The sequence below is a fragment of the Triturus cristatus genome, chromosome 2_1 (assembly GCF_964204655.1).
Source record: "Triturus cristatus chromosome 2_1, aTriCri1.1, whole genome shotgun sequence".
Lineage (NCBI taxonomy): Eukaryota > Metazoa > Chordata > Amphibia > Caudata > Salamandridae > Triturus > Triturus cristatus.
In genome coordinates this window covers 1022515714-1022587802 of record NC_140581.1, presented here as the reverse complement: position 1 = coordinate 1022587802, position 72089 = coordinate 1022515714, and the positions used below count along the sequence as shown (strand labels likewise).

The window sequence follows — 72089 nt, the reverse complement described above, 5'->3', positions numbered from 1 at the left end:
TCTCCTTTGAAGGCTCTCCAGGGGGATGGAGTATTTTAGGTTCCGCTGTGTGTAAGTTTGGAAGAAGGGGTTATGAGTATCCCTACAGTAGGATAACTAGAGTCAGGCTTCTGTTGATGAGTATGAGTGCAATGTTGGGGTAAAGTGCAATTTTCATGCAGGAAATGGCAGTTCACCTGGGCGCTTTTAGTGATGGTTTCCGGTATAAAGATGGCAGCTTCTATAAGTGGTAAAAATTGTATTAGGTGTAGGCTTGCAAATGAAACATATAAATAAGGTTTGTTTTTCTTGATAGGGTTCTGTAATGATTTTAAGTAATCAAACAGTTAATCAAAATCTAGTCCAATCCATCGAGTGCAGAGATTTTTTATGGTATATCAAAAACATTGCAGTTATTGTTTTATGTATTATTTCAATTACTTTGTCTGTCTATCTGTTTGTGGAAGGTAACTTTGAAATGCCTGGTATCCACGGCTATCATCAGTTCTTTCTCAAAGAGAGATGTCAATGGAGTTTCTCTATCTATGATGATGGTTTCTGGCAGACCGTGTAACTGGAAAATGTGAATGTTGAAGATTACCTGGGTAATCTAGGTATCTTTTAAAAGTTAAAAAATATCATAGAGCTGTGTGCCGATCTCGGGCTGCCTACTATTCACTTGAATTTAAAACAAGCCCTAATCCATCCAAGTTAATTTTTAAGGTCCTAAAGGACCTGATGGCTAAAAAAGCTCACGCGGCTGAAATCTGTTCTGTGGCCTATTGTGAAGATTTGGCTTTGTTCTTTCTGGGAAAAGTTCAAGCCATTTACCGTGCCTTCTCTATTTCTGAGCCAGTTGCTGAGCATACGAGCCCCATACCAATCACAGGTGATTCTCTGGCGGTGCTTCCTAGTCTTTCGATGGAAAAATTTCTAAAATGAGCCCAGAAAATAAAATCTGGTCCGCCTGGGGACCCCATGAGGCCAGCTCAGTTTAGAGACTCCGCTATTATTTGTCTCCCTCCATTATGTCAGCTCTTAAATCTCTTGCTCGCCACAGGTGTTGTTCCAACTAAATGGAAACAGGCTGTCGTGACACCTATCTTAAAAAAAAACACAATGGACCCTTTAAAACTTGAGAGCTACCGCCCGATTTCCCTCCTCCCCTGGGCTTCTAAGGTTGTTGAGTCCCATGTGAACGAGGTGCTGACCGAACATTTTGCAAGGGCAAACATTCTGGACTCTTCCCAGAATGGTTTTCGGGCTGGCCACAGTACCGAAACTGCCCTGCTCTTTATGACAGAACATCTGCACACTTTGCTTGATTCGGGTCAGACCGCGGCACTGATATTACTGGATCTCAGTGCCGCATTTGATACGGTTTCGCATAGGATTCTGCTCCAACGGCTGAGGGTGGTGGGTGTTATGGGCATTGCTCTCGATTGGTTCCGCTCTTTTCTAACTGGTCGGACCTTTGAGGTAGCTACGCCGCCTTTTGAGTCGAAGTTCTATTCACTGGAGATGGGTATGCCTCAGGGTTCGTCGTTGAGTCCCACATTATTCAATCTATATGTGAGACCGCTAGCGGATGTCGTCAAGCATTGGGGCCTGACTATGGTCTCCTATGCAGACGACACGCAGCTGGCGGTTGTCCTAAGTGGAGACCCCGACTTTGATGCCCCCAGGTTTCGGGATGGGCTATCGGCAGTGGCTAGTTGGATGAATGCCAATTGCCTCCAACTGAATGCTAAAAAAACGGAGGTCATGATTGTGGGCAAACGGACGGATCTTTGGGGTGATAGGTGGTGGCCCCCGGAATTGGGTGCGACTCCTGTGCCAGTGTCTGAGGTAAAGAACTTGGGAGTGTGGCTAGACTCCGTTTTGAGTTTTAGTGTGCACACAAAAAAAGTGGCGGCCACCTGTTTTGGTATTCTGCGAGGGTTGCGTCCAATCCTGAGGTTTTTTGATGCCCCTACCAGACAGCTGGTCATTCAGGCCTCCATATTATCGCGGCTTGACTATGCTAGCTCACTCTTGTTTGGGGCTAATCAGGCCAAAATTGCTCGGATGCAACGTGTTCAGAACGCCACTGCAAGAGCCCTGGTAGGTTTACCGAGGTTCTGCTCTGCGGAAACCACTATTCGTGCTTTGCACTGGCTGCCTATGGTTCAGAGGATTCACTTTAAGATCTTATGTCTCTCTTTCAAAATCCTCAGGAAGGCTTCTCCCCAGATCCTCTCCACTTTTTTGGTGCCTTATGTGCCTTCACGACCCCTGAGATCTTTGGGTCATCACCTGGTGGTGGTTCCGCGGTTTAGGCTATGCAGGGCCGGAGGCCGGTCCTTTCGGGTCTTGGCCGCAAAGCTGTGGAACTCTCTTCCGCCCGATTTGCGTGAAATAGACAAGCTTTTGAAATTTAGGAAGGCTATAAAGACGCATCTGTTCCCTCCCTTATGCTAGTATTCCGATTTGTGCGTGCCTTTCCCTCTTTCTGCTTTGTTGTGCTGGGCCTTCTTTTCCAAGCGCCGGGACGCCCCTTAGCTGGGGCAGCTGTGCGCTATAAAAGTGTTTTTAACATAACATAACATAACATTTCTACTCAAATGGGGAGTTTCTTGGGTGGATAAAGCGTCTCATATTAGTAAAGTGGCTTAAGACTATCAACAATGTTGTGTAACTATGACATGGAGATAATTCTATGATACTATGATAAAGTCCATGTAGTGTTATGGTTCTGGGTTATATCAGAGCTTCGTGCATATATGATGACTTGGCTTGAGCACATATGTCACACTTGTGAATCTACTTCTTATCAATGTTTTGAGATGGGGATGCCAACATTCTTGACAGATTATTTCCAACATATTCCTCTGTTGCGGATGTCCAGCTGCAGGGGAACCATGACACTATTTCAATGCTGCTATCTAAGTTTTCTTAAAAATCACAGAAGGATGGACAGGGGCTTTTTGGATAGGTCCAGCATACACACCACTATAAATGTATGACAAGAAAAGTAAGTATGAAGTACCTAAGGAAGGTATAGAGAGGGAAAAGGGAGTGATAATGTCCCAGATGCCAGGAGGTTGAAAAAATAGTTGGGAATTGCTCCTTTGAGGGGCATGGGCCCTCACACACCCCGAAGGAAGTCATGCTTCATCATCGGGCAGCTCCTTGTTGGGCCGGCGCTGGAATGCTCAACAGGCCCCGCAGGGGGCTCTTTGCCAGAGTTCTTCTCTTTTTGCCAATGTGAAGTCTGAGGGGGAAAAAATACTAGTGTGAGTAGGGACGGGAGAGTGCGAGTGAGGATAAAATAAAGCTATAGGAAACCTACAAGGTATCCTTTATTCGCTGGGTTTCTATTCTATATTAAAAACAAGGACTGTAAAGTCGAGGCTCGAGAGGGTAGAAATTTATAACCTCTCGAGCTCCAATTAGGATATGTGCAGTGAATGGTGCCAACATGTTTCATACCTGTTTAAAGTCTAAGGGATCTCGGCATTTCGTCAGGACCAAGGGATTTTCGTCTACTCTGGCAGGGACAGATTGTGTGTGTGATTGTGTGGGTGAAGTACCATACCCTGGAAGCTGGACTCGTGATGTAGACCAGTACAATTGAAAAACAAGGTACCTTCAGGATACACCTAGAGGGGAAAATATTGGCTCCCTCATGTCCATCCAGGCGTCCGCGCAGTGGCGAGAGACAGAGCCCCAATTCACGCTCCTCCAGGGTGTGCGACCTACCCAAACCCGGTAGACACGGATATCTTTCCTGTAAAGCCCTCTGAATAGGTTCCTGAAGGATTCATTGGTGACTCTCAACATTCTGTTGAGTCTTTGTGACTAGTTCTTGGAAATTGAAGGGCAGATTTACAATAACTTGTGCATCCCTGCAGATCAGCAGGGATGCACCAGTTATTCTGCGTAACGTTAGGAACCCCATTGCGCCACCATGGATGCGCTGCATTTTACATGCAGCGCACCGTGGCGCAAGGAGAGACTGATGCATGACGCATCTGTCAGCGTATAGGTGATGCAGTGTTGGAGTCGTACCGCAAGCACAACGCAACTCCAGCACTTCTCAGGGGCATCCTATACGTGCAATGCAGTGTCACTCCTTACGCCTGCTACAAGCAGGCTTGAGGCTTTGAAGCAGCATGGACATAAAAGTGACTCAGTGAAATCTTGTAGATTTCACTGCGTCAGTTTTATGGGGCTTCCTTGCAACGGAACACCCACCCAGCATACATTATACCCGACGCAGGTATAATGTAGCGCAGGGCTTTACAACGTGACGCATCTCACTAGATGCGTCACGTTGTAAATCAGTCTAGTGGCGCATGGTTTACGACACCGCTGCGTCATTGAAGTGATGAAACGGTGTCGTAAAGATGACACAAGGAGCTTGTAAATATGCCCCTGAGTGCATTGGAAGTGGACACAACAAGGATATTGATTGGGGGCAGTGTTAGTTATTTCAGAGTCATCAGTCTATCGAGAGAGTGCATCAGCTTTGCCATGTCTTTTTCAAGGCCTGTAAGTTATGATGTAGTCAAACCTGAAAAGAGCATTTCTGTATTGGCACATTTCTTGGAAGTAATATATAGTATATTCATATGATCTGTCCACACTGTGATCTTGTGATGTGCCCATTCCAGATGTCTACAATGAGGAAAAGCTTCTTTTATTGCTAATAATTCCCTGTTGTAAATCATTGTGAGGAAATTGGGTTGTTGGTTGAATGGGTGGTGACCCTTGTTCAAGCAATAGCTGTATATATGCTCCTTCCTTATTGAATACAACCAAAAATTCCCTATAGGTGATGTTATATAATAACTTTCATTGACTGTTTCCTATTGGGTTGCAGGAGATGGTTTCTGGAGAGCAAAAATTGGATAATCGTGTTTTCTATGTCAACGAATTCTGGAAATAATGTTCACACAGACATCAGATGAAAATCTAATAATCTGAGTTTCCTAGGTTATATGAGGGACACATTGCAGTGGTTCTAGATGAACAGTGTATGTAGCAATTAATAGTGGTGATGTTTCTTGGCAAACTGCTCTGGAAGTTAAAAATGTTCTATAGATTTCCTGAATTTCCTCATCATTAGATTTCTCGCGGACTGGAATCTGTAACTCCATCTGAAATGTATTATCCTATAAGCACAAATTGCTCTGCTCACAAGTGCTTATAAACAAGCATTGGCAAAGCCAATAGGCCTGGCACTGGCTGCCAGCATTTTGGCTTCGTCATTGGTGCTTGGTATTGCTTTTTCTTTTCTAATATATTGTTGGGGTAGCGTCCAGTCCCTCACCAATATAAACAAAAAACATTGGCCACAACCAAAAATATTTTTAGAGTCTAAAACAGCACACATTGACATAGTAATCACAGGCACTGTATGGAACTACTCTATGTTCTGATGTGTTCTTGTGAAAGTGAAGAAAGTAGCCACTCAGAGTGAAGATAGATAATGGCTGACATTGGCTGACCTATTACCCAATGCTGTATGCTGTAGTGGATGGAAGAAAAATGTGAATGGCCTGAATAGCACAACAGAGCCGCCAGTGGTCGATACTGTGTGGTTATAGTTAGGATTTAGTTACCATAGGACATTGATTTTCTTTCTTTTGCTAATAACTTTGGTTCAGTTTGACAAATCTTCCTTAACATTTTTCAAAACAAAGTTTACCCACCCCAGCTCTTTTCTGAAAAGGTTTCAGGTAATCCATCAAACAGGGGCTGTGAAAAAGGCAATTTTCCTAGGGATTTTTGAACAGCGCTACAGCCAAAACGGCTAGATGGAATTACACCGAATTTGACAGAAAGCTAGTTTTTTATCCAGAAAGCATGCTTTTTGTCATATGGTGTAAATACACCCGGCAATTTTTGAGAAATTAATGTTCAAAATGTATAAATCTATGGACTATTGAGCTGAAATGAAAAAAAAATAAAGCCTTCTGATTTGCTGAGGGGGCTGCTTGAGAGCGAGCAATGCTCATTTATTAGTCACTGCTCCTGGCAAGGAGAGTCCCATAATGCCTTTAATGGCATATTTGCATTTTCTCCTTCTTTCTGGTGCCCCAATCAGGGCAGGGGCATCACCAACAAGTTACAATAGTATGAGGGGAGCAAAATAGAGTGCTGCATCCCTCAGAAATTATTTATTATGAGTATCCCTGTGTTTTCTGGGGCCTATGGAATGTGACCTCAGGAAAAGTTAATGATGTGATTAAGCTCTTCTTGAGTTGGAACTTTTGTTTTTCAGCTGTTGGTTGAAGGCATCCTTTGTGGTCTCAAAAATATAAATAAAAGCCTCTGATAGTCTTTTTTATTATTCGTAAGGCTAATTGGTTTTTGACAAAGTTAATAAGCTTGCCTTGGACATTGGCATGGTCACCCTTTGAAAAAGCCAAAAGGGTTGTTTTGTATAATGTTTTCCTCACCCCTTGACAAAGCCAAAAGGCTTGCCTTCATATATAAATGTGATTATCTCTTAAAAAGCCAACAGGCTTGCCTTGTATATTGCTGTGGTCAACTCGTGACAAAGCAAATAGGCTTGACTTCATATAATGATGTTATGACCCCCTAGACACAGCAAATAAGATTGTCATGTTTATTAATGTGGCCACCTATAGACAGAGCTAATACGTTTGGCATTATATAAAAATGTGATGACCCCTTTACAAAGCTAATAGGCTTACCTTGTGTATGATGTAACACCTCTTGACAAAGTCAATAGGTTTGCCTTTTATATATAGATGTGGTGACCTGCCGCTGCTAATGAGAGATTCAATTACATAATTGATGGCATTTCACATGGCATCACTGATGACATCATTTTGCTTTTACATTTACTGCAATAAACCAGTACAGTGTTTGAAATATTGTAATAAGTACTAAATGAAGCAGAATCATGTAAAGCAAAACATACATAAACATATGTACTTTTATAAAATAATTAAACTGAAGGCTGTAGCCCAGTGCCTCTAGACAAACAAGCTTCATTAGGTAACCAGCCACTATTATGCAGCGCTTTTGCAATCTGCACAAATTTTCATGGATAATCTGCTATCTCTAAACACCCAATCCTCCTAACGTGGTCATACTATTGTGATGTACAGCCTGCGCCCTGAGCTGAGCTCTTCACTGAGAGTCCACTACCTCAAAGCACCCAAGCGCCGGTAGTGGTCAAGCCCAGATAATGCATAGCCTTCATCTTGTGCACAGCTCTTCACAGGTGTCTCACCCCCCCCCAGACACCCAAGCCCTATTAGGTGGTCAGCACCTACTGCTGACAGCCTCTATCATGTGCACAATAATTCATGGAGAGATCACTCCTTCCAGACACCCAACCCCATTAGATTGCCAGGATCCTACTACACACAGCCGTGGCCTTGTGCACAATGTTTCACGAAGTGTCCACTATATAAATATAGTGAAACCCTGTAAGATGGTGAATTTTCAACTATGCACAGCCTTTGCTCAAAGGAGAACTCTTCACAGAGAACACACACACTCCAAAAATTCAAGCCCCATTAGGAGGCTATGCATGTACCAACATTTTACGCTCATTAGAAATACAAACGCTACAGAATATTGCTCTAGGTGTAGCTCATTAAATATCTTTCAGCGTAAGAAGCGTATAGCAAACTGTCACACTCATTGGATGATGTAATCAGTGATGTCATCAATTATGTAATTTGTGATGTCATCAATGATGTGATGCTACTGTCTGGATATAGCTAGGACCTTCTTACCATATGAAATTGATTTTTTTGTTTTGTTAATGACTTTGGCACTGTTTGGCGAATCTTCACAAAACTTTTGAGAAAAGGTTCATCCACCTCATCTCCTTTCTGGAACGTTTCAAGTAGATCCATCAAGAAGAGGGACGGGAGAAAGGAGAGGTCCCAAAACACAATTTCCCCATGCAACTTCCATGGAGAGTTTTTGAAAGGTGCTATAGAAAAACGGCTGAACGATATTGCACAAAATTTGCCAAAAAGCTAGTTTTTATTTCCCAAGAAAGCTATTAATTTTGTAATATAGTATATATTCATTTCCTAGTTTTTGAGAAATTAAGTTTCAAAATGTATAGATTTCTGGACCTCAGCACCTTCTTGTAAGTTTAGGAGTGATCCATCAAGCAGGGTCTGAGAAAAGGAGGGGGCCCTCAGCTGACTTTTGGCCCATTGACCCCATTCCACAGGACCCAATGCATTGCAGTCTCATGATCCCATCCACCGGGACAGAGAAAGTAGTTTGTTTCCTACCCGAAGGGTAGGCAGGAAAAGAAGGCTTTGTTCTCTATAGTGGAAGCCAAGAAAAAAGGCTGCTCCTGCCTGGCCGGAGATATTACCATTTTGCCATCTCCCACGTGGCCCCATTGAACAGCGGATGCATGCGGGGAGCTGGCTGGGCAACAGCGACCTCCTCTAAAACCTCAAAAATTAAAGAAATAGCTGGAGTTTTAGGTGAGACTGGACACCCCAAAGTTAACATTTAAAGAAGGGAAGAAAAAGAATATTAAATTTGTGGCCAGAGACTCCCATTAAGTATTCACTGTTCCCAGTCAGGAGTTTCCCATAATGCCTTTTGTGTGCTAATTTGCATATTTGTTCCTGCTTTCTGGTGTCCCAATCTGGGCAGGTTACAAAATTATTGGTGGGGGACTGTAGGGAGTGCAGAATCTCCCAAGAGTACACTGATGTTTCCTGGGGCCTATGGATCATGATCCTAGGCAAACTTGATGCTGTTGTTAAGTTTTTCTTGAGTTGAAGCTTTTTCTTTCCAGTTGCGGTGTTTTTTTTTTTTGTGGTTGGTGTTATGGTTGCATTATATGTTCTGATGTGTGTAACTGAAAGTCTCTGACACTGTTTATCATTGTTGATAAGGCTGATAGGGTAGCCTTCATATATTGATGTGGTGAACTTTTGTCAAAGCCAATATACTTGTCATGTATAATGATGTGGTGACAGAGCCAAAAGGCTATTCTTAATGTAATGATTTGATGACCCCTTGACAAAGCCAATAGGCTTCCCTTGTACAGTGACACTGTCAACCTTCAACAAAGCTACTAGATGTCTTATATAATGATATGGTCACTCCTTGACAAAGGCAAATAGCTTGTCTTCATATAAGGATGCAGTTGCTTCTTAACAAAGCCAATAGGCTTGCCTTGAATATTGATGTGGTCACCCCTTCTAAAAGCCAGATCCTGGTCTTCATACATTTATGTCAAGACTCCTTGACACATCCAATCGGCTTGCCATGTTTATTAATGTGGTCACTCTTTGACACAGCCAATAAGTTTGACTTTACATAATGATGTGTTGACCCCAGTACAAAGCCAAAAGTTTTAGCTTGTATGTTGATGTGTTCACTGTTAACTCTCACCTGTTGTTTCTACAGGAACGATATGCACGTTTCAGAAGAAAGGTCCCAACTTCCCCTACCCAACGAGTACGCCCAACATTGTCAAAGCAAATCTGGTGTTAGGGGGTAAGAAGGGAAACAAGGGAAGAAAAATTAAGAATTGTCCCATGGTGTAACCAGTGAAGCAGGTAAGGTTCAACCCGATTGTATGTGTTCCATGTATGTAAAGAGCAGATAAGGAGAATTAATGTATCTACTAGTTTTAGTCTAGGACTCTACAATTCTATGTATTTGTATCTGTGATGTAACAGTGAGTTGTGTATAGCCCAAACATTTGTATATCCGTAAGTGAACAGATAAGGGAGTATATAACAGTATGAATAGTTCTCTTTAAGCTTAAAAGAAAACAAAATCAAAAATCTGCAGTCCACAAATATGTCCCCTTAACACTTCAGGAAACATTAAATGTGCTGTTTGTTATTTTACAGCTTTACTAAGCGTGCACAAAAAGAATACATAATCTTCAAGGCCTTGGGGACAACAATCAGATAAGTATCTTATGCATTTCATTTAGCATGCCCGCGCAAAGCGCGTTACTACCATGTAAATGCATTTTTGATGCTTTAGAAGATTTTCTCTTCTCTTTTCTTTTTGCAAGAGCTCAATATGCGAGATCACGAGTCACTGAGGAAGAGGACGACAGCAGGAGCCGGTGAAAGCCACCGCACAGACTGACAACAGAACGCCAACCGCAGTGATCCCGTGCAACCCGGAATTGACAAGGTTAGTAACCCGGACGCGGGAGAGCAGCACGCGATTACTAGAACTCGAAGCACTCTTCCGTAGTCCATGGGCTGTTTTAACACTGCACCTCTCCACCTCTGCTGCAGCCTGCAGTGAAGGCGGAGCATTCTTGACATTCACCTCTTGAGAAAGCCAATAGGCCTGCCTTATGTATATTGATGTGGTGCCCCAATGAGAAGCAGACAGACTTGCTTTTAATATCACATCCCTTTATAATGTGATATCACTGTCATTTACTGGCCCTGTGAGGGGGGGGGCTGGCTACTCCCTGTTGGGGTTTGGGGCAGGGCTTGTCTACCACAGGCCAGTAACATTATAGTAAGGTACAGTGATAAGGTCATACTTTCAATATTCCCTGAAAAACACCAAAGGTTAAAGTGACATAATAGTTAGGTAGGGTAATAATATTTTGCTTTAAATACAAAAACCTCAGAGGTTTACTGAAAAAAACCAACGATACAGTTAGGTGAGAATGTCACTTAAAACATACCATTTTAAACTAAAAAAAAAAACACTAAAATTCACCAGTTACATTTATCTGAGCTAACTTAAACTTGCGTCTCTGCCATCCATTGCTTATGACCTTGCATATTACATCACTCATCACATATTTAATGATATCATTAATGACATTACTGATGGCATCTCAAATGACATCATTGATTACATCACTGTTGACTTAACTGAAGACATCATCCACCATCCTGCTGTTCAATGTATTGTACAAGCCAGTAACATCATTTGCAATGAGCACACATTTTCATTGACAGTCCACTATCTCCAGACACCCAAGCCCCATTATGTGCCCAAGCATCTACTACACACAGCGTACACTATGTGCAAAACTCTTCATGGAGAGCCCATTCCCTCCAGGCACCCAAACCCCATAAGGTGTTCTAACTCCCACTATGTCTAACCTTTGCTCTGAGCAGAGCTCTTCACTGTTAGCCTACTCCCTCCAAGTCCCAAAGTCCCAGTATGTGGCCAAGCCCCTTCTGCACATAGCCTACATCCTGTGCACAGCTTCTCGCAGAGGGCTCAATCCTCTCAGAGACCGAATGTGGGTAAGCACCTACTTCAGACAGCATCTATCAAGCGCACATCACTTCATGGAGAGGCCCTTTCCTCCAGACACTCAAATCGTATGAGGTTGCCAAGCCCCTACTACACATAGGAGTGGCTTTGTGGACAATGTCTCATGGAGAGCCCATTACGTACAGTCACTCAAAACACTATAAGATGATGAAATCTACACTATGCATAGTCTTTGTCCTACGGAGAACTCTTCACAGAGAGCAAACACCCTACACAGATGCAAGCTCCATTAGGAGGCTAAACATGTTGAAAAAGCTTACACTTATTAGCAGTACAGAAGCTATGAAATATTTGCACTAAGTGTAGCTCACTAAATATCTTTCAGTTTCAGAACCGTGTAGCAAACACTCATTGGGTGATGTCATCAGTGATCAGTGATGTCATCAATGATGTTGGCTCTGTGTAGTTATATTTAGGACCCCGTTACCATAGGAAAATATATATATATTTTTTTATTATAACTTTGGCGCCGTTTGACAAATGTTTACCAAACTTTTTTTTTAAAAGTACATCCATGTCAGCTCCTTCCTGGTAAGAATAGAGGTGATCCGTAAGGCAGGGACCGAGAAAAAGAGGGGTCCCAAAATGTAATTTCCACATGCAATTTTATAAGAGTTTTTTTAAAAGCGCTGCAGCCAAAATGGCTGAACGTAATTACACCAAATTTGGGAGAAAGATAGTTCTTTACCCAGAAAGCATTCTTTTGATGACATGGTGTAAATCTGTTCACTAGTTGTTGAGAAATTAAGTTTTGAAATGTATAGATATCTGGACCATTGGGCTGAAATAAAAAAATTCTAGCCTTCGGATTTGCTGAGGGGGCTTTTTCAGAGCGATCATTGTAATTCGCTGGTCACCACATTAAAAAAAGTTGCGACGGCCCTTACAGGACTCGAGGACTTGGCCCCCGATTCTGAAAAGGTTTCTGAAAAACAAAGGAAGATGGAAGGGTATGGATATCCTGATCCCCTAACCCTGAAGGACTGGCAGACAAATACAAAACAAGCATTGGCACAACCAATAGGTCTCGCTTTTGGGGCCCTATAAGTGTTTAGACAGAGATATTGGCTTTGCTAATGTTTTTAAGGTACATTGTAAGGCAGAATGGGTGCTGTGCAGCATGTTGTTCGCATTAGTCCATTGGCATATTGTTGCCCTACCAATGTACCACTACTAGTGGTAGGTAGAATTATGGCCCTAGTCCAAGAGCAGATGATCGTGTGCACCCTGTGGAAATGGGCCTTCAATTCCCCACTGCAACATAAGAAATAAATAGGGCCACTACATCAAGCATTCAGTACTGTATAAGCCCGATGCATAAGTGTCAATAGGCGCAAAAATGTTCATACCTACATTAAAAATATGCAGCTAGATTTCAACGTAAAAGGCCGATAAAAAGCTGCTAGTTGATTACTCATCGGTTCACAAAAGTACAAGTGAACAATACTGATGTCAACGCATGTGTAAAAGATACACACAAGCTTACAGCCCAATTCGCTTGTGCCATAAAATGTATACTGATCCTTAATTGGGATCCAGTTTATTCTAGTTTTTAGCTACCATACTTCGAAAACACATTATGTATTCGCAAAGATGCTCAATCGACAAAAAATAGCATTCAGCTCTGCATCTGCACGGTCGCAGCCTAGTGCCCACCCATCCAGTGACACCCGTCCTATTTCCACATGCACAAAAATGCACGTAAAGTAGCCATGAATATTAAGTACCAACCCGGAAGTAGAGTTGCTTCTGTGCCGTTTACAAGACAAATAAATACTAGTAGTTCGCCCTACCTATAAAAACAAACACAACTTTTAATCACCCCCAATATAAAAACATCCTATATGGACAAAACGTGATCCAGTTTCTACTTTGCACTTGTGTGATGCGGAAGTTCTAGGATCTGCTCTCAATAGTAAACGTCTTGTCTTGCTTTCCCACGATTATAATGATCTAAAAGTACCTTTGATTTTAGTACCTCCGGGGTAGGCTAGGGCATCTATACTTTTTAATAATGATGGGAGAATGGCGTACGTGGGGCCTCGTCCCTAAGGTGACTTTCAGGCCCGGGGATCCAATTCCATGGGGCCAGCCGCACTGCTGTGCAGAGATCTATCCAGAGGGAGTATTAGGCTAACTGGTCGCAGGGATTAGGATTCCTGGTCACAGGGCAGGCAGGGAAACAGTGCTTTGTTCCCGGGAGTTAAGAAAAAAGGCTGCTCCTACTTGGCATGTGCTGGCTCCTGTGTAGCCCCACAGAACAAGTTCTGCATGTGGGGAGACGGCAGGGCCACTGGGGCGGTTCCTCAACCCACAACAATCAAATATTGGATGTTCCAAGTGACATTGGGCACCCAAAAATTAACATTTAAAGGAGGAAAAAAAGGAATAATGAATGAGTGGCTTGAGCTGCTTATTTATTATTCACTGCTTCCGGCCAGGACTGCCCCATAATGCCTTTCAAGGGCTAATTTGCATATGTATTCCTGCTTTTGGTGCCCCAATCTGGGCGGGGGCACAAACAACATGTTGCAAAAGTATAGTGGGGGTCTGTAGTAAGTGCAGCTGCCACCCAGAAATCATTTAAGAGTAAGCCTATGTTTCCTAGGGCCTATGGAACATGACCCCAAGAAATGGTAATAATGGTAATAATGCTTTTAAGCTTCTCTTCAGATGGAGCTTTTGTCCTTTGTTGAAGGATTGAATGGTCTTTTGTTGTTGGTTTTCTGACAGCATAGTATAGCCTGAGTAGTATAAATTAAATACTTTGCCAAAGTTTATTAATGCAGACTAAGCCAATAATTGTACCTTCATAAGCTAATGAGATGACATTTTGATAAAATCAGTTGGATTGTTATGTATAATGATTTTGCAACAGCTTGACAAAGCCAATAGGTTTGCCTTGTGTATTGATGTGGTAACCCCTTGACAAAGTCAATAGGTTTGTTTGGTATAATGTTGAAAGATGTTTTCTATTCCTGTGCGCGCTCCAAATGGGGAATCCAGTTGAAATAGATCCTGCTGGGGTCCCATCAGTATTCTGATTGGGCCCCTCAGGCTGATAGTGTGACGAGGTAGTCTTTAAGTAAATTTGTTAATGCACTTAACACCTTTACAAGCCCTTTTGCTCAATCCGTTAACTTGAAAGGACTTGACGAGGCTTTAAGTGCATTAACATGTCAACAGCCTACAGGGGAGACACACAGGTTCACTGGTCTATAGGGCCATTAGGTTGGTCTTATAGGCATTCTTTGGGGGGGCTGTTTGTGGACTGTTTTATGGGCTGGGGGCGGTTTTTACTGTTGATTTCCCTGATATTATCACAAACACTGCCTGCAGTAAACACATATGCATTGGGTGCCGCATACCTTGTAAAACACTTCAACAGCATGTCTTTACAATTGGTTCTCAAAACTGCCCTAATCTGCAAATGTGGGCCACTTTTTAGCTGTCTCAGTCACTAATGGAGGCCACTTGCTGCCCAGTCCAAACTTGAAGACACATGGATAGCTACAGTAACAAGCATTGGCAAAGCCATCAGGTTCCACCTATGCAAGATCTATTGGCTTTGTCAATCTTTAATTAGATATGTTGCACATCAGCAGATGCTTAAAGTAAAGGGAAAAAAGTGCTATGACACAGCCAGCGTTAACCGCATCATAACACTTTTTTCCTCTTTAAGCCATGTTGCATGGCAGCCCGTGCTGCTACGCAGGATATCTAAAAAACAATTGACAAAGCCAAATTGCTCTCGGGTATGTGAGTGCTATTTGGCTTTGTTTAATGCTGTTGTGGAGGACAGGAGGTTGGAGTATACCATAACAAAGATAAACAGCTTTTACCATGCATCATTTACCATGCATGCCATTACCACCTATATGCTTTTAGCACACAAGGTAGGAGTAGTTAAGGTAAGGGTATCTTTAGGGTTTAGGGGTGGCTTGGGGCATAAGATGGTAGGGTGTTTTTAGGGTTTAGGGGTGGCTAGTGGTATAGGGTGGTAAGGGTAATTTTAGGCCAAAGGTGTGAGTAGAGGCATAGGATGGTAAGGATATTTGTAGGGTTTAGTGGTGGGTAGGGGTATAGTGTGGTAAGGGTATTTGTATGGTTTAGGGTATGGGTATGGTGCTAAGGGTATTTTTAGGGTTTAGGACCTTTAGGGCTTAGGCGTGGCTAAGGCTATGGGGTGGTAAAGGTGATTAAAAATGGGGAGATGTGGGGTTTCCCTCCCAAAAAGATAACAAAAATTATAATTAATTAAAAAATTGGGGGTGTCTTCCCTAATAAGAAAAAAAATAAACTTAATTTACTGTGTTCCCATTTTGGTTCAGCTGCTGTGTTGACATTTTCTGGGTGAAGCGTCAAGCAGGGGCCGAGACAAAAGGAGACTCCTCATATTAAGTCTATGGGAATTTTTCATTTTTTAACACAACTGCAGCCCGAACTGCTGAACGGAATTACACCATATTTGGCAGAAAGCTAGATGTTGGTCCAGATGTTGGTGAAAATTTGTTCAGTAGTTTTTGAGATATCTATCTTTAAAAAATATAGCTATCTGAGGACGCGAGTTCTTGCAGTGGACTCGATAATCCTACTAAAATTTGATTGGCTGTCAACACTTCAACCACAAAGTGTTGGCAGCCATCTTGGGACTCAGCTTGACCGGAGTCCCAGAAAAAAAAGTTTAAAAGAAAAACGAAAAGGGGGCAGGATAGGAACACCCTAACCCCCAGATATGGTGGGGGGGGTCCCTAAGGGACCCTGCCGGAGGTATAAATACTCATGGGTGGATCCATGAATCTAAGGGAATACATATTTTAAAGAGAAATCGCAAGCTCCTACGCTTAGTTTGCAATAACCCCCGGGTAGACCAGGTCCCATGGGCAAAAAGTTAATGAAGGAGGGGGCTCATGGGGCCCCCTATTAGGCTTTTATTAAGCCCCGGGAACCGCCACCTCCCCGGGCACATATATTGTTTGATTTAAAAAACAATGCTGCGGAGGCCCAAGGTCTCCCCTGCAGCCCCGGGGACCACTACCTCCCCAGGGCAGTAAGAATATGCGGGGGACATATGTGGCTCCTCCGCTGCCCCGGGACGCCACCTCCCCAGGACACTGTTGTATGTAGATGCGGGGACCCGCTGCTCCGGGGACCATCACCTCCCCGGGGCACAACATTAATTAATTTTAAAAACCCAATGCGTAGGAGGACCTACGGAATCCCCCGTAGGCCGGTGACCTCCGCTTCCCTAGGGCCAACATAACTAATAATGCTTAAGGAGGCTCCGGTCTCCGCCACGCAGCCCCGGGGACCACCACCTCCTCCGCAGCTTAATTCACAAAGGAGGGGTCTGCGCAGCCCCCCTCCTAGAGCCCTAGATAGCCCTGGGGAGCACCACCCCCCTGGGCTAGCTCCAGCAATGTCCCGGGGTTCCCACCCCTGGGACATTGCAATTTGTTAGGGTGGGCGGGAGCTGTACCATAGCAAACCTGCAAGCGAAAGCAAAAATGCTCTTGCTTGCTGAAAGCAGAGCACGTCTGTTTCCCTGCCTGCTATGAAGTGAACAGGGAACCAGACACATTGCTTTGGGATCCAGGGAGCTTCATGTCAGCAGCTCCCTTGATCCCAAAGCAATGCCGGATCCCGCAGGAGGCAGGGAGCCGGCAGGAACAGCGGAGGCCTTCAGTCTCCCCCGTGGTCCACAAGGAAGTGGCCTGACCCCGGAAGATGGGGTCCTAAGGGATGAAAATAGCCCAGAAGGGGGGCTGCTCGGCCCTCTCACTTTTCAGAAAATATATATATATATTTTTTTAAAGAAAATACTTGGCCCCAGGGGATGGGGTCCCCAGGGCCCAAATCGGCTTTGAGAGGGGGCCACGCGGACCCCTCCTTTTAAAAAAAAATAAAAATAAAGGGTCAGGCCCCTAGGGATGGGGTCCCCGGGGCCCAAAATAGTCCAGGGAAAGAGGGGTCACGTGGTCCCCCTTCTTAAAAAAGATAGAAAGGAAAACAAAAACTGGCAACTCTCCGGAGGCCCTGCCCCCTTTCTCCACTACTCTGTAAACGCGTCTCCAGGCGCGTTCCTGGTTGGGGATGAAGTCCCCTTAGCTGCTGAGGGTCCTTAGGGACCAAGAAGACGTCCTGTTACCTCCAGTAAGCCCCACACAGTGGGATTGCTAAGAGGTAGTGGAGGCCATGCACCCTTTCTACCACAACTCTGCAAACAAGTCTCTTGGCGCAATGCTTGTGGGGTGATGAGGTCCCCTTCCCTCCTGAGGGTCTCAGGACTAAAGTGGACTTCTTTCCCCAAGCAGCCGTGCACCAGGAGGCACGTTTGCAGAGTAGCAGAGAAAGAGGGCATGGCCTCTGATCACCTCTCAGCAATCCAGCTATGTGGGTCTTACTGGAGGTAGCAGGAGGGCTAGTTGACCCCCAGGGACCCTCAAGAGCCAAGGGAACTTCATCCACCAACTAGTAGTGTGCCAGGAGGTGCGTTTGCAGAGTGGAGGAGAAAGGGGGCGTAGCCACTGAAAACCTCTCAGCAAACCCACTATGTGGGACTTACTGGAGGTAACAGAAGGGTTAGTTGGCATACAAGGACCATCACTAGCCAAGTGGACTTCATCCCCCTAATAGTAGTGCACCAAGAGGCGCGTTTGCAGAGCGGTGGAAAAAGGGTGTGTGTCCTCCTACGAGGTCTTAACAATCCCGCTGTGTGGGACTTACTGGAGGTAACCGGAAGGATGATTGGCCCCCAAGGATGTCCTTGGGAGCCAACTACCCATCCTATTATCTCCAGTAAGTTCCACACAGCGGGATTGCTAAGAGATCTTTAAAGGCCATGCCCCCTTTCTCCACCGCTCTGCAAACCTGGCTCCAAGGTGTACTACTGCTTGGGGGTTGAAGTCCACTTTACTACAGAGGGACCTTGGGGCCAAGAAGCCCTCCTGGTACCTCCTGTAAGTACTACACAGTGGGATTTCCATTTAAAAAACCTTAGAAATTCACTGAAAAAAACCAAAGGTTACAGGTAGTTATAGTTAGGAAACGGAATTTTAAAAAACCTTAGAAATTCACGGAAAAAAACAAAGATTACAGGGACGTTATATTAAGGCTCAGGTTTCACTCGTACAAAACCTGTGAAATTCACCAGTTATAGTTAGCTGAGCTAACTATAACTCACGCCTCCGCAATGCACTGCTTATGACCTCACATATTACATCACTCATGACATGGTCAGTGACATCACTCATGACATCTCAAATTACATCACGGATGACATCATCCGCAGAATTTCGTACGTGTGCACTCACACCACATTTAACCTTTCATGCACCCACTCCAAATTCCACACTACCATTCTCAAACCCATTTGCACACCCAAAACAGTACTTACACAGCCATTCACTGATTCATAGATCAACACACTCATCCAATTACTCACCAATAAAACCACTTATATACCCACTCACTCACTAAAAAGCCACTGACATATCCACTCATACATCCATAACATTACTCACACACTTAGTCAGTCACCCATAGAGCTACTCATCCACCTACTCACTCACCCATAGTCAATCACACAGCCACTTACTCACCCATACAGTTACACACACATGCAACACTTACTCATACAGATACTAACACATACTCACTCACCTATACGGTCACTGACACAAGCACACACTCACCCATACAGCTGCTCTCACATTCATTCACTCAACCAGTCACTCACATACCCCATCACTCACCTATACTGCTGTTCACATACCCAGCAACTCACCCATATACCACTGACACATGCACTCACTTACCAATACACCCATACACACACTCACTCACACATACAGCCCCTCACACATGGATTCACTAACCCATACAGCCATTGACTCACCCACTCAGTCATCCATACTGGCATTCACACACCCCCTCATGCACCCACACAGACACTCAGAGACACATAGAGATATTCAGACAACCAATTACTCACCCATAGAGAAACTCATGTACCCACTCACACGCCCATACAGCCTCTTAGACTGGTTGTGTGAGTGTCTGTATCTGTCTGTCAGTTGGTGTCTAACACCCATGCATTCACTGAAACACCTAATCACTCACTTATACAGTTAGTCATGCACCCACTGAATCATCCAATCAGGCACTCATACACCCACTGATTCATTAATACACCTTATTATATATATTTAACACTCTTAAACTTTCTAAAAACACTCACAGTCAATGGATGATGTCATCAGTGATATCATTTGAGATGTCATTGGTGATGTCATCAGTGATGTCACTGATCATGTCATGAGTGATGTAATATGTGAGGTCATAAGCAGCGCTTTGCGGGGGCATGAGTCATAGTTAGCACAGCTAACTATAACTGGTCAACTTTACTGGTTTTTTATGAGTGAAACCTAAGCCTAACTATAACGTCCCTACAACCTTTGTTTTTTTCTGTGAGTTTCTAAGGTTTTTTTAATTCCATTTCCAAACTATAACATCCTTGTAACCTTTGTTTATTCAGTGAAAGAAAAATATTATATATATATATATATATATATATATATATGTATATGTATATGTATATTGTTGGAAGGCGGACCCCGAGGAGTCGGTGAGACCACCAAGGGGGGCCCTCACTCTGCACGAAGTAGCCGAGCGCTGCCGAGAAGTCTCCTGAGAGATCCTTCTCCTATCACGTACTAGCACAGTAACACCACCACACAAGACTCAAGGAGGTTGTCTTACGACAAGCAATTCTTTATCAGCAATAAAAGGTTACGAGTTCAGTATTTACACGAAGGGATCGAGGGATCCACCAAAAGTCTCAATGTCTCTTTGGAAGGGTAGGGGTAGCGGGACAGTCTTTGGCAGGAATGCGGTACGAGGGTACCTGGGGCCCAGTTCTTATCCTCAAGCTGGAGGACCTCCGACCTCGGAGGGGTCGAGCCGCGACGGCGTCAGCAGGGCTCTGGCGTACAGTTCGTGGAAAGCCGCGATTCAATCAGCAGGGCTCTCAAGATGGTTTCTGCTCAGCTCGAGCCGCGACGTCGTCAGCAGGGCTCCGAGGAAGGCTTCAGCGAGGTTGGGCCGCGACAGCGTCAGCAGGGCTCCGATGTTCCAGGTGGTTCAGATTGTTCACAAGACGGAGCCGCGACACAGTCAGCAGGGCTCGTGATGGTTCCGACAAGAGTTCTTCTCCGTAGGGTCAGCCGCGATTCAATCAGCAGGGCTCTCGACTCCGGGATACAACTGCCGATCTGTGGTGGGGTCGCCCCAGATATAGGCCTGGAGCCCTTTGATGTCCGGACCTATGCGCCCGGGAGGGCGGAGTGGCCGGGTGGAGGTGGCCAGACGCCCAGCAGGAGAGGCGCCAGGCCCAAGGGAGTTGCAGGGCGATCACACCTCGAGAGGGGAGGACAGTTGGGGGTCCCATCGATACTGTCCTCCGCCGGGGGCGATGAATGGTTCCTGCGGCACCCCCTGGCCAGTTCGTGGTGCCTCGATGTCGGGGCTTCGCTGGGGTCGAGGCCGGGTTGAGCGGGGTCGCGCTGGCTGGTGCACAGTGTGACGTAGATGCCAACAAGATGGCGGAGCCACGAGGAGTATGCGACCGCGTGCAGCTCCGGTGGAAGGGCCTTGGTGCAGTTCAGACGGTTGGCCCGTGAAGGTGATGGAGGGTCTCGAGCCACCATTTAATAAACTAAAATGCCATTCCCTAACCTACCCTGACAAGATGAAGTGCTGATGGCCCTATGTCCACTGAGCATAGTGCATACACATAGAAGCCCATAGAACCTGTAAACCCAACAGACATAAGCCCAAATGGGAGGCCCAAGCCCCAAAGCCCACCGCCCCGTGACATCAATATGTAACCTTCAGAAGCTACTAGGCCCAGGATTGCCAGAGCTTACATTTCAGTTGCACCAGAAAACACGAGACAGCCCAAGCCAGTAGAGAAAACACAGTAACTTTCCACTGTTACAAGGCCACTGCACACCCACACGTAGGCAGATAACCAGCTGGTACCAGTTGACACATTGTTTTTCATCGCTGAAGTCCTATTTTTGGAAGTTAGCTTGCTCAAAGATAAACCACAATGTCTGATGAAAACTGCACCTGCCTTGTGGGCGTTGGTCACATGCATTCTGTAACAAATGTACGTGATCACAACATTTTCTTTGTTTATACGTTGCGGTCAGGCATGACCTACCAACCGTTGTGCCACCTGGCCACCTTACCCCACCCACGGTCTTAGAACACATGCGGTTGACCCTTTCCTGTATCCTGGAACACATGCGGTCAAGCCACCTGTTGGCAAATGCGTCAGAAAATACGTCAGGTCCACCCCTGGTTCCCCATATCAAGATATTTAAGATCCAACACGACAGTTAGAAGGTAGAACTTTTCTGTGCTGTCCACAGGCCTGTTCTCCAGCCGGCTGCCTATCTGATTTGGGACCTCACAGCCTATTTCAGGTGGTACATCCCCCATTTGGGGATTTTCCTTTATCTCTTAAAGATATCCTTCTTAGCTCTGTATTTTTGATCCACACCCATTCCCTTGCATTTCAGCTTTTAGCAACTAAGTTTTAGAGGATTATTTGTCTTAAATTGAGGTTGCCTCTGGGCACTATGCTTCCCTAGGATAGCTTCTGCTTCCATTTAAGTGTCTCAAACGTATTTTCAAGGTCTTAGCCGTAGCAAACGTAGCCACTCTGAAATGTTTTAGCTACCTAGATCTTTATTCACAGACATAGCTTTATTTCAAACGATTATCTGCAAAAAGAATGCATTGCATGAGCATCTAAACCTGCTGAGGGTTTAAATACGCCATATCATTAATCATTAAGGGATCTCCAACCGATCCATCTTATCATCTATCTTTAGTCAGTATATTGCTTAAAGGTATGTGCTTATGATATTTAAATGCTTTCCCTGGCAGAGTGAAGCCAGGCTTTTGCTGAAGGTTTAGCCTGTATAACGTGAATCCTCTTTTTAGCATGCTGAGTTAATTAAATAAAATGTGCCACTCCAAAATAAATTCCACGGCGTCATCTCACTTCTTTGTTCCTCATTTCAGTAACTGTCGAGTTGGTGCCTGTGATCACCCACGGAAGGTATTTCGCATTCTTGAGGGGCAGTGACCACGCCCTTGGGGCTCTGATCAAAGATCTCCCTTTCTCATCTGGCGCCCAACGTCTCATCGTACCACAGCCTACAGTGGAGGGAGTGCTCCTCCAGGGGCCACCGTCGGGGGTCCGGCAGCACCAGTGCAGACCTCGGGTAAGCCAAGGCTTTTTGTTTTCCTTGCATTTCCTTGGTCACGCCTGGTTGCCTGCGAGTACCGCTGTCGGTTGGCACTGACTGATGCACACCTCGCACCCTACGGCACTCTCTCTGGTCACGATTTTCGAACTCTCTTTCCTTCCTGTGTGGTCCTGCCCTGCTTCGTTCTCTTCTGTTCATAACTTCCTTTTCAATCTTTTATCGCCTGCAGGCTTGCGGGTAGTATTATATTTCTTTGTCATTGTAATATTTTATACTGCTTTAATGGGCCATGAGGACACACAGGAGTAGCCCTGGTGTGTGTAGCCATAATGTGTGTGTCTCACGCCTAGGTGACTATGAGACAGTGCTTTTTGAGGACACACAGGATTAGCCCTGGTGTGTGTAGCCATGATGTGTGTGTCTCACGCCTAGGTGACTGTGAGACAGTGCTTTTTGAGGACACACAGGATTTGCCCTGGTGTGTGTAGCCATGATGTGTGTGTCTCACGACTAGGTGACTGTGAGACAGTGCTTTTTTGAGGACACACAGGATTAGCCCTGGTGTGTGTAGCCATGATATGTGTGTCTCACGACTAGGTGAATGTAGGTGACTTCCTCCTCCATCTAACCCCCCCCACAACCTCCTCCATGGGGGCCGCCTGCCACTATCCCTCTGTTTCGCCTCCTCCTGATCTCTGTCTGCAAGGGTTGGGTGTCTTTTTCATCGGATTCGATCTCCTTTTTCGGCTCTCTGCGCCACTTTTGCACACCCCTCGCCCACCGCCTTTGGTGGTGCCTCGCCCTGCGCACCCCCACCGACCGGCAACTCTTTGTAGTATTTGCAGATCTCACTATCCGACAAGCACGCACTTCCTCGCCTGGCTCCTGCATGTTTCTCCGCCTCCCTCCACCTCCCCTCCCTGACTCTCCCGTCCTACCTTCTCCACTACACTTGCACTTCTTTCCTCTACCATTTGCACTCCTTCCTCTACTTTTCCTTTGTCTTTTTTCCTACCACTACTCCCATGCCCCTCTCCCTCTTCCTGCCACTTCCCACATCTCTCTCTCTCCATCCTATCGCCATTAAATACGCGTCGGCTCCTGCGCAGTCCATTTTGGGATCAGGGTGTGCTGGTATGTTTCTATTTTGGGATTGATTTGTCGTTCTTTATTTGTATTCTCATTATTTTCCCTTCTGTTTATGTTTTTTTTTAATCTATTTGTCTCAATGTGCATTGCGTTTTTTGGTTCATCGTCACCCTGTGTGCTTTCCTGCTTCCGTTCTGTGCTCTGCATATCAGCTACTTTCACTGCTTCAGTGCCAGCGCCTTTTTGCTGTTTCATGTGCTTCAGTGCGCGCGCTCTGTCCGGCACCACAGTCCCTGCATTCCCCAGCACATGCTCCATTGCCCTCTGGTAGTTTCTTTTCCGTCCTTCAGCTGGGTTCCTCCGCCACAGTCTCTACACTCACACTCACATTTTGTCTATCATTTGCACCCGCCGCTGATAGCCAAAAAGGGGGGATCAGGGGTCTCTTAGTTGCACCCTTGCCTCCCTCCTGTGCCCCATCGGCCAACCATGCCCAGCTTCCCCTTACCCCAGTAATGTCCCACACCCCCCCACACATTATTTATCGCACTATTCAGTTTGTACACGGCGTTCCACAGGCTGTCCACAATACCTCCACTGGCGCAGTCACTCAGCTCGATGACGACGACCGCACTATATTGAACGACGCCTGGGCAATCTTAGGGGTCCCACTCACCACAAACACCCAAATTCGCATCTGTCCACTATCCTTGAACGACCTAGTTGACACCCTACCTGCCATATCCCTCACCCCACCATCCCCGGACACCACTTATCCGAACTTATTGTACACCGACGAACATTCCTATTCATCCACCCTCTCTGTCCCTTACACCGCTTCTCTTGCATACCCACGGTACCCCGACCACCCCACCACCATTCTTCTCACGGACAACGACTCATCACTAGATTCCATCCAGACAATAGCTTGTTCTGAAGCTGCTTCCATCCCCCCTCTTGACGGTCCCTATTCCCCAACACCCTCCACCTCTGATTCCCATTCTTCCCAACAGTCCCAGGACGACACAGTATCACTCCTGAGAGCATTTCTGGGCGACTATTTCCAAAATTCTACAGATTCCAGACCCCTGCCCAATATTGTTAGCCTACCGCACTGCTCCCTCTCGAAATAACGGGAATGACTGAAAACTGCCACAATCATATCACTGTATACCTGATCAATAACAACATCGTAGGCCTCTCTGACGGCCACCCAGCTTCCTTTATATATGTTACGCCCCTCACTAGTGCTGTCCTTCTCACAATTTTTCAGACGCTGAATATTGACTTCAGTCGCCCTTGCCAAATTATTCTATCTCTCGCACCAGCATTCCCACGCCCCGCCGACTACACAAACAAGTCTCAAAAATAAAACACAAAATAGTGGTCCTTCACTCACTACCCCTCTGTAATACCGGCCTGTCACTCGCCCGGAGCCCGACACGAAACAAGCCCCATGCAGGCGCTCCATGCAGTGTACGACAAACGAATATTTGGCACCTCAGTGCACAGAACACCCGACTGGATCTACATAAGGGTTCGGTTGTTGTCCCCAGGCTTAGAATTACCCACCGTATTTACATCCTCTTGGCCACGAAACCCACTGCAAAGCCAAATACGTCTTGCCTTTGCCCGCCACAATCTCGAATTTCCCGACTTTTCCCCAGAAGGAAACTACAGGGGACCTGATGAAATGCACCTAAGATTCATACTGTACAACATTGTATGTACGGAAGTAGGTGAGGAACTTATCAGAGACCTGCCTCCTCCTGACCAAAACACACACTCCACAGACCCCAGCAGCCCCAACAACTAGCCTAACAACACAGACACAGGCTGTCCGTCTATTCCGGCCATACTTCCCCCGCCATTTCCACGTAGCCCTACAGGTGACACACACACGCACTAACTAGCCCTATGAATAGGATACTGAGTTCCACTGTGTATAAAACTCATGCTGGTTTTCAAATATACTTTATTTTGGAGGTCCCACCGAGAGAGACCACAGTTGTATCGGGTCTCTGGCCTAGAAATCCACTCCAATCTAAAATAGCTGCCGCCTGCTTTGGCGGACAGCTGACATTCCCTGGGTGCACCCCCTCCCAAAACATTGAATTACAGAACGGTATATATGACCGCATCCTTGAGGGGGTAGGTACAGAACTAGTGCCGGACCTCTAGGGGCGCATAGATACACCACCCCAGGAACATATTCTGCGACCACACCCATATCCCACCATGGCGACACCCCTTCAGCACGTCCTGAGCGTATTCGGCGGACAAGAGAAAAGGATACTCAAACATAGTAGGGAGCTCCATAAGTTGACAAAAAATATGGACCACCCTTGGCCCTCGGAAGGGAGCTTTAATAAGACTATTCTAGAGCACACCACCACCTTCCTGAACACCAAATACACTGGTACCAAGCTGCAAAAAAGGAAGGCCACTTTAGATCTCTGGCGTATCTTTAAAGACAATACGCAGGAGCACACGCCTACCATGCCCACTGCTCCTTCGGCACCCCCACCCTATCAGGCTAGTGGCATGTATCCTGCGATAACAACCACTGAAGAAAAAGAACTAAACTTACAGACAACCACTAATAGCATGCCGGCAATAGGATACAGTCAGCTTCCCTGCGATATCAACGCAATATCTGAGTCCCCTCCGCCTCCCACCGACCATTGTATTGCCCAGCCACCACCGGCAGCACCGGCCACCAGCAGTGGCCCAAACTCCCCCGTCACAGGACCAGCCCCGAGTATCGCGGGTGGTGCCGCCCAGCCCCCGTCACCTACCACCAACAACGGTCCAACCCTGCAGGCCGCAGTACCTGGCCTATTAGGGCCAATAGACGCGCAATTTACATTAAGGCTCCTCCCCACGTCCGCCTCTGCCCTACCCACCGAAGAAAGCGATGAAGATGTATATAATGCGTCCATCGCGCCATCTATCGCTTCCCACACATCATCGCATCATTCGTCCACTACATCTCACCACTCACTGTACCCCCACCGAGACCTCGACGCCCGTGACGCAACTGCTCCGCAGCTCCAGGAGCAGGAAGCCACACTCCGAGACCGCATGCCATTCTGTAACCCCGACACCGCCGACCAAAAGACCACATTCTCCTCTGTCCAACAGCAGATGGGCAAGGGGCAGTGGCTCCCTCCGGCACCACCCCTAGTCCATTACGACCAATGGAGAACGGCCCCAAACACACACGAAAGCCTAGAATGTAGTCCGACCGAAGACACCGCCACAGACTTCTTTGGCAGAACGGTGCTGCACCGCTCCGAGGCAGACTCACTACTTCCCGCAATACGACGCATGTCACTAAAAATGGAACAAATAAATGACAAAATAACTGAGACACTCACCCTGGCCCGCCCGGAACAATATGTGGCTCAAACGCCGCTGCGTCTTCCAACCACACAACATGTGCAAAAACATACCACAGCCATAGAGGTAGATGGGACACTAGGCTGTACTGAACAACAGATCCCCGGCCCTCCACCCACGGGAGGCGCAGACCCCTCTCAAGGAAAGGTGACAACACCTTTGGGGGCTTTTGAGGGCACAAGCAGGAATAACGCAACAGGCCACAGTGGCCAGTCCCCACGCCTGCAGGCAGCAGCACCGATACCCCCACCATCCCCACAAACTACGGCACCTGTGGTGGACCCAGTCGCCCCACCATCCGCCGCAGCCAGGGTACAGTCGTCCAGCCAACCACGGCCGGCGACAAATACCAGCCCATTCTACCAAACCGATCAGGGACTGACGAGTTTAGGGGATACAGGGGGAAAAAGGAGGACTAGACTCACAGAAGTAGATAGATTAAGGATACTAGGAACGCACGGGCGCCCCGATGACACCATATATGACTTCCCTGATAATGACTTCCCTGTTACTGACGCCCACATCAACTATGATGTCACTGATATCGCTTCCTTGCGCAACACTCGACACAAGAAAGGTAACGGCATGTTCCTCAGTAGCACACATGCTCTACAAAAGAATAATGGCATGACTCCCAACGAAATAGTGGAAGCAGGAGAGGGTTCAGATTATGCTGTCAGCCCTTTCACGGACGACCTGGCTGGCTGGACGGAGTCTCTGGCCCCGCAGATGCTCCCCTGGCCCAGAGACGGGTCTTTCGAACCTCAGCATCTGGCTACAGCCGTAGAATGCATCCTGCAGGGTGCAGGGGATGAGGATTGGGATTATGCCTACATGCGAGCCAGTCTAAAAATATGGCAAAAATATGCCAGACGGTATGACACCACAAGACCAACGCTTCAAGATGCGGGATTTGCTCGCCAAATGCCGCTCTTGTACAAAAGGAAGCAAGACTCCCCAGTATATCACTGCTGGTCGTTTGCAGAAAGGGAAGCCATTAAAAAGAACCCCCCCCCCCTCACGGAGGGTGCAAGCAAATGGATAGTGGCCCTAGAAAAAAATACAACAGGCACAGTTCCAGGGATAGGCGATATGAAAAGTTTGCTTATTTCCCTCATGGGAAGAAAAGCAGAAGAAATTTTTAAAAGTATAAGTAAAGGACTGATAACTATGAACGACACAGCATACGATGGAGAACCATAAGAGCGGGGGTTTGGACAAAACTGCAACTAAAATACCCCGATGTCCCAGATATTGGGTCCCTCATGTCATTGACAATGCAAGTAAATGAGGACCCGATTACCTTCATCTCTAGGATGAAGGAAAAGTGGCACCAAGAATTAGGTGACTCTTGGAATACCACTGGGGGGAACAGCAGACTTTTCTATCACATGGTTAAGAGAGGCCTGCCAGAGGAAGTACAGGAAAAATTAGATGCCGTAGTAGCCATGGAGGCCAAACCATGGCCTGAAATACAAGACCACATCATACATTTTTGCAAAAAGAAACTAGAACACGAAAAAAATAGACAACTTGCCATAGAAAATGCAGCTGCAAAATTGGTGCAGCAGAAGCTTAACAAAAAGAGAGACACTGTGGATACTGTCATGTTGGCCGCTCCAGTCAACCAAATGACAGCCGTCACCACATTTCCTCAGGCAGCTCAAAATGTGCTCACCGCTAATACCCAGTCTACTCCGCAACAGGTGCAGCAGCCTGCTGTACAATATGTACAGGCACAACAGCCACAAGTACAACAACCAGCCATAAAGTATGTGCAAGCGCCGATACAACATACAATGCACCAAGTGCAGCCCCAGCCCCAGTCACTAGTACAGTATGTACAAACGCAACAGCAACCCCCAGTGCAAAACATTGCTGCACAACAGCACTATAATAACGACCAGCAACAGTATTACAGTATAAACAGAAATAATACAGGCAGAAATACAGGCATGCAAGGCAGAGGTAATGGTATGGGCCAGCAGAGGGCCCAACAGCAGTCAGGACAGACGATTTGCTTCTATTGTAACAAACCAGGCCACATACAAAGATACTGTCGTACTAAATCCATGGACCAAATTAGGGGCCAAGCACAGCCAATGCAACAACAGTTCCAACAACAACAGTCATACCCGCAGCAACACCAACTACAGTTAAACACCTATGCCCAACATGTCCCCCAGATCGCCCAACTGCACCTCAGGGAAATACAAGAAAGTGCACCACATCAAGAGAAACAGTTATGGAAAAAGAGGGGAGTACAGCAGGACCCTGCAGATTTCATTTACAGACAGACCCTGTCAGGAAAGCCCGTTATGCCACTAGCCTTACTGCAAGTGGCACTAGACCAACTCCACCTTCCTGCTCACGTCTCCCGAGATAACATGTCCACTACATTACAGGCAGACTGGTTCATTCCCAACGCCTACGAATTAATACAACTCTTCGTTAATAAATGTCTCATCTGCCAACAATACTCACCAAATCCGACTCTCAAAACAGTGACTTCCACCATCCCCAAACCCTCTGGCCCCTTCAAAGAGCTCCATATCGACTATGTCGATATGATTGATCGATGTCAAAACTACCGATACCTCATTGTTGTAGTTTGCCCATTCTCACGCTGGATCGAAGCTGGACCATGCATCCACTGCGATGCCAAAGCAGCAGCCACATTCCTACTCCGTGATGTCATCTCCCGCTTCGGGATCCCTGGGGCCATCCGGACAGATAACGGAAGTCACTTTTCAAATGCCATCTTCTCCTCCCTAACTACGATGCTAGGCATCAGACACAAACTGACGTCTGCTTACCACCCCCAAAGTAACAGCATTTGTGAGCGCCTTAACGGCCTACTCAAGAACAAAATAAGCAAAATCAGCGCCACCATCGGCAAAAAGTGGCTATACTGCCTCCCGCTTGCCCTCTTCTCACTAAGAAATTCACCCAGTTCGGATCACCACCTCACACCCCACCAACTTGTCACCGGACGATCCATAAATGTAGCTGTCCCTCCCACAAGGCCCAAAACGGATAGTGAGTCATCTTCTGAGATTGTTAAAGCTGAGCTTTACGAATTCTTGTGCACACTAACCCGCGCTGCGCAGTTCCTTTCTGTACAGGTATCCAAGAGGAAGGAGAAGGGCCCCACCGACCCGGAGCTCCCACCAATACGTCCTGGAACTTTGATCTTTATCCGAAAGCACGTCCGGCGCTGGAGAGACCCCAAATTTGAAGGACCTTTCCAAGTGATCGATTCATCCCCAACGGCTGTCCGGATAGCTGAGCGCAAGGCATGGATCCACAGGAAAGACGTCCGGCTCGACCCTGCCCCGCCGCCACAATAGACAATGGACTAACTGAGGAAATAGAAATGGCCAGCGTCCCCCTAAATGAAGACAGCGGCTGTCCCTCTACTGTGGAGGAAGAAGATGAGGACACTCACGTACTGATCCACGAATACAGTGGCCGTGAAGCAAAGATATGTATGCTGTCTATAGTACTGTTTTGTATTATCATTGGAGTGGCACTGGCTACATTTAATTGGTATATCTTTTTCCTTGCTGTAAGGAGCTATCATGCCGTAAGCAATAGTGGTACAGGAGCATCCACTGATGCCATGTTACCTACCACCCCAGCAACTGCACCAGCGGTCACACGGAACACAGATATCACGACACATAGCATAGGATTCGCCGGAAACAAGGACACAGCCCCACACCACACGACAGGCCCCGAACTCCCAGCCTCTAGAGCCAGTAACGTACACACCACTTCACCTCCCGAGCCCCCAATGGTGATACTAGACGACAAAGGGAACACTTGGGATAAGACTGCCAATTTGACGGAAAAACGAGCAGCCCATGGACACCCGTCACGCCGTCACAGAGCCCGCAGATTCGCCCCCATCTCCCCATATATAGGGAAATCAAAACACCGGGTCATCCATGGTCTCCCTATCGACCAGAGACACAAGCCTAAGGGAATGCCATTTAAAACATTCCAACACCTCGTGACAATATAGGAAGGCCTAGGGCCTATGCTCAGCCTACCCCAATCCATAAGAGAACATTCGGTACACTCCTCCCTGGAAGAAAATTCATGGTACCGGGACATGACAGCCGTAGGGAAAAGGATCTCAAACGAATCCTGCTATGTGTGTTCATATGTCCCCCATGCAGTTGGTGCAGACAGACTAGTTTTCTCTAAAGAAGTCCCACCACAAACAGTGATGTGCTTGCTACACCTGTACCTTTGCCGCATTGATGGGTTAGTACAGCTAGTAGGAGGGGCTGAAATATGGGTTGGAATTGTAAACACATCGGAATGGGACAACAACAAAGTGATATTCAAGGTCACTTCTGACAAAGGGGACATAGAGCGGATGATACAAGCAAAGTACAAGAGAAATAGACCAAATATGGATCGGCGAGCAGAGATGTATAGGCGAGCACGTTACATTTCAATTTCATCACCCTATGCGGACTGTGACGTACAACCACGCCTCCATCATCATCACACCCACCCGGGGGTGTCCCTGGCCCACAATGTCCATGCCAGAACAGAACGCTCCTGGAAGTACAAGCCCGAGTATATTACAACGATGAGTGGAGCGATCCTGGCCACATATACTGTAAAGCAGCATCCCTGGGCCCCCCATGGTCTGGCGAAACAGAGTGGGAGGAAAATATTGATTGGGATGTAGAAGATGATTGTGCACAAATTTGGAATGAGACAGGGAACAGATACACCTGGTGTGGGGACAGACTGTACAAACATAAAAAAGCATTTAAACTTAAAAATCCTTCTCTTTGCTTCATAGGCAATGGCTCCGTCTCTGTTGGGCGTAACACAGACTGTAACTCTACAATATTCAATTTCGATATGCAGTACGGCACCTCCACCCTGATGGACTACTATTGGGCCTGCGGTGAACACCTGTACCTTCCACTTCCTCCTCAGTGGCTCGGACTGTGCTCATTGGTGACTCTGCATGAGATACATCTGGTGGTACCAGCATCAAACGTCTCCCACATACTATCACATCCAATGACAGGTGATGTTACATTCCTGCACCGCCACAGGAGAGCAGCTGAGTATTTCGCAACAGAGACACATCCTAACGTTCCCCAAGAATTCCGCCTCTTCAACGAGGCCCAACTATTCTTTGGAGGAGCATTTCCCTTATTTCAAACAAAGGCGAATGCCCGCTGGCTGGAAGTCACCCGGTATGAGGTCATGAAGGCCATCAACAGTACTAGGGATGGGCTCAATGCAATTAGGGAAGAGCTACGTCCCCTCAGACAGATGGTCTTGGAGCACCGCTACTACCTGGACATGCTGACCGCCAAAGAGGGTGGTCTGTGCCACAAAATAGGGAAGTCATGCTGCACGTTCATACCAGGAAACGACGAGGACAACGGATCAATTGCAAGGGACATTGAGGAGTTGACGAACTTGGGAAAGGAGATGCTCGACGAAGGAGGTGCCCCTGCGGACATTATCCCAGTGAACTGGTTTGACTTTGACTGGATGCCATCCTGGCTAACAGCCATACTGAAACTAGTAATACCTATAGTTGGAATTATGTTGGTTCTGTGTTGCGCCTTTCAGATAGGGAGTCATTGTATTAGAAAATTGAGCACAAAGGCTGTAGGGATAAATTACGCTAGCACAGGGATTTACCAGGCACCAAAATATGAAGATATGGATAGGCCTCCTGGGGATGGGTCTGGAGTACAGGTACCAATGATCGAGTTACCCCCCATCGCCTCACGCCATGGTGTGCCTACGGCACCTCCGCTCCCACCAGCCAGAAATACATATAACAATACATCTGCTGCTGTTCGATATGAGTGTCTGATCAGTGAGCCAGCCCCAGGCTATACGCAGTGGAATACCGAGACTGATGAAGGAGCGGCCAGGCAGCAAGGGCAACTCCCCGGTAACATTGAATGCTATGTCAACGACACCCCATGGACTTCGCCGGTAGCCGAGAGACCTCTGCTAGCCAGCAGATATTCAGTTAGGAATGTGTTCATGGTGAATGAACAAGAGGAGGGAGATGATGGAGGGTCTCGAGCCACCATTTAATAAACTTAAATGCCATTCCCTAACCTACCCTGACAAGATGAAGTGCGGATGGCCCTATGTCCACTGAGCATAGTGCATACACATAGAAGCCCATAGAACCTGTAAACCCAACAGACATAAGCCCAAATGGGAGGCCCAAGCCCCAAAGCCCACCGCCCCGTGACATCAATATGTAACCTTCAGAAGCTACTAGGCCCAGGATTGCCAGAGCTTACATTTCAGTTGCACCAGAAAACACGAGACAGCCCAAGCCAGTAGAGAAAACACAGTAACTTTCCACTGTTACAAGGCCACTGCACACCCACACGTAGGCAGATAACCAGCTGGTACCAGTTGACACATTGTTTTTCATCGCTGAAGTCCTATTTTTGGAAGTTAGCTTGCTCAAAGATAAACCACAATGTCTGATGAAAACTGCACCTGCCTTGTGGGCGTTGGTCACATGCATTCTGTAAGAAATGTACGTGATCACAACATTTTCTTTGTTTATACGTTGCGGTCAGGCATGACCTACCAACCGTTGTGCCACCTGGCCACCTTACCCCACCCACGGTCTTAGAACACATGCGGTTGACCCTTTCCTGTATCCTGGAACACATGCGGTCAAGCCACCTGTTGGCAAATGCGTCAGAAAATACGTCAGGTCCACCCCTGGTTCCCCATATCAAGATATTTAAGATCCAACACGACAGTTAGAAGGTAGAACTTTTCTGTGCTGTCCACAGGCCTGTTCTCCAGCCGGCTGCCTATCTGATTTGGGACCTCACAGCCTATTTCAGGTGGTACATCCCCCATTTGGGGATTTTCCTTTATCTCTTAAAGATATCCTTCTTAGCTCTGTATTTTTGATCCACACCCATTCCCTTGCATTTCAGCTTTTAGCAACTAAGTTTTAGAGGATTATTTGTCTTAAATTGAGGTTGCCTCTGGGCACTATGCTTCCCTAGGATAGCTTCTGCTTCCATTTAAGTGTCTCAAACGTATTTTCAAGGTCTTAGCCGTAGCAAACGTAGCCACTCTGAAATGTTTTAGCTACCTAGATCTTTATTCACAGACATAGCTTTATTTCAAACGATTATCTGCAAAAAGAATGCATTGCATGAGCATCTAAACCTGCTGAGGGTTTAAATACGCCATATCATTAATCATTAAGGGATCTCCAACCGATCCATCTTATCATCTATCTTTAGTCAGTATATTGCTTAAAGGTATGTGCTTATGATATTTAAATGCTTTCCCTGGCAGAGTGAAGCCAGGCTTTTGCTGAAGGTTTAGCCTGTATAACGTGAATCCTCTTTTTAGCATGCTGAGTTAATTAAATAAAATGTGCCACTCCAAAATAAATTCCACGGCGTCATCTCACTTCTTTGTTCCTCATTTCAGTAACTGTCGAGTTGGTGCCTGTGATCACCCACGGAAGGTATTTCGCATTCTTGAGGGGCAGTGACCACGCCCTTGGGGCTCTGATCAAAGATCTCCCTTTCTCATCTGGCGCCCAACGTCTCATCGTACCACAGCCTACAGTGGAGGGAGTGCTCCTCCAGGGGCCACCGTCGGGGGTCCGGCAGCACCAGTGCAGACCTCGGGTAAGCCAAGGCTTTTTGTTTTCCTTGCATTTCCTTGGTCACGCCTGGTTGCCTGCGAGTACCGCTGTCGGTTGGCACTGACTGATGCACACCTCGCACCCTACGGCACTCTCTCTGGTCACGATTTTCGAACTCTCTTTCCTTCCTGTGTGGTCCTGCCCTGCTTCGTTCTCTTCTGTTCATAACTTCCTTTTCAATCTTTTATCGCCTGCAGGCTTGCGGGTAGTATTATATTTCTTTGTCATTGTAATATTTTATACTGCTTTAATGGGCCATGAGGACACACAGGAGTAGCCCTGGTGTGTGTAGCCATAATGTGTGTGTCTCACGCCTAGGTGACTATGAGACAGTGCTTTTTGAGGACACACAGGATTAGCCCTGGTGTGTGTAGCCATGATGTGTGTGTCTCACGCCTAGGTGACTGTGAGACAGTGCTTTTTGAGGACACACAGGATTTGCCCTGGTGTGTGTAGCCATGATGTGTGTGTCTCACGACTAGGTGACTGTGAGACAGTGCTTTTTTGAGGACACACAGGATTAGCCCTGGTGTGTGTAGCCATGATATGTGTGTCTCACGACTAGGTGAATGTAGGTGACTTCCTCCTCCATCTAACCCCCCCCACAACCTCCTCCATGGGGGCCGCCTGCCACTATCCCTCTGTTTCGCCTCCTCCTGATCTCTGTCTGCAAGGGTTGGGTGTCTTTTTCATCGGATTCGATCTCCTTTTTCGGCTCTCTGCGCCACTTTTGCACACCCCTCGCCCACCGCCTTTGGTGGTGCCTCGCCCTGCGCACCCCCACCGACCGGCAACACTTTGTAGTATTTGCAGATCTCACTATCCGACAAGCACGCACTTCCTCGCCTGGCTCCTGCATGTTTCTCCGCCTCCCTCCACCTCCCCTCCCTGACTCTCCCGTCCTACCTTCTCCACTACACTTGCACTTCTTTCCTCTACCATTTGCACTCCTTCCTCTACTTTTCCTTTGTCTTTTTTCCTACCACTACTCCCATGCCCCTCTCCCTCTTCCTGCCACTTCCCACATCTCTCTCTCTCCATCCTATCGCCATTAAATACGCGTCGGCTCCTGCGCAGTCCATTTTGGGATCAGGGTGTGCTGGTATGTTTCTATTTTGGGATTGATTTGTCGTTCTTTATTTGTATTCTCATTATTTTCCCTTCTGTTTATGTTTTTTTTTTATCTATTTGTCTCAATGTGCATTGCGTTTTTTGGTTCATCGTCACCCTGTGTGCTTTCCTGCTTCCGTTCTGTGCTCTGCATATCAGCTACTTTCACTGCTTCAGTGCCAGCGCCTTTTTGCTGTTTCATGTGCTTCAGTGCGCGCTCTGTCCGGCACCACAGTCCCTGCATTCCCCAGCACATGCTCCATTGCCCTCTGGTAGTTTCTTTTAATGATCACATAACAAAATTTGCAATAGTCTCTAATGAAAGACCAAATGTTACTTGTATTTGTTGCCGCAGAACTCATTATAGAAAACAAACCAGGTATGTTGATCTCTACAGAAAGAGTGAAAATGAAGATAATTATAAGTGGAAGGATTTTGCCACCTATATATTTCTTGAAAATTGTTTTGAATTGGGTGAAGATCAGCGTATTTGTAAATACTGTTATAATAAGTTAGAGGAAAATAGAATGCCGACCAGAGCTGTACATAATAATTTAGAATTGGATGTTATTCCTGCCGAACTTTCTGAATTAAATACATATGAGTCTATACTCATTCAATGTGTTCATCCGTTCCAGACCATAGTACGTATGGAGCCCAAAACTGGTAAATTACCTCCTTCAGATTTACTGAGAGGTTTAAAAGGAAGAGTTGTCTATTTGCCATGGATTTGAAAAAAAATATGGAAACTATTGATGCGGATAGATTGGAAACTGAACCATTAGTTATTCTGGTTAATGGAGTACCAACAAAGAATAAGAAAATTTGGCAGGAGCTGGTAGATGTACGAAAAGTACAAAGAGCAAATTTATATTTGAAAAGAAATAATAAATGGAATGAAACAATTTATATGGATGAAGATGAAGAAGTTTTACTACCAGACTCAGGAATACCAGCTGGGCAAATTGAAAAAGTAGATAAGTCAAAAGAAGAAGAAATTTATGAACATTTCAGCATACATCCTCTTCATTCAAAAGAAGTTATGGCAAACACTATTGATCTGTTTCAGATGAAAAAAGCACAAGGAACTCCCGTGAGTGTATGGGAGGAGAGCTTGGAAGCTCGTTGTTTTCCCCAGCTGTTTCCTACAGGAAAAGGTGGACGATATGATGAACGTCCAGTACAGATTCCTGCTTCTGAGTATCGGACTACAAGATTATATGCAGAAGATCCCAGATTTCGTCAAAGTATTCCTTATTTGTTCCATCTTTTATTTGAAAGTGACTTGTCAGCACTATCTTATGCAGTAAATCACATTTTGAAAACTGGAGTACATCTACGTAATGTGACTGCAAAGGATTTTATGAACAAAGTGCAACAGCGAGATGATCATTTGGAATCTCAATTGATTAATCTAATGGCTTGTCAGCGTGGGACAAATGAATATTGGTACCGACGCCATGGAGAATTGAAGTGTATGTTACGGAATTTAGGAACTCCTACATGGTTTCTCACCCTAAGCTGTGCTGAGTACGCTTGGGATGATCTTCTGGATTTTCTACGAGAGGCAAATTCAAATATTGAAAACATCCAATACAAGACAGCAGGAGAATTGTTCTCATTGGATCCGGTTAATGTTTGCAGATATTTCAATCATAGATTTGAGGCTATGATGTCCTTCATCTGCAAAAAAAAAAATCCACCTCTTGGAGAAGTTGTGGATTACTTTTGGAGAAAAGAGTACCAAGCAAGAGGTGCTTCTCATATTCATATGCTGTTGTGGATCAAGGATGCCCCAAAATTTGGAACAGATTCTGATGATGCAGTTTTAAGTTTCATCGAAGAATATGCAACATGTGCTATACCTAAAAGCACAGAAGATAAAAATTTAAAAGAGCAAGTTTTACATTTCCAAAGTCATCGGTGTGGAAAATACTGTCGACGAAAGTACAAGAGTAAAGACAAATTCTACACAAAATGTCGATTTGGATTTCCACGACCTGTTCTTTCAAAAGGAAGAGTCAACAGTTTTATGTCAGCTGTGCGACATACTATTACAAGAAAACCGCCTAAAAGTACCTACAACCTAAGAAGAAAAGAAGAGTCAAAATATATAAATGACTACAACCCAGTCATTTTATCCATGTGGAATGCTAACATGGATATTCAGTATGTAGCTGACAATTCTATTGCTGTTGCTCGGTATGTCACATCTTACATCACTAAATCTGAGAAAACGGAATTGAAGGAAATGTGGGAAAAGATTTCTCACGAGAAGACTGTCAGTAAAAAGCTATACAGTTTCAGTTTAAAGATGTTATTGCATCGAGAAATTGGATCCTACGAATGCTCAGATAGGTTATCATCTGCAAGTCTGTACTCCAAATCCAGAAGAATAATTTGGGTAAGTTTAGGCCTTGCAGGAATGCGAAATCGGGTACTGAAATCTGTTGGAGAAATTGAATATTTGGCAGAGAATGACCCGGAAAGTACAGATATTTTGAAATCAAACATGTTGGACACATATTACCCAAAAAGAAGTCGTCATCTTGAGAACATGTGTCTCTATGAAGTGCTGCAGAACTATATTTTTACACGGAAAGCCACAGAAGACATCAACAATGGAAAATATAAAGTCATTGGTGAGGAAGGATGTTTGGTGAAGCAAACAAAAGGAAGTTTGATTAATCACAGGAAGCTGAGTTGCGACACTCCCGACAAAAAGGAATTGTACTACTTAGCACTTTTACAGCTGTTTAAACCATGGCGTTCCGAGGATGAATTACTTGGAGATTTTCACAGCTATGAAGATTCCTTTAATGCATGTAAAGATACGATTGAATGCAGTACTTTCACAAATTATGTGCAAATGTTAAATGAAGAAATTGAACAGGAAGCTACAATTGCAGCTGAAGTAGCTAGAGACAGTTCTCAAGACAGCCAAAGTTCTGGAACGCTCAGTCAAGATCCCTTAGGACAACCAATCGTAGAAAATGAAGCTGCAATAGCAATGACTGAAGTGGAAACAGCTATGAATCAAGCTCAGGAAGATTTAATAGACTTACCAAATTTGGAACAGCAACTGAATGAAGAACAAAAACAAATTTATGAAGAAGTCACAAAAAAAATTGATCATGGATTCCTACATGAAAAGAAAGAGTGCTCATGTGCATCATTTGAACCAATCAGGATGTATGTGAGTGGATAAGCTGGAACTGGGAAAGGTTTCTTAATTAAAGTCATCCGAAGCTACCTACAGCAAAAAACAGATTCAACTTTGTCTTGTGTTGTTACTGCTCCAACTGGGTTAGCAGCATATAACATAAAAGGAATTACCTTACATCGCTTGCTAATGTTACCAGCGGAGCATGAGAACAAAATAGAATATCACAAGCTAACAGGAGAAGCATGCTTCGAAGTTTCAAGAGTGTTGAAGAAGATGCAAGTTCTCATTATTGATGAGGTAAGCATGGTATCAAACTTAATGATTGCCTTTGTGCATTTAAGAATGCAGCAAATTCTAAAGAGAGACTATGACGTGTTATTTGGAGGAAAACATGTTATAGTTTTTGGGGATCTTCTGCAGCTCACTCCAGTTAAAGGACAACCAGTGTTTAATACTGTGACACAAGAAGACACAAAGAAGTTATTAGGAAGTATTGGTAATGCGAATATTTGGTCATTCTTTGAGTACAAAGAACTCACTACCAATATAAGGCAAACAAACGATGAAGATTATGCAAGTATTCTGAAAGATATCAGAATTGGACTACTCACAGAAGTTGGCAGAGAAGCATTACAGAGTCGGTTGCTACATAATTTATTTCCACATGAAGAAATAGTTGCAGAGAAAATATACCAGAACATTGCAGAAAAAAATACTGTAATCTGCTTAATGCCAACACTACGTGAATGCTCGATATTCAATGAGGAACTTTTGAAATTGGAAAAGGAAGAGATTAAGAAAATGAAAGCAGTGGACAAAATTCAGCATGAAGGAATTACTATTACATTAACAGGAACATTGAAAAATAAATTGGATTCTCTAGAGAAGAACATTTCGAAAACAGCTGGATTAGAAAAAAATCTTTATGTTTGTATGAACTGTTGAGTATTTTTAAGAAGAAATTTGGATGTAGAAAAAGGTTTAGTGAATGGAGCTATGAGTAAAGTAGTGGGTTTTGTGAAATACCAGAAAAAAGATGGAATTGAATTTTTAAAAATAAAATTTGATCAGATTAAAGAGGTTAAAGACATTTGTCGTTGTTTAGTTCGTTTCCTGCTTGTGAAAGACTAAAATGTACGTAGGAAGCAGTTTCCGTTTTCTCTAGCATATGCTGTAACTATTCACAAATCTCAAGGATTAACTGTAGATAGTGCTTTTGTAAACATTGGTTCTACTGTGTTCAAAGAAGGTATGGCATATGTTGCTTTGTCACAAGTGAAAACATTATCTGGTCTATTCATGATAGACTTTGATGACTCAAAAGTTAGTGCTGATGCAAATTGTGTAAAGGAGTATAATAGATTAAGAAGAACCCATGCTCCTCATTTAGGTCAGTATCCTGTGTTTGAAAAACGTGTTGTTTGTCGGAAAAAGAGAATTGAGAATATCTGTAATGAGGATGTACAGAAAAGAAAACAAAAGGAGAGTGATGTGATTGCAAGCAAAAAGAAAAAGGACAGTGTTCAAGAGGTTGTTGGTTGTCATTTTGAAAATAGCTCTGGTGTCAACTGCTACGCTAATGTAGTGCTGAATGTTGTATTTTATCTTGAAAGTTTGCAAGAGCAGATAATACTAAATCATGAAAAAAGATTTTGTTCTCTGCTGAGTTTTCTTTTTGAGAAGCTGAGTAATGGTAAAACTAAAATAGAAAGTGCTTCTGATGTTAGAAAACTTTTAGATGTATGTTCAGGAAGTACACAGTTTACTCAAAATGTCCAGCAAGATACACAGGAATTCTTGATGTATATCCTTATGGTACTGGAAGAAGAAGGGGTAGAAATAGAAAATATGTTTGGTCTCTCTTATAAATGGGAACATAGTTGTGAAAACTGTTTCAAGACATGCAGCTCTAATGTTGATTCAGAAAGGTTCATATATTTAACATTACCAGAGAGTCAATCAGTCACTTTTAGTAAATTAGTTAAAGATGCCAATCACAGCATGGAATGTTCTAAATGTAAATCAGACATGTTTTCAACGTTATTTTTAAGGAAATATGGACAGTATGTAATTTTAATGATGCAACGTTGTAGAGCTGATGGTTCAAAATTGGACACTTTAATAAAGAAGTTTACGGGACATCAATTATCAATATCAGGAAAAACTTTTGTTGCAGTTGCAAAAATTTTCCATGATGGACCTTCGATAACTTCTGGTCATTACACAGTTTATCTTAAATGTGAAAAAGGCTGGACACTGTGTAATGATTCTCAATTTATTTTCAAGCAACGTTTGCCTGCAGAATTACCAAATTCCTATTTAATTTTTCTAAAACCAAAATTTTGGATAAAAATTGCAACATCTGAACAAATAATTTTTGCGATTTTATTGGATTACCATTGGATATTTCATCAAAAAAGAATTTAAAAATTACCATTTGGCCTCATGGAAAGGTAAAAATTTCTCTTGTGGACTTCTTTGACAGATATTATTGTGGTGTATGTGCTTAAGCAACAAGATTTACAGACGATATTTATTGAAAATAGTTATTGTTTTTAGATGATGTTTTTCTTAAATATGTTACTTTTCTATAAAGGTATGTTTTACTGAGAAGAGATTCAGGGCTTTTTTGAAACAATCTTTCAGATTGGTAATTTTTTTGCCCGCTGTTAAGTGATGAATGCAATTGGTTTCACGATTTACAGTGAAATTCAATATATTCTGAAAACAGCAAAAAAAGGGCAAAATATTGTTTTTTTTAAATAAGAAAATACGTGTACTGTATTGTAAAATGTATTGTTAAATATTAATACTTTTTTTCTTTTTTTACAGATTGAGAAAGAAAATTTAGAAAAATTAATACTTTTTTCTAGCAATTAAAAAAAAACAAGTTATTGATAATTAAGTTATTTTGTTGGTCAGGTAAGTTTGAAATATCTGTATTTATCACACATTTACTTTTGTACTCCCTTGTTTTCACTTCTCCTCACTCTGCTTTTCTCATTTCCATTGTGGTCCCTCAAGTACATTGAAGGGTGAAATAAATATTATTTTTTTAAAAGGTGCGCGTACCGTACGCGCACGGTAAAAAATTTTTTTAAAAGAAACTGATAAAAAAAAAATCAAAAATTGTGAGGTAGGGTGGCTCTTAAAAGAGCCCTTGTGTTAATACAGGGACAGAGGAAAGAAAGAATGGGATTATTAAAAGGTACCGCACTTGTGCTGCTCAATCTTATTGTCTCTTAGAGGAATACTAGATTCCCCCATAGCAATAAGAGAGTAACAAGTGTTGCACCTTATATGTAATCTCTGAAACCGAGGGTGGATGTCCAGAGGAGCAGAAGAGGGTGATGCTCCCACCGCAGAGGAAGTGCTCGGCTGAGCTGCCGAAGATGTATTCGGCTGAGCTTCTGCTGATGTGCTCGGGTGACTTACTGGAGGGTTTGCTTCAGTATGTCGAGCAAAAGTCCTGGGATGTACATCCCTAATGTGTCTAAACATAGAGAAATTTCCAAAGGAATACTTCTTCCTTGGATTACCTCTAGATAAGACACGCTCACAAAGTGAGCAGGTGACTAATGGAGCATTGACTTTTTTCTGCCCCTCTGGAAATGTGAAATATTCCCAGACAAAAGAATTCTTCTGTTTCCTCCTTCTCTGTCTAATAATGCTGTCCTGTTCACTCCCAGAAGAGGACTGCTGCTCTGCCATTGTATCCCAAAGACAATTCAGCTCCTTCTCCTAGGGAATCACAAGCAGTAATGAGGGGAATGGGTGTGGTGTTGGAAGTTTCTGGAAATGAAACAAGTTTAAACCAATGAAAAGTGTTGTTTCTGGATCACATGACCTACCGTGCGCGCTCCGTACGCTTACCGTACGCGCACGGTAAAAGTACGCATGCGCGTACGTAAGACACGCGCGCATGTGCATTAGAGACACGCACGCATGCACGTACGGCGGTTCCGCGTAACGTGCGCGCGCGCGCGCGTAGGGAGCAGGCCCTTACGCGTCGCACAGGAAGTACGGACGCGTACGTAAATTGCGTACGCATGCGCACACGGAGCATAAATATTACGTACGCGCACCGTACATAAAGCGTACCGTGCGCGTACTGTAAGCTTAGCGTACGCGCACGGTAAAAAATCCTAAAAAAAAATAAAAAAATAAATAAAGGTTTGTAGAAGATATTAACTATGTTATTCAACTATACCTCACCATTTATTTCAAAAAGGTGAACCTTTCTATATTGCAGGATACAGTAAATCAATGATTATATACATAGGTAGCATATTGTTTAAAAAAAAAAAGAAAAAAAAAGGATTTAAAAAACCTTACAAATTCACTTAAAAAACCATAGGTTTCACACACGTTATAGTTAGGAATTAGCATTTTAAAAACCTTGCAAATTCACTGAAAAAACCATAGGTTTCACACACGTTATAGTTAGGAATTAGCATTTAAAAAACCTTGCAAATTCACTGAAAAAACCAGAGGTTTTACACATGTTATAGTTAGCTGGACATTTCACTCGTACAAAACCATTGAAATTTCCCCGTTATAGTTAGTTCAGCTAACTATAACTCACACGCCCGCAATCCACTGCTGATGACGTCACATATTACATCACTCATGACATGGTCAGTGACATCACTCATGACATCACTGATGACATCACTGATGACATCATCCATGTGATAAATTACCACCTCTTCTCACACCCTAATATAACCTTTGATATACCGACTCAAAATTTCAAAGTTCCATTCTCAAAACCATACATACAGCAATACCAATAACTGCATACCCACTTATTAACGTTTAGGTCTTCATACACCTCCACACACTCACCTGTACAGTCACTCATACTTACAGTCACTCCATACAAAGCTATCATATGAATTTATACACCTATATAGACACTCACACACTACCAATCATCCATAGAGGTACTCTCACACCTACTCAGTCATGCAAATAATCACACTCCCATTTACTCACCTATGCGGTTATACACACTCAAGTTCACTTACTCACAAAAATAGTATCACATTCTTACGCTCTATTAGAATCATTGACACAAGCACACACTCATCCATACAGTGACTCTCACAATCACACACTCTCACATCTACCCACTTATATACTCTTACACACATATATACTGCCTTTCACATATGTAGTTAGTCACAAATGTACTACTGAGATATACATTCAATCCATAACACACCCATACATACACTCACTCAACCATACAGTCCATCACAGATGCACTTTTAAAACCATGCACCCATAGAATCACCCACTCACACATCTATGCATAGAGTCACACACACCCTACCCACACAAACACTCAGGAACCCATACAGACACTGAGACAAGCAATCAATAACTCATATAGACACTTATATAGGTATTCACAAAACCATGCCGCCACTTATACACCAACACACAGACACATATAAACATTTATACAGTTTAGTCACTAGTCTGCAGTACGATACAGTTAAACGACTCACTTATAGAGTCAGTTACGCACCACAGAAACTCATCCATTTACACACTTATACACCCACTCATTCTTCAACAGGCCTTTCCCTATATATATAAAACATATTTAAACTTTTAAGAAAATCACACATTCACTGGATGATGTCATCAGTGATGTCATCAGTGATGTCATTTAAGATGTCATCAGTGATGTCATGAGTGATGTCACTGACCATGTCATGAGTGATGTAATATGTGACGTCATCAGCAGTGGATTGCGGGCGCGTGAGTTATAGTTAGCTGAACTAACTATAACGGGGAAATTTCAATGGTTTTGTACGAGTGAAATGTCCAGCTAACTATAACATGTGTGAAACCTCTGGTTTTTTCAGTGAATATATATATATATATATATATATATATATATATATATATATATATATCCCTGTAGTTTCGCCACATCAACAATCCAAAAAGACGAATGCAGACCCAAGATAAGTGCAATGCAGGTTTATTCAGAAAATGCCCGCACCTCCGCCATTTCGCGTTTCAGCCTCAACGAGGCCTTGATCACATGACACCTTATATATATTACCGCCGGTAGTCAGTTATAGTTAGGACATTGTATCTATTCGAAAAACGTTTTTTCTTTTGCCAATATCTTTGGCGCCGTTTGACGAATCTTCGTGAAATTTTCAAAATGAATGGACCACTCACTTCAGCTGCTGTGTTGGAAGTTTCAGGGTGATCCGTCAAGGGGGGGCGAGAAAGGGGGGTCCAAAATGTGTTTTTTCCATGTTAATTTCAAGAGGAAACTTTAGACACGGCTACAGCCCGAACTGCCGAACAGAATTAAACCAAATTTGGCAAAAAGGTAGCTCTTCGTTCAGAAAGCACTCTTTAAATGGTGTAAATCCGTTCAGTAGTTTCTGAGAAATTTAAACATTTCTCAGATATACAAATATGGCCGCGGAGGTTTCGCGAACCCTCCCGATCTCGAGCCTGCAGGAAGTGTTGGCAGCCATCTGGTGACTCAGTTGAACTGAGTCACAAGGAAAATGGTTCAAAAACACACACAATCAGGAAAAGAGAGCAGGGTAGAAACACCCCCAGGCCTGCTCAGGGGGTCCCACAGGGACCCAGAGGGCCAAAAATGCATTTATTTTTATTTAAGGGGAGATTCACACTGGGTGCACGAATACAGGTGACTTTTTTTTTTCAACGCGCGCTTAGTGTTCTTTAAGCCCCCAGGTGAGCCAGGTCCCGGGGGCATTTATCTAAATAGATGCTGGGGCCCGAGCGGTCCCTCCCGATGTCAAGCCTGCGATCTGATTGGCTGGCAACACTTCAAACCAGGAATTGTTGACAGCCATCTTGTGACTCGGTTGAACTGAGTCACAAGACAAAAGGTGAAAAAAGGATAAAAAGAAGAAAAGGGGGCAGGGTAGAAACACTGACCCCTTGGCCTACTCAGGAGGTCCCACAGGGAACCCCAGTGCCAACAACGCATAATGGCTGTGCACTGCCTGATTGCAGTACCGGCTCAGTAACAGTTGAGGCACCACTCAGGTGGCCGCCGGTCGCTGACGCCGGTGGGTGCAATAGAAGTAGTTTCATTATGCTGCATAGTGCGAGCAGCGGTGGGAGCTGGCTGCGCTGTTTGAAAGTTATGGACTGCAGTGTACCGCCCACTAACACTGTGCAGCCCACCTGTAGGTGTGTCTCTGTATGACATGTGAGTCTGTCTTTTTTGTGTGACTAGCTAAATCAAAAAGACTCTCCAGACATCAGTGCAGATGCCACACCGGTGTGTTGGGTGATTGGTTACTGTAGGAAACCGCCTCTCGGTACAGCGTACTAAAATGAAGTACATGATGTAGAGAGTATGCAAGAGATCTCCAAAAGGCAGGTGGAGGCAAAAGTAGATACTACTAACTCTCTTTTTGTGGTAGTGTGGGTGAACATTTAGGGTTATCAGGGGATAGTGTTTAGCATTTGTTGTACTCACAGAGGCAATAAATGAGACACACACTCAAGAATAAATCCAAGACCAATTTGTAAAAATAATATCGATTTTTATATAATTTTTAAGACCATAAACACAGATCTAGAGTGAGTACTTTCAGAGATACGATTTTGCAAAGTCCAATAAATATATCGCTTCTATGCGCAAATATGCACTTTAGAAAACATTGGGGAAAAATGCAGAGAAATTCAGGCAATGCTTTCATGTAGTTCACCTTCTCATTTTAGGTTGATGACGGGATTAGTTCCAAAGTTACAGCAGGGGAACCTCGGGAGCGTCCGGGATCTGCCGGGAGGAGAGGTGCTGAGGTTTTACAAGCTGGTGCACAAAGACGAAGGGGGCCACTTGAAAAAGCATGGCACAGAGGGACTTGCAGGTAAGTATGGTGGGTGTCCTTAGAGGGAGGAGGTTGCAAGGGCCTGGGGACCATGGGAGCAGGAAGACAAAAGAGGTACGGTGTTCCTGGGTGGCAAGTTGGCCACCTGGTGAGTACTCAGAGTGGTGGGGAGGTGGGAAATACCTCCTTTCGAAACTTGGACCCTCACACACCCAGCAAGCTAGGTGTCATGCTTCATCATATGGGTCTGCTCCTCGTCGAGCCGGCGCTGCAATGCTCGACGGGCACCCTTAAAGGGGCTATTTATCGGAGATCTTTTGTTCCTTGCCGTAAAGGTGCCGTGGGTGTGGGGGCCTGGTAAGATGTAGATGTGGTGTGTGGGTAAAACAGGTAAGGGAATCCTTTATAATTATTTTTATTCTGGAGAGGTCACAACCTGATTAAAAAGTAAAAGGAAAAACGAGGGCGACTATTTTGTTTTAATCTGACAAAAATTACGTTCTACCCCTTAGTGGTCAACATGTTTCTCGCCTATAAAATGTCTCTAATAGATCAGTTGGCGATTCCTCAGGACCTAGTGAAAACTATCTACAGTGTGTGGTGTAGTTCTACATACCACTTCTTCTCTCTGTAGGATGTTCCCCCGGAGAAAAGCAGCCAACCTAGAGTACAAACATAAAGGATCAAAAAACCAAATAGAGATATTGGTACACGGTCCTATTAATTCCAGTGGGTGTATTTCACCGTACAAAACCTCTTTGAATCTATACAAGTGATAAAAACAACGTGATTTCATGCATATCACATTCTAAGTGTGCCTTAATTTGTATTTAGAATATAAAAACCTCTGTGTAACCAGTTAGAGTAATTGAACATCATGGTGAGTATGTATCAGCTCACCTCTTAAGGATTCAAGTGCGGCTTCATCAGACCGCAGCTGAGTATATGGACACTCAACGTAGTGTCGCTGTTTAGCAAAAGGAAACAACAAACAACAAGTATGTTGGGTGTGGGCTTGCAGGCACAATGTTTAGTTGCAAAGGCCATGACTCTAGAGCATTAAAAGTGAAAGTGGGCATGGTTCAGGTTAAAGTAAGCCCATAGTCGTGAAATTGGTATCATTGACAAGGTTATTCAACAGACTCAAAAGGGCCCCAGACCGGCCTGCATAGCTGCTGGGGCCTTCACCATGCGCTCCGACATTATGCCAATCATGCGGTGTGTTAAGAGCACCTACAGCACCCAAGCTATGTCTTAGTGCAGAGCTCTACAGAACATCAGAGTCAGCGTACCCTTCCCAAAGACCAGCGGTAACTTCTCAGCAATTCCCAGCACCTCTTACATCTCTTAAAAGCTTGTGACCAAGCATAGTCTCAATGTGTAATCCATACTCACCTGCTCCCGCTCAGAGCAGTCCGGCTCACCTACCCGCTCTGCTGCATCAGGAAGGAAAAGACAGCTTGCCGGTTCCTCTCTTAAATACCCTCTCCTGGTGCCGTTAAGCATGGTAAATCAGCCGCACCATTGTGTGTGGTGTGATGGCGTCGGCATGACGTCATCTACAGTGTAACCATGGAGGCCATCTTTGAATGTGGTGAAAGTCTATAGTTCCGGCTATTACCTTGCTGTGGATGCGCATCAAAGGCTTCAAATTTGGCATTGAGTGGCGCGGTTTTATCAACAATGTGAACGAGAATATATACAGTGCAAAAGCGCTCACGTCACTGCTCTAAATTCGTGCATAAGTTGCTGGCGACTGCCGATTGGGTGATTCGTATGTCGGCCATCTTAGAGTGTAGTATTGTACTCTATTGTTAGTTATTAGATATATCGTCCTAACATAGCCTAATCTCCATATCTGACTAGCCTGATGTCGATATCATGTGGCAGAGATGTATTAAGAGGTGAGAGACTAGCGTGGAGTCCTAAGCTGATATACTCATTCGTTAAAGTTGTGGACAATGGTTGTATATATCAGATTAATTAATGGTGCTCCAGGGTATGGCGTCATTCAGGCCATCATTTGCTAAGTCAAGACGGAACACCCACCTTTGTTCAATCCTGAACAAAGGAGTCTGTGTTATTTGTTGGTGGGATTCTAGGATGACCCAGCGTAGACTCTCTGGGGGATGTCCAAGTTCAGAGAAGTGGGTGTATAGTTTGGTGGTAGTTTTATGGCAACAAATATTGCTCTTGTGCTCAGTGATTCTGACCTTAACGGGCCTCATGGTCATGCCAACATACCTCTTGTCACAAGGGCAGGTCAGCATGTACACACAACGTGGGGTGTTACACTTAGTGTGTTTGATTAATGTCCATGTAAATGTGTCTGATAGAACCAATTGTTTAGTGTGTCTGGTCTGTGGGCACACGGTACAAGAGCCGCAGGGATAGTGTCCTGTCATGGGTGGGAGATCCCCCAGTTGCCTCTGGTTAGGGATGTTGCTCTTCTTGGGTCTAGTGTGCACCAACATATCTTTCAAATTGTTGGTACGTTTAAACGCAAACCTTAGTTTGGGTATTGACAGTGTACCCGTGTTCAGAATTGCCAGTGTTTGTTCACTGCCTTCTTTATTAGATTGGATCTAGGTGTGTACGTGGTCACACAGGTCAAAATGTCAGTGGGTTCTTTCTCATGTACCTCTAGGAGGCTTTCACGATTATTGTTTCTTGCTCGTTTCATGGGAGAGTGAACCTGTTTCTTAGGGTATTGTCTCTTCAGCAGATTGTCAGCCACTATCTCTGCTTCAATTTTGTAGTCATCTGTGGAACTACAATTTCTTCTAATTCTTAGAAATTGGCTGAAGGGAAGGTTATTTCTCATTGTAGCAGGATGATAGCTGCTGTACAGCAGCAAGCTGTTTCTGTCGGTAGGCTTTTTGTATAGGGATGTCGTTATTCTACCCTCTTGTAATCTGATGGTGAGATCTAGGAAGGCAATGTTCGTGGCAGATATGTGTGGGTGAATTTCAAGTGCTGTTTTTTTGTGTTAATCCACTCGCAAAATTCAGCGCATCTCTGTATGTCCCCCTGCCAAAAGATGAGGATGTCATCTATGTACCTCTTCCACAGTCTCAGGTTAGCTCCGAAGGGGTTACTCGCATGTTGAATGGTCTCTTGTTCAAATGCCGTCATATACAAACATGCCACACTGGGGGCAAAGGTACTCCCCATCGAAGTACCCTGAGACTGGTGGAAGAGTTGGCTGCCAAAACCAAAAAAGTTTTCTGTTAAGGCCAGGGTGGCACATTGCATGATGAACGAAATGGGTGTTGCTGCGCTGTCCATTCACTCCCACTTAGTGTAGATTCTATTACTGCCAATGTCTCTCTCTGTGGGATATTGGTATACAGTTGTTCCACATCCAGGGTGACCAGGAGGTCAATATCGCCTGTGTTTTCTATTTCACCTATAACACAGAGGATATCTGTTGTGTCCCTGATGTATGATGGTGTCTGTTTGACCAAAGGTTGTAGGTAATGGTCGCAGAATTTTGAGAGCGGCTCTAAGAGTGAGCCGATTCCTAAACTATAGGTCTGTCCGGGACAGGCGTACTTTTCTAAACAGGTTCTGGATTTTGTATTGTTCCAGAAGACTGTCCTCTCTAGGGGTGGGGACAACACCGAGTGCCAATGCCAACTACGGAATAGTAAATTCTATACTCCGATAACAACAAACCCCACGACTCGATTAACGGCTGAGATAACCACCATGGTCTATGAGGCAGAGAGTAATGGGTGGATCAGTGGTAAAGCAGCTGATTTCTTGATTACCACACATCCCAAAACACCCTATTTTTACACTCTGCCAAAAATACATAAGGGGACCACCCCTGTCCCGGGCAGACCTATAGTTTCAGGAATCGGCTCACTCTTAGAGCCACTCTCAAAATTCTACGACCATTACCTACAACCTTTGGTCAAACAGACACCATCATATATCAGGGACACAGCAGATATCCTCTGTGTTATAGGTAAAATAGAAAAAAAAGGCGATATTGACCTCCTGGTCACCCTGGATGTGGAACAACTGTATACCAATATCCCACAGAGAGAGACATTGGCAGTAATAGAATCTGCACTAAGTGGGAGTGAATGGACAGCTGTCAAGGCCGTTGATTCTCCACAGAGGCAGAAGATGCTTATTCCCAATTCCTTCCTCTCAGAACACACTGCGTTTAGCAGCTGCTCTAAGCAGGGGGAAAGGGGAGTTGGACAGAGAAGAGAAAGACACTCGAGCTGGTCCTGAAATCCCTGGTCTTCTGTTTTCCTGTCTTCGGGGATTCTAATGCACATAAGGGGAAATAAGCATTCAAGTACACTCAACAGTTCAGCTCATTACATATCTAACATTTCTTAACTGTCCTACCAGGTATTGCTAGAGTGTAGGCTCCTCTTCTGTAATGAGGTCTCTTAGTTCCTACTGTTCTGGAACTGGAGCTTCCTAGCACACATGGAAGACACTACATTAGGATCACAACTCTACTTTCAACCTTTCCTCTATTAACTGAGAAAGGGACTTCTCCTACCTTACTGGTAGCTCGACCTATCACTTAGGTTTTCTCATAAAAGTTCGGAATATTTGTCTAATAAATTGAAGTTTCACATAAGTCTCTCTTCTCTGAAATCTGGAACAGTTCTCGTTGAATTAGTGAAGGTAAATGGCTTCAGGGAAGTACGCGCAAGAAGGATCAAGGAAGGATAGAGAGGAAGGAAAGGAGAAGGGAAGAACGCTAGGAAGGTAGGGTACAATGGTTAACGCGCTACTCCAAAGTTGCAGTCTCCTTAGCGCTGTAGCAGAGCAAATTCTTGGCTTACTTGACTATGAAGATTCTTGGGCTCACCAACGCTGTACTCTTGGAACTCCTGGAAGGCTGGAACAACTGGCCTCTGAAGAAACTAATTATTAATATCCCAACTAAGGATTGGACACTAGAATACTAAACCCTTGAATGGGAAAGAATTCCCTCTGAGAAATAATGTCTTTGAATAAGCGCCGCTTCCACTGAATTACTTGAAAGGAAGCGCGCTTCGAATTCGAACTTCTCTACCTCAGATTCAAATTGAAGTGCGCCGTTGAGCGCGCTCGCGAGCCGCTTCATTCCGAAGCGCCTTCAAGACTAGAACGTCTCTTCTGGGGCCTCTGATGCTTCGCGGGCAACGCGGCGGCCATCTTGAAAGGGTCTTTTTCACCGGGTTAACATTAACCCAATAATTTACAGTAGCCGGTTTAATTACCACTCTACGTTTCTTGGGATAACACTGCCCTATGGTAAGGGCACTCACCAGGTTCCTGACAGTACCCCCTCTCAATGACCGATTCATCGGTCTAGGTTTGAGAGGATTTTGCAAATGAAAGCGTTGAATTAAGTGGGAAGCATGCACATTTAAGGCCGGTTCCCAAGATCTCTCTTCAGGTCCATACCCCTTCCAGTCCACCAAGTAATATAGTTTCCCTCGAATCCTTCTTGAGTCTAAGATTTCTTTGACTTCATACTCAGTGTGTCCTTTGATTCTCACTGCAGGGGGAGGGGTACCCTTGCGAAGATAGGGGACTGCTGGCTTAAGGAGGGAAACATGAAATACACGGTGAATCTTTAATTGTGAAGGCAATTTTAGCTTAACCGTCACTGGCCCTAACACCTGTTCTATAGGGAAGGGACCAATATACCGTGGTTGAAATTTTCTATTCCCCTTCAATCGCAGGTGTCGAGAGGATAACCACACTGAATCTCCTACCTGATACTGAGGGGCCTTCTTTCTGTGTTTATCTGCTTGTCGCTTATAACTCTCCTTAGCCTTTAGAATATTAGACTCTGCAGATTTGTGAGCTCGGGATAGTTCTTTCAAATACTGATCTGCTGCCGGGACCCCAAACTCTTCTCTACAACTGAAGGGATTTGGATGTCTTCCAAAATTGAGGTAAAATGGAGTAAATCCAGTGGAGACATTCTTCGCATTGTTGTGCGCGAATTCTGCCATCCACAGCAGGTCTGACCACTCACCATCCCGAGCCAAAAGGAACAGGCGTAGGTATTGTTCCAATTCTTGATTGACTCGTTCCGTTTGACCATCAGTCTCGGGATGATAACTGGTAGAATGCCTGACTTCTGTCCCTAATCCCAGCATGAAAGCCTTCCAGAATCGAGAGACAAACTGAGGACCCCTGTCAGAAATCAAGATCTTAGGCACCCCATGAATCTTAACTATGTGTTCACTGAAAAGTTTGGCTATTTCTCTAGCTGTGGGAACCCCTTTTATAGGAATGAAGTGACTCATTTTAGTAAAGGTGTCCACTACTACTAAAACGGTATCATACCCCCTACTCACTGGAAGGTCTACGATTAAATCTAATGTGACTGTGTGCCAGGGTTCTGTGGGAGTAGGTAGGGGTTGTAAAAATCCTTGGGGCGCTTGCCTACTGGTTTTCCCTCGAGCACAGATGTGACAGGATTCCACATAGCGTTTCACATGAGCCTTCATATTCGGCCACCAGAAGTATCGCTGGACTAAGTCAAGTGTCTTGGCCATGCCTTTATGCCCTGCTAATGGTTGATCATGACAGTCTTTCAAGGCTTGTTCTTGGATTGCTTTGGCTGGCAAATATAACGCACCTCGATGGTAAGGCAAGGAGTTGACAATCTCTCGGTCTGTTTCTTGATCTGCCCATTCGGACATTTCCTCTGTAGTCATTTGTCTTCCAATTTCTTCCTTATAGTTCGTGAAACTAAGAGTGCATACAATCTTGGATTCAGGAATAATTGGGCGTGATTCCACTGGATGTTCTGAGGCCTCTGTTTGAATTCGAGACAGAGCGTCCGCCTTGCCATTCTTACTGCCTGGGCGATAAGTAATCACAAAATCAAAGTCGGCAAAGTAAAGGGACCAGCGTAGTTGACGAGGAGTCAAGGTTCTGGCTGATTTCAAAAACTGAAGGTTTTTATGATCGGTGAAAACTGTGACCTTATGCTGGGCTCCTAATAAATAATGCCTCCATTCCACAAAAGCATCCTTTACAGCCAGCAGCTCTTTCTCCGCAATAGTGTAATTCTGCTCTGCTGCATTCAACTTTCTAGACCTGAAAGCTACTGGATGTAGTTGTCCCGTAGATCGGTGTCTCTGAGACAGGATTCCACCTATGGCTTGGTCTGAGGCATCCGCTTCTACAAAGAAAGGTTCAGAAGGATCTGCATGAAGGAGAATTGGGGCCGATGTAAAACTGGTCTTGAGATAGACAAAGGCCTGTTCCGCCTCTTCTGTCCATTGAAATTTTTCTCCCTTTTTTAACAATTTTATGATGGGGAGAATCTTTTGAGAAAAACCTTGAATGAATCGACGATAGAAGTTGGCAAACCCCAAAAATCGCTGGACCTCCTTGACATCTGTGGGAGATGGCCATTCGACCACAGCCTGCACCTTCCTGGTGTCCATGGTAATTCCGTCTGGTGACAGTACAAACCCCAAAAACTCAACAGTGCGAACACTGAACGCACACTTCTCTAGTTTCACATAGAGCTGATGTTGTCGAAGTCTTTCGAGGACCAACTTCACATGCCTCCCATGTTCTTGTGGAGTCTTAGAAAAAATCAAAATGTCATCCAAATAGATCACCGCTACCTTATCCAACAAATCTCCCATGGCATCATTAATAAAATGTTGAAAGGCTGCGGGAGCATTGCACAGCCCGAAGGGCATCACCTGATATTCGAAGAGCCCGTACTTGGTTCTGAAGGCTGTCTTCCACTCGTGACCCTCCTTCATTCGAATAAGATGGTAAGCTCCCCGAAGATCTAGTTTCGTGAATATCTGAGCCTCTTTGATCTGATCCAAAAGGACGGAAATCAAAGGTAACGGATAGCGGTTTTTAATCGTTGCTCTGTTGATGGCTCGATAATCGATGCAAGTCCTCAAAGACCCTTCTTTCTTTGGAATGAAAAACAATGGTGAGGAGACCGGAGACTGGGATGGTCTAATGAACCCGTTAGCTAAGTAACGATCCAAATAATCTTTCAAATACAAGTTCTCGGCCTCCGTTAATGCATAAATCCGACTGCAGGGCAAAACGGCCCCAGGTTCAAGGTCAATGGCACAATCGTAAGAGCGATGGGGGGGCAATCGTTCCGCTTCACATTCACTGAACACATCTCCAAATTCCTTGTATTCCTCCGGAACAAGTATGGACTCGACCACCCCAATGGGATCTCCTGTGTAAGACAACAAGGTGGCTGTGGAAGGTTCTAGATTCTCTTCCTCTAAGGAGAAACAATGTTCGGCACAAAACACAGAAGTCATCTCAACAGTCCGATTCTCCCAGTCAATTGTCGGGTTGTGTGTGGTGAGCCACGGGATACCCAGAATGATCTGAAACTGTGGGGCATCAATCAAGTTAAACTGAAGATGTTCTCGATGTCCATTTGATTGGACCAATTCTAACAACTCAGTGTGATGGGTGATGGGACCCGATGAAAGATTGGTCCCATCTACAGCTCGAACCAACTCCTTCTTTTCCTTTAACCTCGCTTGGATTCCCATCCTCTTCGCATACTTGATGTCACAGAAGTTCCCCGTAGCTCCGGAATCAATCATGATGGCTACTCCTGTGATTTCTTGTTCACGGAACTTCAACGTCATCTGTAGGATCAAATGCGGTGCTTGAGTTTGAAGGGTGTTCATTATGCAATGAGATTCTGGAACCTTCTCTTCACATTTCGCCATCTGAGCGGCTCCTCCTACAGATGGTTTTGAGAGTTTCCCGACACAACAGGTTTAGGTCTCTTTGGGCACTCTTTCACAAAATGTCCTGCAGCTCCACAGTACATACATAACTTCTTTGCTCTCCTCGACTCCTTTTCCTCTTTACTTAAGGGACCCCTCACTGTTCCTATCTGCATTGGTTCACTCTCTGATGTGGATCCATTAGTTTTACTCCCTTCAACTCTAGGTCTGTCAAAACGTGAAAAATTCCATTTGATATCTCTAGACTTCCTTTCTCCTTTTCTCTCTGTACAGCGAAAGTCGATTTCTAACACTAAGTCTACTAATTCTGTAAAATCTGTAGGTCGATTTGGAATTTGTGCAAGTGTATCCTTTATCTCATCCCGTAAGCCTCTATAAAACAGTGCAGCCCTCTTCTCTGGTGGCCAATTAGTTTCCATTAACAATTTGTTAAATTGCGTTAAGTACGTGAGGAGATCTTTGGATCCTTGACGCAGTTCCAAAAGTTAATTGTCAGTGGCCTGGGAAATTCTTCTCCTGTCAAAGATACGAAGAAACTCTGTCTTGAAGCGTTCAAAATCATATAAAAAAGGATCATCTCGGGAAACCAGAGGCATAGCCCAATTGGCGGCATCCCCACTAAGGTAAGACAAAATGAAAGCCACTCGGGATTGAGCATCTGGAAATAGGGTTGAGCGACACATGAAATGAAGGGAACATTGCGTGAGGAACAATTGGGCCTTTTGAGGATCCCCACTAAACCTTTCAGGTGGTGCTAAAGGAATAAGGGGTGAAACTGAATGAACAACTTGGGCCACTGTTCGAGGGTTAGTTTCTGGCAAGGAACCCTTTAAATCTGCTACAGAAGGAGGAGAGCCTGAAGGCATCATCTCACTAACTCTTTGGGATAGCATCATTGTTTCCTGTCGTGAAGCTACCATTTCTTGTTTAAGACTCTTATTCTCTGCGCTAAGGTGTCCCACATCCCGCTGAATTCTCTCTAACATGTCCCCTAACGCCTTCAAACTAAAACCCTCTGCCATTCTGCCTGGGTGGAGTGAAATCGTGGGCACTTCAATCTGTCAAGGCCGTTGATTCTCCACAGAGGCAGAAGATGCTTATTCCCAATTCCTTCCTCTCAGAACACACTGCGTTTAGCAGCTGCTCTAAGCAGGGGGAAAGGGGAGTTGGACAGAGAAGAGAAAGACACGCGAGCTGGTCCTGAAATCCCTGGTCTTCTGTTTTCCTGTCTTCGGGGATTCTAATGCACATAAGGGGAAATAAGCATTCAAGTACACTCAACAGTTCAGCTCATTACATATCTAACATTTCTTAACTGTCCTACCAGGTATTGCTAGAGTGTAGGCTCCTCTTCTGTAATGAGGTCTCTTAGTTCCTACTGTTCTGGAACTGGAGCTTCCTAGCACACATGGAAGACACTACATTAGGATCACAACTCTACTTTCAACCTTTCCTCTATTAACTGAGAAAGGGACTTCTCCTACCTTACTGGTAGCTCGACCTATCACTTAGGTTTTCTCATAAAAGTTCGGAATATTTGTCTAATAAATTGAAGTTTCACATAAGTCTCTCTTCTCTGAAATCTGGAACAGTTCTCGTTGAATTAGTGAAGGTAAATGGCTTCAGGGAAGTACGCGCAAGAAGGATCAAGGAAGGATAGAGAGGAAGGAAAGGAGAAGGGAAGAACGCTAGGAAGGTAGGGTACAATGGTTAACGCGCTACTCCAAAGTTGCAGTCTCCTTAGCGCTGTAGCAGAGCAAATTCTTGGCTTACTTGACTATGAAGATTCTTGGGCTCACCAACGCTGTACTCTTGGAACTCCTGGAAGGCTGGAACAACTGGCCTCTGAAGAAACTAATTATTAATATCCCAACTAAGGATTGGACACTAGAATACTAAACCCTTGAATGGGAAAGAATTCCCTCTGAGAAATAATGTCTTTGAATAAGCGCCGCTTCCACTGAATTACTTGAAAGGAAGCGCGCTTCGAATTCGAACTTCTCTACCTCAGATTCAAATTGAAGTGCGCCGTTGAGCGCGCTCGCGAGCCGCTTCATTCCGAAGCGCCTTCAAGACTAGAACGTCTCTTCTGGGGCCTCTGATGCTTCGCGGGCAACGAGGCGGCCATCTTGAAAGGGTCTTTTTCACCGGGTTAACATTAACCCAATAATTTACAGTAGCCGGTTTAATTACCACTCTACGTTTCTTGGGATAACACTGCCCTATGGTAAGGGCACTCACCAGGTTCCTGACAACAGCAGCAACACCCATTTCGTTCCTCATGAAATATGCCACCCTGGCCTTAACAGAAAACTTTTTTGAGTTTGACAGCCAACTCTTCCACCAGTCTCACGGTACTTCGATGGGGAGTACCTTTGCCCCCAGTGTGGCATGTTTGTATATGGCGGCATTTGAACAAGAGACTATTCAACATGCGAGTAACCCCTTCGGAGCTAACCTGAGAGTGTGGAAGAGGTACATAGATGACATTCTCATCTTTTGGCAGGGGGACATACAGAGATGCGCTGAATTTTGCGAGTGGATTAACACAAAAAAACAGCACTTGAAATTCACCCACACTATATCTGCCACGAACATTGCCTTCCTAGATCTCACCATCAGATTACAAGAGGGTAGAATAATGACATCCCTATACAAAAAGTCTACCGACAGAAACAGCTTGCTACTGTACAGCAGCTATCATCCTGCTACACTGAGAAATAACCTTCCCTTCAGCCAATTTCTAAGAATTAGAAGAAATTGTAGTTCCACAGAGGACTACAAAATTGAAGCAGAGATACTGGCTGACAATCTGCTGAAGAGACAATACCCTAAGAAACAGGTTCACTCTTGCATGAAACGAGCAAGAAACAATAATCGTGAAAGCCTCCTAGAGGTACATGAGAAAGAACCCACTGACATTTTGCCCTGTGTGAACACGTACACACCTAGAACCAATCTAATAAAGAAGGCAGTGAACAAACACTGGGCAATTCTGAACACGGGTATGTCAATACCCAAATCAAGGTTTGCGTTTAAACGTAACAACAATTTGAAAGATATATTGGTGCACACTAGACCCAAGAAGAGCAACATCCCTAACCAGAGGCAACTGTGGGATCTCCCACCCGTGACAGGACACTATCCCTGTGGCTCTTGTACCGTGTGCCCACAGACCAGACACACTAAACAATTGGTTCTATCAGACACATTTACATGGACGCTAATCAAACACACTAACTGTAACACCCCACGTTGTGTGTATATGCTGACCTGCCCTTGTGACAAAAGGTATGTTGGCATGACCATGAGGCCAGTTAATGTCAGATTCACTGAGCACAAGAGCAATATTTGTTGCCATAAAACTACCACCAAACTATACACCCACTTCTCTGAACTCGGACATCCCCCAGAGAGTCTACGCTGGGTCATCCTAGAATCCCACCAACAAATAACACAGACTGCTTTGTTCAGGATTGAACAAAGGTGGGTGTTCCGTCCTGACTTAGCAAATGACGGCCTGAATGACGCCATACCCTGGAGCACCATTAATTAATCTGATATATACAACCATTGTCCACAACTTTAATGAATGAGTATATCAGCTTAGGACTCCACGCAAGTCTCTCACCTCTTAATACATCTCTGCCACATGATATCCACATCAGGCTAGTCAGATATGGAGATTAGGCTAGGTTAGGACGATATATCTAATAACAATAGAGTACAATACTACACTCTAAGATGGCCGACATACGAATCACCCAATCGGCACTCGCCAGCAACTTATGCACGAATTTAGCGCAGTGACGTGAGCGCTTTTGCACTGTATATATTCTTGTTCACATTGTTGATAAAACCGCGCCGCTCAGTGCCAAATTTGATGCCCTTGATGCGCATCCACAGCAAGGTAATAGCCAGAACTATACATTTTCACCACATTCAAAGATGGCCTCCATGGTTACACTGTAGATGATGTCATGCCGACATCATCACACCACACACCGGGTGCGGCTGATTTACCATGCTTAACGGCACCAGGAGAGGGTATTTAAGACAGGAACCGGCAACCTGTCTTTTCCTTCCTGATGCAGCGGAGCGGGTAGGTGAGCCGGACTGCTCTGAGCGGGAGCAGGTGAGTATGGATTACGCGTTGAGACTATGCCTGGTCACAAGCTTTTAAGAGAGGTAAGAGGTGCTGGGAATTGCTGACAAGTTACCGCTGGTCTTTGGGAAGGGTACGCTGACTCTGATGTTCTGTAGAGCTCTGCACTAAGACATAGCTTGGGGGCTGTAGGTGCTCTTAACACACCGCACGATTGGCATAATGTCGGAGCGCATTGTGAAGGCGCCAACAGCTACGCAGGCCGGTCAGGGGCCCTTTTGAGTCTGTTGAATAACCTTGTCAATGATACCAATTTCACAACTATGGGCTTTCTTTAACCTGAACCATGCCCACTTTCACTTTTAATGCTCTAGAGTCATGGCCTTAGCAACTAAACGTTGTGCCTGCAAGCCCACACCCAACATACTTGTTGTTTGTTTTTTCCTTTTACTAAACAGTGACACTACGTTGAGTGTCCATATACTCCGCTGCGGTCTGATGAAGCCACACTTGAATCCTTAAGAGGTGAGCTGATACATACTCACCATGATGCTCAATTACTCTAACTGGTTACACAGAGGTTTTTATATTCTAAATACAAATGAAGGCACACTTAGAATGTGATATGTATGAAATCACGTAGTTTTTATCACTTGTATAGAGTCAAAGAGGTTTTGTACGGTGAAATACACCCACTGGAATTAATAGGACCATGTACCAATATCTCCATTTGGTTTTTTGATTCTTTATGTTTGTACTCTAGGTTGGCTGCTTTTCTCCAGGGGAACATCCTACCGAGAGAAGAAGTGGTATATAGAACCACACCACACACTGTAGATAGTTTTCATTTAGTCACTAGGTCCTGATCTATTAGAGACATTTTATAGGCAAGAAACATGTTGACCACTAAGGGGTAGAGCGTAATTTTTGTCAGATTAAAACAAAATAGTCGCCCTCCTTCTTCTTTTTACTTTTTAATCAGGTTGTGACCTCTCCAGAATAAAAATAATTATAGAGGATTCCCTTACCTGTTTTAACCCACACACCACATCTACATCTTACCAGGCCCCTCACACCCACGGCACCTATACGGCAAGGAACAAAAGATCTCCGATAAATAGCCCCTTTATGGGTGCCCGTCGAGCATTGCAGCGCTGGCTCGACGAGGAGCAGACCCATATGATGAAGCATGACACCTAGCTTGCTGGGTGTGTGAGGGTCCTAGTTCCAAAAGGAGGTATTACCCACCTCCCCACCACTCTGAGTACTCACCAGGTGGCCAACTTGCCACCCAGGAACACCGTATCTCTTTTGTCTTCTAGTTCTACCCAGGGCAAGTACGGTGGACCTTTATCAAGCCCTAATTGTCCCCCTTGTTGTTTACTATGACCATGGGAGCAGGGCAGGTTGGTCAGTGCTGGGGCCAGTGGGGCCAGCTCCAGAGTGAACAGCTCAGCCGGGTGTTGTGTGTCATGAGGTCCTCGCGATTAGGAGAATGAAACCTGGATAGGTGATCTCAGGACAACTGGGCCACTCAGGAAGTGAGTCTCGGGTGTCTCAACGTCCATCGATGGGTGCTTGCGTCTGCTGCTTCGGGAGTCCTGAGTGGACTCCTCTTCTTGATGTTTGCGTTACGGGTCCGTTACCCCGGTATTGGTACTCCACGGCTGTGGAAATCGAAAATAATTGCTGTTAGCATGAGCTGAAGCCATCTTGGTTGTGGCGTCCATTTTGTTAGCCATGTGATTCTTCCGTCTTCACTGTTGCTTGCCTTTCTATTCTGCTTGAGTCATCAACTTTAGTTAGCGCCTTCTATTCCAAGTTCAAGCAATGTTGAGCTCAGAAAGGCCTGTAGCTGCTAGACTGCACCTGTTTGAAAATGTAACGGTCTATCATATCCTACTGATGTAAGCAGTTCTGTTTCCCCTCCCACTCTGCTGACTAAGTGAGATCCATCTGCCCATGTTAGTCGATAGGTATTTCTCTGTATGTTTGTACCTTCTATTTGAGTCTACATGCTTACTCCGCACCAAACACAGTATATAAGACCCATGGTCTGTGTATTCAAGCCACTACCTCCTGGAACACTTGAGGGTGTTGTATGGACGTGGTCTCACTCATGAGTGAATAAACTTGTTATTTTTGAATTCCAGGTTCAGTGCCAATCTCTTCTTTGTTGGTTTAAGGACCCGTGGACAGATAAGGGTGACCCCTTGCACCGGTGGGCCCCTAAAAAGGCTCATTTCCACACGGCCTCCCAACTTGGTGGGGAGGCAGATCTGACCCTCAGGAGCTGTTGCACCGTTTCTCGCTTCGGTGCTGCATCGAGGTTGTTGGGGAGCAGCACGACGACAGACCATACCTCACAGGATCGCTGTCTGCAGTGGTGACTGAAGTTGTGCCAATCGTGGTACAGTTTTGGGAAATAAATCAGAAATCTGACACTGGGAATCTGGTTAGCAGGGACCCAGTGCACTAACAGTTCGAAATTACATCAGACATCAGGCAAAAAGTGGGGGCTAACCATGTAAAAGAGGCACTTTGCTACAGTTACTTTGTAGCTTAAGCCAAAGGGAGCTCAGCTGAGCCAGCCCCTGAGCCTGCAGCAAGTAGGGCGGACTGCGTGCTGCCACCAGCTTGCTCGAGCACACAGTGTTAAGAGCACTCCAGACAGCTGAAGAGGTGCGATAAATGCGTGACTTTGCATTTCAGTGCAGTGAGGCAGACCACAACACTGAAATGCAGTTGTCTAACGCCTTATGCGTGGTAAGGCTGACATATTTATTTACAAACTCCTCACAACGAATTTCGACCACAAATCTCTTGTTTGCGATCATAGCAAGAAACAAAGGTGCTAACGTTGTCATCACGCCTCAGTGCCGGGACACTCAATTGAGTAGCTGCGCACTTTACAAATATCCATTTAACATAACATAATGTACATACAGTTTAGAAGTAAACAAAGGACTAAACAACATTCCACTTCCAGTAACGCAATCTTGAAACAGAGTATCTGTATATAAAACCTTCTGTGCATATCTTATAAATATACATTGTTCATGAAATTCATATCAAAGTCATATTGTAAATTGAAATAATTATGAAAGGCACTCTCACTTTAGGTCACATTCTCAGATAGCCATATTGGTATCACCACAGAACAAAATAGCAGCATGCGACCTGAGGTAATCGGGCCTTCCATGTTGGTTTCAATATGTAACATGTATTGAAATTTATTTTACGTAGGGGTTGGCAGAAACTATGGAATTTGTTTCTGTGGAGTTACATAAAACTTTAGGAAATTCTGTGGAGTCCTGCCAATGTGCGGAAATAGGCACATTGCACTGCTTGCACTGTGATTTAGCATGAGTAGCGTGTTCCGCACTGAAAAATCAGTGCGAACGGCACCAAGTGGTTCACCAGAGGGCACAGCTGCTTGAGTTGATGTTGCTGTCGCTCGAGTAGATTTTCTACTCCAGCAGCAGCTTTCTGACCATGAACGCTCGCGACTACCCACGATTGCCCATGTTAGAAAAATCTCACCAGATCTCCTCCTAGCGACCGGAAATCGTACTAGGGGATGCCAAACCTCCCTCGCACTCGCAAACTTACTACTCTGGAGTCTCAAGCAAGAAACAATTCCACAATGTGGCGACAGCCAGTATTTGCTTAGTACTCCGTGTTACAAGTGTAACGCAGAGTAGCCAAATTCCACCAATTTCACAGATGGAACAGAATATTTCACTCACCCGTAATTTTATGTTGATCTTGAACATGTAATGTGATTCCAAAATACCTAGTTCCCAAACATATCACCTTGCTCTCTTGGACTCGATTAGAAATATGTTGACTTGTAGGTGCCTGCTGCCAAGTAACTGATGTGCAGGCATCAAATGACCCAGTAACTGATTGGTGGGTATTATGAGCCAGGCCTTATATGACCTAGAAGCTGATGGCCAGACATTCCGTGGTCCAGTAGCTGATGGCCATGTATCATATGGTCTAGTAACTTAAAGACAGGAATTATGTGGCCCAGTGACTGTAGGGCCTGTATCTCATGGCTCACTGATAGATGGGAATGCTTTGTATTAGCCAGTAACAGATGACTAGACATTTTAAAACATGTGACTGATGGGAAGGCTTTATCTTGCCAATAACTGCAAAGCACGCTCTTCCAATGTTATATGTTTTATGCTACAGTAACTAAAGTTTCTGGCATTGCATCAGAGGAAGCTGTTCTTTCTGTTATTGCCAGTATGTACTCTGACAGTGCTGGTATCACTTAAGCTATTGTGTATAGACGAACATAGTAAACCTGATTGCAACATTCTGATACAGGTATTTTGAGAGACCTATTTTGAGAGCATCCACATCTTTTGTTTATATGTGCTGTTTTTTCTTTCTCATGGGTTATAAGTTCTGGCGGCATATGTTGGGTTGTGGCTCATTTTTCAGTTTGCCGTGATTTATGCCTTTCAAAAGTATTATTTTTTTCACTTTGATAGAGCTATCTGCCATTAAGTGGCACAAAAATATTTTGTGCCTGAAAGCGATGTGTAGCTCTATACTGATGAATAAGAAATAATGCCTCTGAAGAGTTAATTAAGTAATATTTTTATGTACCTGACATTGAAGCATGGACATCATTTAGGGGGTCCACAGGGGTCGCAGTTGTGATCCCTGGCTTACAGATTGTGACCCCTGCCATTGCTTTTGCGACCCCTGGCTTTAGAGGTAGCAAAATCACTGCCAGGAATACAGAGACAGTCTGCTCTTATGGGCATTGTGCTCCACCTTTATCTTCTGATATTTTTGTATAACACTAATAGTGAATAATAACATATTATTCACTATTATTGTAATAAAAAAGGGAGCACCAGGAGCTAGAACAAGACCTTCAGTGACCGATATTGTAAGTAAAAAAAAATATTAAATGCATGTAGTGTGCGTGCTTGTAGGCGAGAGTGTATTTGTGTGCAAGAGTGTCTGTTTGTGAGTGTGTCTCTATGTGTACGCACAAGTGTGTATGAGTGAAAGTGAGTGTCAGCGACAGGTGGTAAATGAGAGTCAGTGGCAGGTAGTGAGTGAGAATAAGTGAGATTGAGTTGAGTGACAGTATGAGTGAGTTAGAATGAGTGACAATAAGCCTGAGTGCACGAGTGAGAAAGTATGAGTGAGAGTTAAAGTGAATGTAAGTGAGAGTAAGTTTGGATGAACAAGCAAGAATGACGGAGTGTTTGTGAGAATGACGAGTTAGTGCAAGTGAGTATGAGTACACTGAATCAGAGCAAGAATGAGTGACAGTGAGTTAGAGTGAGTGCCAGATAGTGAGAATGGAGTGCAAGTGAGAATGAATGAGTGCAAGTGAGAATGAATGATGTAGTGTGAGTGAGAATGAGTGAGTGAATGTGAGTATGAGAAAGAATGTGATGTTATGTTTGCTAGTCTGCCCTGGCCCTAACATATTAAGAGTAATTCTTAGGTTATAGAGGCATCCCTGGAAAAGTTCTTTCACTGGCGTACTGAAGGCAATTGTTAACATGACAAGCACATGTAAAAAATACTGGTACTGGATTGTTGGAGGTACTTCTTGGCATAATGGGCACCTATGGAAAAATACTGAGACACTTGAGGAAATTGCTGGCGCAGGGGGGGCCGTGGCAAAATTCTGGCACTAGCTCATTAGAGATACTTCTTGGCATAAGGGAGGAAACCCATGGCATATGGGAGGGGGCAACCATGACAAAATCCTGGCCCTGATGTACTAAAGGGAATTTGAAATAGGGTAGCCTAAGGTATATAATGGCAATAATTGCAAAATTCTGACACTGGGATATCGTAGGTAATTTTTGGCAAAAGGGGACATGCTTTGCAAATGAGGGGTATCGCTGACAAAATGCTGGCCCTGGCACAATGGAGGCAATCTGTGACCTAGGGGGTTATCTATAACACATTCTGAAAACAATGGTATGAACTTCTCTAAAGTGTCATGTTTCATTGGCATGGCAAACCTTGAAAGTACTTGAATAGGAACTAGTGCCATTTTAGAAACGTTGGCTTTTTAGCAAATGTATGTGATCATTTTTCTTTTTAATACACTATTTGCTCCCATTTTTAAAAAATATTTCTCGGTGGGAGAATGCCCCCTCTCCCTCACCCCCCTTGAAGCCCACTCAGCAAAGGTCTGGCTCGTACAATTCAGGGTATTACATCCCACCACTTTCAAAGATCATGTCACCACATTAATATAAATAGCCATTTGTCTGTGTTGTATTTTAATAATCATGCAGCTATTACAGTTGGTCAGTGATGTCAATTATTGCAATGTCTTCAGTGTTAAGGTCATGTGACACAACTTCCTGGGGACATTTAGGATCAAAGGTCATATGATATCACGTCCTGTGATGTCATTAAGGTCAAAGAGTGGGTGGGGTCACTTCCGCCACCCCTGGGATTTTGGTGAATGGACATCCATGATTTAAAGTCCTAAAAAGATGCAATGTGTTATTAATATTTCTCAAATTTAACAATTATTATTGAAAACCGATGTAACTGGAAAATGTATTTAACTGAACAACATGGCTTGTTAAAGAAAAATAAATTTGGGTTGATGAGAGGGACACTCTCACCTCTATCCCTTTGTATGATTAGTAGTTAGTTCGCTTGCATGTTGGTACCCCGTCTCACTCATGGGCACACAGCCGAAAAAAGAATGCACACAAACATTCTATTGCCGCACATGGGATAAAATAATTAGAGGGAACATTGGGTATAGGTATGCTGAATATTTAACGAGCAGGATCAGATAGTACGTTAGACATAGGGGCTGCTGGACCTTACTGGGGAGCATGCCTGCGGTTTTAGGAAATTTACAAATGCGTTTGGTGCAGATGGTAACTTCTGGTGCATGCAATGATGGACCCGTGGTATAAAATAAAACGAGCTGGGAGATTAGGGGGACTGAAAAACACTGAAGGGAACAATAGAGAAGAGGAATGGTGCTACTATCGTGACCTAGAGTAGAAACTGGGAACGTCATCTTTAATCTTGTTGCTCTATAAAACCTTCAGTAATTTACTCTCTATCCTCCTCTGCCACAGCTGACATCAGTCGCTTACTTTGTCTGAACGATGCGGTCCAAGTGGAAGTCGGATACTGCTAGGTTTTCAACATTTATCATTTAGAGAGGTACCTGATGCCAAACGGCCACTCTGGGTACATGCAATTCTGTAACAACATAACACTGTGCTATAAAAAAATGTCTTAAGCTAACTATACAAAATGAAAACTTCTTATATTGGTCATGGCACTTTGATTTCTCTTCAGGGAAGAATGTGAAAACGTAAAACCCTTAAAACTGACCACTAACAATGTCCATTGACTATATGAAGTACAACAACACGCTCTGGCCAGTAGTCTGTGAAACTACTGTTTGTACTGTGTAACTGCCTAGCTTGTTAAATCAGATGGGAAAACTGCTCAAGATACATAGCAGGTGCTACTGCAGACAGTAAGTATTCGGTGGTAGTTTTATCTGCGGTGTATTTCCCAAGACATGAGAACATTGTAAACAGAAACTCTCCATTCTCTAAACAGCTGGAGCACACTGTAATGGAAGGGGTATAACTCCCCATCCCACATATAAAACAGATATTGGTAAAGCCAATAATTTTGGCCTTTGATATATGGAGAAATATACCTGCACATGGTTTCAAGTAAAACACATCATGAGTTTGAATAGTGTAATGGCAATGGAAAAAGGCTTAACAAGATGGTTTGACCAAGAAATACTTGAATTTGCTGCAAGATGAAGTAATTAGATGGCGTTTATGAATGTGTTGTACTATTTATTAAAAGAGTTTACACTCTATCCAACATTGTTGATAATACAGGTACTGCGAGGTCTGTAAAAAATAGATCCAGTTGTCATTATATCTTCAGGATGCAATTAAAAAGTGTTGCATGGTTTGCACCAATATATAGCCCTGAATGTCTAAAACATATATTTAGGGCCTTATTTATGAAAACTTTTGCATCGCTGCGTGAAAACAGCGATGCAACAGTTTTTACTGCGCCCTCCTTGCGACATGATGAATGCGTCATATTTACTGTATGACGCATCATCTCACAAGGAGTTACAGATACGTCAGTATTTCTGATGTAACTGTAGGCGCAGTAATGACGTATTGCTGGAGTGTGTCACAAAAGTGACGAAACTCCAGCAATGTGGCCTTTCACATGGGGCAAGCCTCATGTGAAAGGGCTTGCATCAGTCTTATGCCTGCAGTGGCGCAGCATAAGATTTTGACCCAGTAGCATCCTAGAAGTGGCGCAGTGAAATCTGATAGATTTCACTGCGCCACTACTACGAGGCTTTTTGCGTGGGAACGCCCACCCTGCATACATTATACCTGATGCAGGTATAATGTAGCGCAGAGCTTTACAAAGTGATGCATCTGCTTAGATGCGTCACTTTGTAAATTGGGCGCAACATGGAGCATTTTTTACGCTGCCGGTGCGTCACATATAGTGACGCAACGGGGGCGCAAAAGTTTCACAAGGCCTCATAAATAAGGCCCATAGATTGTATAGGTGCACAAAAAGACCAAAAGAGGCACATGTGCCTGAACAACCTAAAGCTGAATTATTTATTAAATCTCCAGCACAGAGGTATGCATACACTTGGGCAGTGAATGGATTAAAACATGTATATAGGGTCACTCTGCTACAATATCACAAATGAACCATGAGTAAAATCATGTACAGTGCTTTAAATGGGCCGGTACTCACCGGTACTGAGTACCAGCACTTATTTGTTCCCCCTCCAAGAGTACCGGCACTTCTCCGTTATTAAATAGAGTACCGGTACTCACTGTCACACAAAGTCATGTGAGCATGCATCGCATTTCTACACTGCGGCGCATGCTCACATATTGGTGATTTCACAAGGAGAGCAGTGACGCCATAGCGCCAAATCAGAGCAACGTGTGACCCAGGCGCGCAACGCCCATTGGATTCAAAGGCCTTCGCCCCCCCTCCCCTCCCACCCCCCCCTCGTGTGTTGCATCCCGGGATGAGACAGTTTCCCCGGGTACAAACACAGCCGCACCCGAGTACTTCACAGGTCTTTAAAAGACCTTTTGCTCGTTAACGAGGCTTTGATGTTTTTCACCCCTTAGAGCCCCTGCACCTCCACTCTACCTTTTGCTTGAAGAATCAGACCCCCAACCCCACAAATTTGACTCTAGTTGTGCCTCAGGTGTGACCTCACCCACCAGGAAGCTATGCGGCGGGAAGAAAGGGAAGCTCAAATCCCAATTTGCTCTGGCTTTCCCTTTCTTCTGTGCGAAAAAGACGGAGAGGATAGCATAGCAGCTGGCGGGTGAAAAAGGGGGCAACTGAGGAGAGCTTTCAGAAGTGAAGGGGTATAAGCACAGTCAGCTAAATAAATCGAGGGGTTATCTGAAAAAGAAGAAAGGGGCAAGCAAACGATTTTTGAGAATACACTGCGGGCGTGGGGCAGTGGCAGGGCCGGCTTTAGGGCGGTGCGACGGGTGCCACTGCACCAGCTTCCTGGGGGCGCTGCGTTTGAAAGTTTATTAAGCTTTTGAAGCACCTGTTGCAGCGTTTCTTTACGCCTGCAAATACCAGGCCTCACATAAATGTCAAGAAAACTCGTGTGATTAATTATCTTCCTGGAAAGAGATCAGCGTTTTGTATAGTTGAGGTTTTGACTTAGGTGAAGTTAGTGCAGAGGGTTAATATGCCTTCTGCAAAGAACTTGTATCAAGTAGATTACAGAGTGCATATGATGTAAACAGGTCAGCAGATGACTGCTTTCAAAAGAGACATCCTTTTGTTACTTGCAATTTATAACTTAAAGTCCTAATATACAACAGTGAGCTATTAACTTTCATCCCAGAACTGCATACACACTGCAAAGTATACATTATTAGAACATTGATTAATGTTGCAAAAAGGGTTAATTTGGCTAGAAATCGATTCTTATTATTAAAGAAAACTCCCAAATATGCTGTTTCTTTTTCGACTCTGCGTTTGTGCTTCTCCACACCAAGCACTCTTAAACTATACTGCCTACCAGTATGGGTGACATGTGACTCCTACACTTTCAGTCCTTTGGCTTAAGTAACATTTCCTATACACTGATTTACACTTGTATGATTGATTGTCTCTGTGTAATGTGTGTGTGATGCAAAGTGCTTGGACACCCTACACTGGTATGAGTGGCACTATATAACTAATTCAATGCATCTGAGAGAGTGTGGTTATGGTGACTTGGTCACTGTTAAAGGGTGCTAGTGAGAGAATCCGTGGTGGAGGTGGTCATTGGGGGGGCCAACAAACATTGTCACACAGGGCGCCAACAGCACTAAAGCCGGCCCTGGGCAGTGGGTTTAAAATAAAGCACCTGATGGATGAGATGGGGATCATCTGATGAGAGTCGGAGGTGGGTAGGTGTCCCAAGAAAGCCAAGGCTTTCGAGAATGACACAGGTCGGTGGAAGGGGCCTGTTGTGTGAGGACAGAGCGACAGCTACAGTGGCAGAGACTGGTATTTTAAACGGGGGAGGGGTATCCCAGAAAAGCAAGAGAAGGAATTTGATGAGATGAACAAGGGGACATTTAAGATGAAAGGTGGCGTGACCACCTGAAAAAAGAGAAAATGTAAAGAGACAAATCGGGCATTGGAGGGGACATGGGGCTAAGTAAGTACAGGCTAGGGACATCAGAGGGTAGAGGTAGGAGAGTATCTCGTCATCCAAAAGAGTGTTATCTAAAGCGGGGGCGGCAGCTGATTAGAAAAATAATTTTGAGGGGACAGTGGTATTTTTAAGTCGTGTTTTTTTTTTAGCAGCTAATATAAAGTTTACCATAATGTGACTCATTTTTTTGTAACAAAGTTAAACAATGAAAGGCTCAACAAACAATCATAAGAATTCAGATCGCATACTTGGAGGAAGAATGGATTTATCAAAATACTTAAACACAGTATAGACCTTACTAGGGCACACTGGAAGGGGAAGAATAATGTGCACGGAGTTAAAAATGCGCATTTACCAGAAAACACTGAATGTAGCTAACAAAATAAGCATTCAAACACGACTAAGACATGACCTCCCATGGCTTGGTGAACGTTTCTCATTCATTTCTATGATGTAAGATCACACTTTGAATTGCTTCCAGAATGCTTGTGTCTGATATCAAGCATTTCTCAGAAACGAGGCCTATTCCAGATTGTCAAGTACGCTTTTTTGCTGTCATACACATGCTCAGTCACACTTTTTGGTATTTCTTTGTTGTTTAAACCCGATAAGTGCTACTCTCCAAACAAAAGTGCTTCAACTCCCCATCAGGGGTAACAAGCGCTATATAAATGCAAACCTTTTTCCCTCTTCTATCTCTCTGCTATCCTTCTGAATCCAAATAACTGACTAACCTATCCACCACTCAAATTACTTTCAGATTTTCACTATACTAATTCAACACTAATCCTTCTTGGGTTCCGGAGTAGTGCGCTACTCGCCGAAAAAGCGCTTCGACGCCTCGACGGGGTAGGAAGCGCTATATAAATGCAATTACAATACAATACAATACCTTCAGTGAGGGTGGATTTGGCCAACTTCTACAAGCCCTTGATGGGAAGTGTTACAGTGGTTAAGGTGTTTTCATGGGTTTCTGAATATTGTTAAGGAGGCTAATGGGCAGAGAGTTGCCTCCATTCAGGTGGGTGAGGACCAGGGCTTCGACTGACACCGACATCTGGAAGGAAGGATGTCTGGAGGCAGAGCTCTTACCATACTGGGACAGGCCCATATCCAGTTACCTGCCACAGATGCAGAAATTACTAGATTCCCCAAACAGTGAATGTTACTGACATCCTACAATAATCACAAACAGGGAAATTCTGTTTTATTTCTGCATGTCAAAGACTCTCTGCCTTCGGGGAGGGACATTTACAGCCAGCCCTTCACCTCCTTTTATAGCGAACTGATGCAAATTCACATAACTTTCTGGGGAAAATAACTGTAGTTTTCAGCTAAATAAAGTAAAAACATCTATTTTAGGTGGGGTTTATCTTTCATTTGCTGCCTTCTCCTGGATGCACACCCAGCACTCCCGCTAGGGAGTTCTGCACCCACAGAGTGCCACTAGTGTGTTGTGACAAAAGTATAATATGAACATGGATTTCCATCCATGTAAAATTAGTGAATTGGCAAAGTCGTACACAGACTACTGTAAATATTGTCCCAAGAATGTAGTTGTCATTTCAGATGTGGCCAGAGGGCTAGACCCCTCAGGCCAGGCATGGAGCTTAAGAACCACCCACACTACTACATGCCAGGACACATATCCCCGCACTGGACGGAGGGATCA

General features: G+C 44.5%; 1 long non-coding RNA gene across 1 annotated transcript; it reads left to right on the top strand.

The window, feature by feature from the left end:
* Positions 1–21679: 21679 nt before the first annotated feature.
* On the top strand, positions 21680–31977 carry LOC146866255 (uncharacterized). The gene is made up of 3 exons (XR_014976776.1): positions 21680–21746; positions 22351–22553; positions 31855–31977. It is a non-coding gene; the product is annotated as an uncharacterized LOC146866255 (long non-coding RNA).
* The last annotated feature ends 40112 nt before the right edge of the window (positions 31978–72089 follow it).